Raw genomic sequence first — 70326 nt, forward strand, 5'->3', positions numbered from 1 at the left:
TTTGTATCGACGGAGGATTGTGAACATCTCCCTTAGGTCGTGTACGTGATTAGTTGCATATAGGTTTTTAACGAGCATGTTGTCCACGTATACTTCCATGATCTTGACGATTTGATTGGCGAAGATTTGATTAACCAATCGTTGGTAAGTAGCTCCCGCATTTTTAAGGCCGAAAGGCATGACCTTATAACAGTAGAGACCTCCAACTGTGAAAAGGTTGTCTTAATCTGATCGGGCTCATGCATTCGAATTTGGTTGTAGCCCGAATACGCGTCCATGAAGCTGAGGAGTTCTTGGCCGGCTGTGGCATCAACCAGTTGTTCGATGCGCGGAGTGGGAAGCAGTCCTTAAGGCATGCTTTATTAAGATCTTTGTAATCTATGCAAATGCGCCACTTCCCATTAGGTTTTTTCACCATTACCATGTTGGCGACCCATTTGGGGTACTTAGCCTCTCGGATGAAGTTTGCGGTGAGAAGTTTATTGACCTCTTCATTTATGGCCAAGTATCGTTCTGGATTGAACGTTCGTCTAGCCTGCACTTTTTCGGCGACCCTTGGGTCGTCGTTCAATCGGTGCAATATTATTTCGGGATCAATTCTGGGCATATCTGCATTAGTCCATGCAAATACATCATTGAATTCTCGGAGGAAGGCGGTGAGTTGAGTCTTGATAGTGGGTGAAAGTCGGGTGCCGATTTTTACAAACCTGGTCAGGTTTAGACTCGTCTAGCACAACTGGCGCAAGATCGTAGGAGGTTTCCACTTTAAGTCTCTCGACTTCGTCCCAAGGGTCGAGTTCTCCGAATTTTCTCGCGTCCCTTAAGTCGCATGGGCAATCGTCTTCCAGTTGGAAGATCGTATTAACCATTTTCCCAGTGAAATTGCCATCGACTCCTTGCACGTAGTATATTCTGGCCTGGGATTGGTCTCCAGCCATGATGCGAATTCCCTCTTCAGTGGGGAATTTCACGAGTAGGTGATACATGGAAGTAATAGCCCTCAGTCGGTTCAGCGTGGATCGCCCAATGATGACATTATAGGGCGACTCTTGATCGACCACCAGGAATGGGACTATGTGAACGACTTCAATGCCTCCCGGAGTCTCGAAGGTGACCGGCAGATCAATGATGCCTTCGGTCATTACTCTCTCCCCCGTGAACCCAAATAAAGGCGTTTGGGTCAGAGTTGGGCGTAGCCCCCCGAGCTTCATGTGCTCTAGGGTGGTCTTGAAGATTATATCGACAGCACTGCCGTTGTCGATGAGAACCCTTTTCACCAGGTTATTAGCCACTTAGGCTTTGAGCACTATTGCATCATTGTGCGGATGCACAACTCGCTTGGCCTCTTCATTGGTGAAGTACATCATCTCGTGAGGCATGGACGGAGGTTCCTTGTACGTAAAGTTGACGTGCATAGCAGCGTCTTCTTGAGCCACGGCCCTTAGGAATTTTTTCCGTTGTCGGACTGAATCTCCATCTTGTGGACCTCACAGTATGGTGGTCACAACGTGGATCTGTGGATTGGCATCCGCAATAGCTGTGGTTCGATCGGCAGAAGCGGCTATTCCTCCTCCCTTGCCGGACTGTGATCGGCTTGTGGTGGGGCCCGCAACGCTGATCATGCGCAACACGAACTCTTTCTGCTCACCACGTTGGATAAGAGCCTCGATTTGCCTTTTAAGATTATAGCACTCAGAGGTCAAGTGACCGTATTCCTGATGGAACTCACAATATCTAGATCGATCGCGAGTCGCGGGATCTTTTTTCGTTGGAGCTGGGGAAGTGAACTTGTCACGTGCCAAAGCCAGGATCCGATCCGGCATCATGTTCAGTGGTGTGAACGACGAATACCCTTTAAAGTCTTCCGCAAGTCGCGTCTTCTAGGGTGTAAGGGGTTGGCTGTTGGAAGCCTGATTCCCTTTATTTCGTCTTTTACGGGAGTCGCCTTGCTCGTGGCTAGGTTCGTCTCGACGTCGAGAGTTTTGATTGTTGCTCTTGCGGCCGTCGAGGTAATCTTCGACTCCCATGAAGGTCTTGGCTCGAGTCATACTCTCGGCCATGGTAGAAGGGACACGGCCAATGACTGACTTAAGGAAATCACTTGTGCGCAAGCCTTCAATCATAGCGGCAATTGCGTCACCATCGTCAAAAGCGGTCGACCTTGTTCGACTCTTCGGTGAATCGGGCAAGGTATCGCCTAAGAGACTCACCACTCTCTTGCCTGATTGACCACATGTACATCTTGGTCTTCTTTTACCATAGATGTGGCGAACCGTGCTAGGAACATGTCCTTCAGGTCCTTGAACGAGTGGATGCTTTCTAAGTTCTTGAACCACTCGAAACTAGGTCCGACGAGGGTAAGACTAAATGCTTGGCACATGGCACCGGGAGCGACACCCTACATCGTCATCCAGGTTTCATAATGCTGGATGTGGTAAGCGGGATCCGTTTTTCCATCATAGGGGGCGAGGTTCGGGAGTTTGAAATTTCATGTACATACCTCGGCCAATATCTGAGCCGTGAAATGCGAGGAATTCTCCTCAACGACACCATAGGCACTTCCGCCTATTCCGTATTTTCGGAGATCTCGTACTTCATTTCAAAGATTGTGGATCATTGTGATCACATCAAGACCGGTAGTCAGAGTAACTCCCTGTTCGGGAGGAGTCACCTGCCGCCTCTCATTAGACCCTTGACCCGTGCGGCGGTTCCCGTTAGTTGGGGCTACCAGGGGGATGTTTGGCCGACAGCTTAGTCGCTCTATCTTGTCATTGCCACGCTCATTGCCTTGAGCAGTAAGATGATCCCTAAGATCGAGCTTACCGCATGGAGGCGCAGGCTTTGTCTACGACAGCGCGCTCTCTACATGCCCTGACTTTCCGCAACATTCTCCCTTTGACCAAGTCGGTCAAGGGCCGAACGTCGGGAGTTCCCCTCTTGGGAGGCCGCTGACACATCCCCTGTCTTGGGTAAGAGGTTTGAAGGACCGGCTTCATTCACAGCGGGGAGTTCCCCATCCTTTGTGAGATAAGTCTCGATGTCCTCCGAATCGCGAGTACCCTCGTAATCAGGGTCGCGATCGCGACTTTCCTCATTGAGGCCTTCGGGATCCCCATCAAGGGTCACCGCGTTATGCGTAGGTTGTTTCGCAGCCAGTCGACTGTGGTACCTCGCGTTCTTCACCTTTAGTTGGCGAGAGACTAGGTCGCCTTTAGGTTGTTTCGCAGCCAGTCGGCCAAGGTAAGACTAAAAGCTTGGCACATGGTACTGGAAGCGACATCTTGCATCGTCGTCCCTGCTATCTGGAGATGGAGATGGTGAGCGGGTCGAGCTCTCTTCAGGGAGCGACTCTTCGTCACTATGCGCTCGGGAGCGCAAGAAGTATTTTTTGGTCCCAGTAGCGTTATCAGTGTTGTTAATACCCTCAGAACGTATGGGTGGCTGACTACTCATCTTTTCTCGAGTCCGAGAAAGTCGAGTCTTCAAGAGAAAAGAAGAAGATGGACAGAAGGGATTTCGGGCTGAATAAGTCGGGAAGTCCTCTCCTTCTAGCGTCAAAATGTTGTCGCACGAAAATGAACAACTATTGAAAACTTCGGGTGGTTCGACCCAAGGCCGGACTAAGTGGCCTCACTCGAGCCAAAGGTGTGAACTCGAAAGTCTGAGCTGGGTTTTCTCCAGTCGGAGGGCTTCTCGGAGGAGAGAAAGGGGGAATAGAAGGAGTGACCGTGCCATTTGTGTAGGCTACCTACGTACTTGTGCGTGGGATCAGGTCAGAACGTAGTTCAAGGCGTATGTAACGCAGCGTGAGGCGCGGAGCCTAGAGGGTGTTCTCGACAAAGGAGACGGAGTGCGGAGGAGTCCTCGATGACGTCTCAGAACCTCGTGGGACGCATAGGGTGCGTAGGCGATTTTTTGTCGAAAATCGCGGATGCGTCTAGTGTGTTAAACGCGTAGGAGATTTTCAGTGGAAAACCCTAGGAGCGTGTCTGGGCAGCGCTAGTCTCGGTGTTCGATCAGAGGGAGCGACGTTCGGGAGTCCCCGAGAGTGCTTCGGAACCCTTGAGAACGAGAGAAACTTGTAGAGAGCGCTTCAGGCCAAAGATGGCATCAAGAGAAGCAGAGAGGAGGGCGAGTATTCAAGAGACTCAATGGGAATGAATTGGATGCTTCCCCCTCAATGAGAGTGAGTGCGGAGGAGTCCTCGACAAAGGAGACGGAGTGCGGAGGAGTCCTCGATGACGTCTCAGAACCTCGTGGGACGCATAGGGTGCGTAGGCGATTTTTTGTCGAAAATCGCGGATGCGTCTAGTGTGTTAAACGCGTAGGAGATTTTCAGTGGAAAACCCTAGGAGCGTGTCTGGGCAGCGCTAGTCTCGGTGTTCGATCAGAGGGAGCGACGTTCGGGAGTCCCCGAGAGTGCTTCGGAACCCTTGAGAACGAGAGAAACTTGTAGAGAGCGCTTCAGGCCAAAGATGGCATCAAGAGAAGCAGAGAGGATGGCGAGTATTCAAGAGACTCAATGGGAATGAATTGGATGCTTCCCCCTCAATGAGAGTGAGTATTTATAGTAGTTGGAGGGCCTTAAGAGGCTTGTTTCTCGTCCATGTGGGACTAGGGGCGCGCGCCCCACCAAGAGGAGGAGCGCAGCGTGCGCGCGGCGCAGAGTGCCCCGCGTGGCGCACGGTGCATGGTCTGCCACACGTGGCGCGCGGCCAGTCAGCGCGGCGCGTAAAACGCTATGTGTGCGCGCCTCGCCGTGCGCGCGCTCTCTCCCTAAGGGACACGCGGCGTGCTTGGCGTGGCACGCGCCTGGATGGCCTTTGGTGGGTCTAAGGGAATTCGTTTTATTCGTCCTGTGGGTCTTCGGAGCTTCGGATATCATGCAAGTCGCGTGAAACATAAAAGTCTCTACTCGAGGAGGGTGACTTGACTCGAGGAGCGAGGCTCGACTCGAGGAGAACGACTCGACTCGAGGAGCGAGGCTCGACTCGGGTAGAGTGACTCAACTCGAGGAACGAAGCTCGACTCGAGGAGAGTGACTCGACGCGAGGAGCTGAAAGTTTCAGCACGAGGACTTGCTAGTGAGTCGTGACAGAAGGCTTACCGTTCTTCAGGACCTCCGACCTGACCATCGGCCTTTTGAGCGGTGTGTCTTCTCGGCGTTCCGGGTTTTCCGAAAACGATCGACAACATGGGACGCCAAGAGTAACGTATCATGTGATTTTCCTTTCAGAAATGTGCCATCCACTGAAATGACAGGCCTACAATAGTGGAATCCATGGACCAACGCACCAAGTGGCAAGAAAAAAATACTTGAATGATTTATTCGCATTTACTTTAGTAATGGAGTATGAACTTGTGATAATAGTAAATATAAGTAAATAAAAACTTTGCACTCATTACAATAAATATTTACAAAATTTTTGGTAAATCAATGTAAATGACAGCGACAGTAAATATATGTAAATTAAAGGGTAATTTAACTTAAACCTGTGCAATTACGGCAGAAATATTCAAAAATAAAGAACCACACCTGATTCCATAAAAAAAAACCCCAACCACAGTGAGAATCGATGCAATTTCCAGAAGTTTGAATGAAAAAGAATGAGCGCTTGAAATACAACTATTAAGGAAATACAACTAATAAGAAAACAAAATAAGGAATCGAATTAAAGAAAATTGAAATTAATAACATCATATATATGGAAACGAAATAAGGAAAAAACAAACCCACGTATTTAATCGGTTGCTAAAAAAAATCCGAATTAAACATTACGATTATGTTCACTTTGAATTCCGGAAGAATTGAAAAAATTCAAATTTTAAAAAAATTCGGATTCAAAAAAGGAAATGACACAAACTGGAAAGTGTAAAAAAAATCTTAGGTCCACGTCATTTTAGTGGCTATTTACTTAATATTTACAAAACGTTGGCTAGTTAGCGATTCCTAATGTTTAAGTTGATTATTTTGCTTTTTTTTTTTTATAAAAATATGGCCAAGATACACGTATTTATAAATCTATGAGTATGGTCCTCAAATCATACTGTCTTGAGCACCATGTCGACGTAGACTCATTCCACTTTGTGATAATCGCTTAGATCCAATTTGATTTTTTTTAATCCAATTTGATTACTATGAGGCCGTTTTGCCTTTTCTTCTTATTTTTCTTCTTCAAAGAATGTATAATCTCTTGCACTAGGACCCTTTCTTCTTATTTTTTGTCTTCAAATAATGTATAATCTGTTGCACTAGGACTGAATTTTTTGTTGCCCGCAATCCAGCACAAACGCCGACCGGTCCGAAATCCATTTCTAGAAGCCATTTAATAGGGTTAATTATTCTGATTATTTTATAATTAAAATTACATAGACTATTGTAAAAAAATTTAAAAATTACACGGACTAAGCCATGTGAAACATTGGAATTGCAAACTAGTCAACGTTTCAAGATTTTTAGTAAAATAGCTAATTTTGATGACGTGACAATTAAATCAATTTTTTTCTTACGATGTTGTCCTTTTTGCTTTAAACAGTTATTTGAATTAAAATAAATAACTAATGAAAATATTAGCTTTTAATAATATATTAGGTATTCATTTACTCTCTCTGAAAAATTACACAATTATTATCTCATTGAAAGTACATAATGATGGTGGCGATGCCTGGATTCTCCGAAGAACTCGGGAGAGAGGCGTGATCGGAGCTCCAACGAGTTCCGGGGAAGAAGGAGAGAGAAGCACCGGCGGCGACGACGTTCATGTCGCCGAGGTATCCTCAGAATCCGTAGGAGCAGCCATGGCCGAGCAGATCGGCGGCGAAGACTGTGTATCCCCATTGAGCGATTTAGATGCAGATATTTTGGAAGAGCCAACCTATGTTGGAGCCGAATTACTGATCTCGTCATCGCAGAGTCATCGGTGTCCGGAACCAAATTGCTGATCTCGTTGTCGCCCGTCCTTGACCATGAAGTCATATCCATGACTCGCTGTCGGTTGTCCTTGACAACGAAGTCAGATCTCAGCCGCCATCGTCGAGTTAATGCTCATGGAAGATTCATCGTCTCTCATTCTCGACCACAAAGTCGGATTCACGATCTGAACGGACCTCTCAAACATCTTTGGCTCATTCCATCGAACGCATCCTCGTCGTTTGAGGCGAAGAACCACCAAAGCTTGTCAAACCTCGAGTGGGTGTGCATCTCTCTCTCTCTCTCTCTCTCTCTCTCTCTCTCTCTCTCTCTCTCTACAACTTTATCGGATTCAGATTCATGTGTGTATTTATGTTTATTTGTGTTAATTTATGTTTATTTTGTGTTAATAATAATACATTTGTTGTAGAAACGCAACTTTAGGGATTTTTGTATTCTATAATAGGAAGAGTTATTTTTTGTTTGTGTTTGACTATATTTGTCATTTATTTATTTTATTTTTGTTAATAAATTATAGTGGGGTAAGTGTTTATTTAATTAAGGGTATATATTCTTGTATTTTTTATTCATTTATTTCAGTAAATTATTAGATTACAAAATTTACCAAACGTTAACTAGATCCTTAAAATTACGTTTGAAATTGGCTACGTTGTTTCTAGATCGCCCTTTTTTTTACATAAAACTAGTTGAATAAAGGTCGTCAAACACTTCCGAAGTTGGGTCTTTTAGATAATGCACACAAAGGTCTACAGAAAACCATCTCACGATCACTGTGGTCGAATTTTTGTAGAAAATAAAAATAGTTTATCGCATAAGCAGTAGTTAAAAAAGGGTCCAGTGAGCTATCTCATCATATGAAACGTTAAAAATGATCAAATAGTCAACTTTTCGTTAATTTTTGGTAAATAATCACGTAAATCTATTTACATTATAAAAAAAAACAGAGTAAATTTCTAGTAAATAATGTTATCTACGTCATATTTTAGCTATTTACGAAATATTTTGGCTATTTACGAAAATTCACAAAACATTAGTTAAAACGTAAACGCTAATGTTTATGTGGCTAATATCGCTAAATTTCTATAAATAAAAAAAAATAAAAAAAAATAAAATAAAATAAAAAATTCTTCCTCATTTCTACTCAACACGAAATTTCACATCTAATTTCCACGTTCTACTTGCATACAAGTAACTACGAGTCTTCGGTGGATTCATTTAAGTTATGTTATAAAAACGCCTAAAATCACGTCGCCATCGGAAAATAACTCCAACCACAACTCTTACACACTAAGCAATCTTCTCTCCTCTTCTTCCTGAAATCCTTACATCTCTATCTCTCTCTTTCTCAGGGTTTTAGTTTCCTTGATCGCTCTTCAATTGCCTCGATTCGATCGCTGCGTCGTCAAGGTCAGTCCTTCCTCTAATCGTTTCTCTGTCTAATCGCCATAATTATATTTCGGATCGACCTATTCATAATTTGGAGTAATCTGTAATTAAGTATTCGGTTCTGTGATCCAATTTTGTAGGAGTATTTTGTTTTCTCGTTACATCTTTGTTTGGCCGCCCAGAAAATGGGGAAACATTAAAGAATAGCGGAAATGAACTTTAAACGGAAATCTTTGTTAGGTTTAAGAACAGTAGAAGATTTACAAAGCTGAAACTGTACGATGATATGCTCTCTTGAATATCTTTATTGTTTCAGAATCGATCCAGCTTGAATCTAGGGTGGTTTGATTTTTCTATGTTAATTGATTTTGAGTAATTCTGGGGTTTTCTCATGTTTCGGGGTCCCAATTTTGTTTTTGTTTTCGTTATGCGTATATCAATAAAATTTTGATGTCTTAGTGTTGCATTTAGGTCTTGGAGAGAATTTCTCTTTTCCCTGGTGCATTTGAGGTAACAACTAAAGATGAGTCACAAAGGGTTGATTTATAGTTTTGTCGCGAAAGGTAATGTTGTTTTGGCGGAGCACACGTCTTTCTCGGGAAACTTTAGCACCATTGCCGTGCAATGCTTGCAAAAGCTTCCTTCCAATAGCAGCAAGTTCACCTACTCTTGTGATGGATACACCTTCAACTTCCTCATCGACAATGCATTTGGTATTGAATCTCTCTATGATTGATTGGATATCCCAAAATCGCATCTGGTTTTGGTTGTTGTATTGAGTGACTGAAGATGGTTTGCGGGTCTTGCAGTTTTCCTTGTTGTTGCTGATGAAACAACTGGAAGGAGTGTTCCTTTTGTGTTTCTCGACAAAGTGAAGGACGATTTCAGAGAGCGTTATGGAGCAAGCATTAAAGACGAGGGGCCACACCCTCTTGCCGATGATGATGAGGATGATGACTTGTTTGAAGATCGGTTTGGCATCGCTTACAATCTTGATAGGGAATTCGGGTGTGTATTGTGCTCTTATTGATTTGAAATTTGAATTTCGTGCATTTTTTTGTAAACTTTCTCGTGCAATGTTGTTTGGGGCCTTTGGGCTTATAACTTTGTTGCTTCGCTCCAACAGACCAAGGCTCAGGGAGCACATGGAGTATTGCATGGAGCATCCTGAAGAAATCAGCAAGCTTTCGAAATTGAAGGCTCAAATCACAGAGGTCAAGGGTATAATGATGGATAACATTGAAAAGGTATGCTTATTCTTAATATATTTTTTTATTTTATCCAAAGATTGTAAATAGCTGGTTTGGGTGATTAATAAATGGTATTTATGTTTGTTTAAAATATTGAATTTGGGATTGGAGAAGGTGTTTTGTTTTTCTTTCCTTGGTATGTGGTGGAACTTTGTAATGATTGACATGAGAGATAGTTGCTTCTATCGGACCTAATTTTGAATTAGTAATGATAAGAAAAGTTTTCCCAAATCTATTTCTTCATCTGTATGTTAAAATATTTTGTAACTGAAATGTTTGAGCATATTTCACTATGTCACATGTCGAGAAAAAGTAGAGGCTATAATAAATAGGTTTATTTATCCTTAACTGCATGCCAATGTTGAAGCATCTTATTCTATGTCCAACTAATTGTGATGGTAATCAGTAACCGAAAGTGATAGACTGTGCTGCTAATGTCTCTGTTTATTTGTATTACATGCCTGATTTTGATTTTTTGCTCATTGCATTCAGATTTGGGGTTAACGTGATTGTTAATTATCTTGATAATGAAGGAACTAGTGTTTCTTACTTATGAATTTATTTAACTTAATTACCTTTGTCAAGGTAGAAGCGTATTTTATTCATAGAATATGTAAATAAGTTGGGCTACATGATTAGATATAAAACCACCCTTGACGAAGAGCATAGTCATTTCACATGGTGGTGATTACCAAGTCCAGCATGTAGAGAAATTCAAGTAGCTCTATAAATTATTGGCAATGGCAGCCACAAACATACACACATTTATGTGCTGCAACAAATGTACCAGATTTTTGTTGAAAGAACGATTAAAGCACAGTCAAATGTACAAGTGACCAACACATGTCTGAGGCAGCAAATAATTTACTCAGTACACTGGGGGTAATACATAATTGATGCTTATGTGGTCCAATCTGTCAGTGAACAAGTTCATGTTTCAGTCAGTCCGCATGGTAGTACTGCAATATTTTCTGGTTCGAAGTGCATCTTGTCTTGACTGAATAGTCAGCTTGACCATATACATTCCACCTGTACTTGGGTTATTTTTCTTAGTTCGTGAAACTATACTTTCTACTTTATCAATCTAGCCATTACCTTTTTCTTTTTGGTTACTGTAAAGAACAAATAACTGTAGAAATATAGAGGTTTTTGCTAGTACTGCTCTTACTGATAATAGCAATATTTGGCAAAATGGTTGAATAATGCTACAATGCAGGCGGCGGATTAAGAATACTGGACTGGCCTATAGGAGTCCTTATAAGTTATATTACAATGTGAACTTAGCCTTTATATGAGTGCTCAAAGGATTACTGGAATTGCTTTAGGGAACTTGAATAGTTGCTAGGTATGCAAATATATGCTTCAAGGTGAGTTTTATCTGTGCTCAAAGGTTTATCATGGTTTAGTAAAAGTGATGGCTTTTAACCCCAAGGAGTTGGTCTAGTGGTAAGGGCGATTCTTGAAACCGATTTGATTCCCTCGGGACACACAATTGGGCCCACTGGGGTAGTCTCCCAATCGATAATGTCAGGGCCTCGTGGAATTTAGTCGGCTCAAACCCGGACACCAAAGTTATATAAAAATAGTGATGGTGGTTTTCTAAGGCCTTGTGTGTCGTGCTTTCCTATATAGCCAAAGCTCTATGCAGGAACGATTGTGATGATACTTTAGATAGTCAAATAATTAGTTAAATGTTAGGGGTTAGAATTAGTATTATTAAAAGTGCTAGCCTATAAATATGAGCTGAGATAGGGGGAAAATTAGTTGGAATTTGGGCTTTAGCCTTTTGGGAGAGTTCCAGATCTCTCTAATACTTGGGTTTAATCTTGTATTTTCTTTATCATTCATCAATGGAACATGGTGGTTCTTATCAGAATATTTGGAAGTTATGAGTGATTGTGAGCACAAACAAACCTGATGTTTATGGTGTTGGCAGGTTTTGGACCGTGGCGAAAGGATTGAACTTCTGGTTGACAAGACTGAAAGCCTTCAGTTTCAGGTATTGTAAAACTTTATTTGATTGTGTGTCTTGTGACCGTGATGAAGCGAAGAAGAGACTGTATTCTAATCATTGTGAATATTTTGTTGGTGAATGCAGGCCGACAGCTTCCAAAGGCAAGGAAGGCAATTGCGACGGAAAATGTGGCTGCAGAGCCTCCAAATGAAGCTGATGGTCGCCGGAGCGGTGCTCGTCTTGATCGTCATACTGTGGCTCATAGCCTGTGGAGGTTTCAAATGTTAATTCAATAAACCAACTTAAAAAAAAAAGTGGGGAAAAGCAGAGGTGTTTTAGATATCAACGTAGTCATGTTGTTCTTCATTTGGTTTGTAGTACAACACGTCATGTACATTCCAAGTGTGTGTGTGTGCCCAATATATAGAACCATGTATGTAAACATGCACCTTAAACTCTGCCTTCTGGTTCTTTCCTACAATACATAAGCATTCTGGTCTTATTATTTTATCTATACCATTTGTTATTCATGTGTTCGCTTCGTTTTAAAGGCTCTGAGATTGATACTGATTTTTATTTTTATTTATTCAATTTTTTTTTATGCCATACGCTCCCCTTGCTTTTAGTTGAATTTGATCTATATTAGTATTCGTGAGTGATTTGTTATTTATTTATTATTATTTTTTTTTTTGCCGTTGTCGCTTAGTGGTAATCTGACTCGGAGGATTTGTAATTACGTGTCAATCTGACGGGGAGGTTTGATTTCAATCCCAATCATCATCTCTCTCAATCTCAATCCAGGAGCGTCGCCCTAGACTCTCTCTTCCAGAGCTTAACGGCTAGTTTAATTGCTCATTGGAAGACTTTTAGGAGGATTTTTAGACCATTATATTACCGTTGAGAGAGATCCAAATTCGCCTACCTCTACGGCCCAAGTCAAGTGCTTTGTTTTCGTTATTAGGTGATACGAGTCTTTGAAAGGGAAAAATAAAAACCCCTACAGAAGGGTTTCATTTTATTTTTTTTTAATTGATATTGAATTATATATCGGTGGGCTTGGGTGGGCAGTGGGCTACATTGCATATGCAATGACGGTGAAAATGTTTTTATTGTTGTTATTATTTTCAAATGTGATTTGTTTAGTATGCACCCACAGAGAACAGGGAAAATAAAACCAGATTGCATCAAAGATATGCCTCATCTTGATAGAAGGGAATTAGAGAGAAAGAGACTAAATAAATAAATAGAGAGAAATTTGATAGCGACTGTGAGTGGTTAGTTAAAGAGAAACATATCTCAATTCTTACGGAAATGGACAGACGATTTACTAAATTTAAGATTTAATTCCATAAATTTAAGATTTAATTCCATGTATTAAAAATGTTAAAGTATCTGGGTCAAGATCAAGATCATCATCCAACTGACCAACCCTCAAATTAGATTAGGAAGCGTCATTATATTATAATAGAAGCAACGTGATATTTCATGCCATGATTTCTCTGCCCAACAAAGAATTTTATACCAATATATAAAATTTTATATTATGCTTTTGGTACCAGTCATGTCGTGACCTGAGATCTCCTTCTAATTTCTTGCTTTCACTTGCAATTTCTTTATTTTAAAATTATCATAACGTAAGTAATTCCCTAAATAATCCTCCCAAAATGAAAAATAAATAAATAAATAAGAAAATATGACGTTATTTTTTTTTTATCGAAAATATGACGTTAATGGTGAAAGAATTTTTCTAGTACTTGTCTTGGGAGGGACGAGGAGGCGCACTAGAACAGTCGTATCACCTCAGCTCCACAGGATTATTACCCATCACATACACTGATACACACCAGTCTCTTTCTCCATTGTTATTGTATTTCTGAGTCCACTTTTTTCCCAATAATCTCTTCTCTCTCTCTCTCTCTCTCTCTCTCTCTCTCTCTCTCTCAAATTATAAATACAATAAAAAAGCATTTCTCACTTCTCTTCTCTCGAAGTACCCAAAAAAATCCAACTACCCCAGTGACCATCCCAACCGGACACCAAGAAGAAAAAAAAGAAACATAATAAAAAACGAACAATCGTTTGCTTGAATCTTCATTTTCGTTTATTTATATTCCTTCTTCGTCTCTCCTTTTGCTTTTTTACCCGCTTCCTGTTCTAAGTTCTAACCAACTCTTCTATCTCTTCCACATTTTCGCACTCCCAGACGAAAATCCGTACTTTATCTACTTTTACACTCAACGTTTTAGTTCATTGTTCTGGGGTTTCAGATCTCTTTTTTTCTTCTTCTTCTTAGAGGCATTCTATCGAACAGATGGGGAACTGCCTCCACAAGGAAAAGAAGTTCCAATCTCCTCTTGCGCCACCATCGCTACTGGAATCAACTCCGCCACCGCCGTCGAAGACAAAGAAGAAATCAACGGCGGAGATCGTCCCACACGACCACGCCTCATCCACCACCGTCCGTGTGTACGGATCTCCGATCAGCCCACACACGGCGTACATCCGCTTCGCTCTCCAGCACAAAGGCGTACCCGTCAAGTTCACGCCCACGATCTCCGACCCTCCGCTGATCGAGATCGGCTCCGACCGCGTCTCCGGCTCCCGCGACGCGCTCCTCCAGTACATCGAGGCGCGTTTCCCTCACGCGCCGTTGCTGAGGCCGCGCGCCGAGGACGGGAAGCCCTGGGTGGTGAGTCTGACGGCGCTTCAGCACCGGAGTATGACGTGGCATGTGGAGAGGCTTCTGCGGTGGTCGGAGGACCTCGGAGCGCGTGGAGGGAAGCGGAGGAGCGATCCGAGCGTGGGGACGCCGAAGATGGAGGTGAAGAAGTTCAATCGGAGCTATTCTCAGCTTCTTGAGCTCATGCTTGAACATGCTCAGATGGAAGAGAGGATTCTGTTTCCCATTCTCAACTCTGCTGATCCAGGTACTTTGTTACTCCTCTTTCTTTCCTCCATAGATTCTTTTTTTTTAATGTCATTGGAAATCAATCATTATAAATAATCTTAGTCGTTTTCATGATACGGAATTTATTATTATTATTTATGTTTATTGCATGGTGTGTGTTTATGCTTCAAATGGTCAAAGCCTGAGTTTTCTTTATTTATATTCAATCAATTATTTTTGGAAGTCTTTTTTTATAATTTTATTAAGAGTTCTTGAGGTTGAGAAAGCCGTTAATTTTATCTGCTTTATCCGGGAAAGAAGAAAAGAAAAATCGATTCGTTGGTTCTATGATGGGTTTTTTTAATGTATTTAATTTTCTTATAAATTGGATTCTGGAGGTGTTGTAATTTTGACAAGGTCTTGAATTTTTAACGTAATCATGTTTTGTTGCAATATAAATTCATGAACTTTTGGTCTTTTTACTGCATGTTATGGGTTGAGAGAGCCGTTAGTTTCAACTGCTTTTCGGAAAAGAAAGAAGAAGAAAAAATCAATTTTGATCCTCTGGTAAGGTCTTGTATTGTGTCCTCAATTAAGTGATCTTTTGCTGCAAATGAAACATTTAAGCCTTGGTTACAATTTACATGTGATTTTTTTGCTAGAAATGTAGTATTTTTTTTACCAGCTCTCCGGTGTAGTACCGAACTGTCCCACAATGTCTTTTTATTATATAATGCTTTAGTTACAATTTACTTGCTGTCCCATCTCAAGTTTGAGTCTTTTTGTCTCTCTTTTCGCGTGTTATCTCATAAAGTTGTTTTCTATTATTAATTTTTAGGGAGGTTAATTGGAAATTATCCCCTCCACCGCCACCAAACAAAATTTTAATTTGATGTAGTTAATCAGAGCTTTTTGAACGAGTATATGGAGTTTTGGCTTTATCTGATAATTATTGTGATCTGATTTTGTGATTAAAAGCATTCATCTTTCTGCTGTGATCAATTAGAGAAAATTTAAATCTTTATGCATCTTAAATGTTTCATTTTCTTGGTGCCATGAGAATTCATTACCGATTGTTGTCACCAACATTGATTTTGGTGGAACAAGCTTTGTTTATGTTGACAGTGATATTCTGTGGCTTCCGTTTCTTTCGTGATTAAATGCGGATGGATGGATATTAAAAAGTTGGATAATAATACATGTCGTACAAAAAATAAATAAAGAGATAACGAATACATGTGACATGTGACCCTACCAATTTATTAATTTGGCTTTGATGTTTGATGCTCTCTATATTTATGACATCTCATCATTATTATCCAGTTCAGTAAATAGAGGAGAGATTTTTTTGGTGTTAGGTTTGTGGGGAGAGAAAGTGATTGTGTTGTGTGTAACAGACGATGGTATATATAAATATATTTGTGTAGGAATATGCAAAGCAGCGACAGAAGAGCATGGAAGGCATTTGCCAATAATGAATGGAATAAAAGAAGACATAAAATCCATTGGGGTTTTGGACAATGGAAGCCCTTCCTACCTTGAGGCTTTCACCAACCTCTCTAAACGCCTCAAATCTCTCCTGGTCAGCCCTTGACACACCGTTATTGAATAACTGTAGTACTTATCAAGTAGTTTAATTCAAATTAAGTAGCTGATTAGGAGTAAATGATACAGGAGCATTGTAAAGAGCACTTTGTGGAGGAGGAGATACAGGTGTTGCCGTACATCGAGGCGACGGAGCTGAGCAAGCCGAGGCAGCGAAAAGTGTTGGAAGAGTCTCTGGACGCGATGCCCGGGACCCACTCTCGCCTCTTCAACTTCTTCCTCGAAGGCCTTCTTCCCATGGACGCCATGCACTACTTGGACTTGGTCTCTATGTGTCACGACGAGGATCGTATCTCCTCTATGCTCCAGAATCTAGACTCCTAAAACCCACCATCACTCTTACTGACTTTTCATCCATTAACAACTTTATTTTTTTTTTTACTTTGATTGCTGTGTGGCATTGTTTAGCATAATTGTTTTTGGTGGGGGTTTTTTTTTTTTTTTTTTTTTTTTTGGGTGGAGATGAAGGGGTTTTATTTATTAGTTAGTTTAAGTGTGCACTGTTTGTATATATATCTATATATTATGATATTTCTGCTGGGATCAATTTGTGCCATAAAAAAAAGTGTTTGTTAGTAACCAAATTTGTAATTTTGATGTTTTTAAGGGATAAATAAGATAGAAAGAGAGAGACTTTTGCCATGCTGTACTTTCTGTTGCTTAAATTGTACACATCTGGACATGCTTCATGGGGTCCTTTTTAGGTTGTGTAATATTGAATCCTCATCCCTATTTTTTTCTCTTTTTTATTTTCTTTTATTGTTTTTCTGTAGAATTGATTCTTCAATGCTGCAAGTGGTGGAAGAAAGTAGACATTCTCATCACACTAGCCTTTGTGCTTTATGGTCACTTTCTTTTTTTCTCTCTTCCCAGCCAGCACAGAGTGGTGTAGAAAAGTTACTTAACCAATCCTTTGAAGTTTCCATGATTTCACTCTGTAATCCAAAAAAAAAGGACATAAAAATAAAGCAGAGAAGGCAGTGATGAAAGTAAAGAGATAAGATGGTGCAAAACATCCACATGGCCTTTAGAGAGCTACATTGATATATGTTGCGTAAAAAGTTCAATTATGAGATAAAGTAGGACTGTATTTTGTGGAAAACCATGCTTTAATTGTTGGCTAAGCTTAATTAAAAATGCCTTTATGCTATGGGGCCCAGGAACTAGTCTGAAGTGTGAATGCAAAAGAGGAGAGCAAGAAAAGCATGGGGTTCAAAACTCATTAAATATCAACAATGAATAAGAGTATGGTCATATAATAACTGCAATAGTACTTACTATATTACTCTTGTCATTCTGTTGAATGTTTCATTCATGATTCTTTTTCGAGTAGTAGTGAAGATCATTTCACGTCGTTGTCTTTAGTGTCTTTGAAGTGGTCCACATGGCAAAAAATAATCGTGATACAGGACTAGTACAAAGCCTTTTTTCTTCTCATTTTCGTGGTCATGTAAATAATATCATGCTTCTATGGCCATATCATATTATTAGATCTCTCGTGGGTGTCAGCAAATGTCTAATTCATGAATGTTTGTTTGTTATTATTGATGTGTATTATCAGGTTTGTGGTGATAAGAAGAAAAAAACAGATATCATCATTTAAGAGTAATACTTGGTTCCACTTTTTGTTTTTGTTTTTCATCAAGAAATCCTATTCACTCTATGATTTATAAATGCTGAGAACAAAATACAAATTAAATCATCAAAATCTAAGTCCAAAACTGAACCTACTCTAGATTTGTTAAGACATTTTCTTATCACGAAGACGGAGATAAACTCATAAACTCCTACATAGTCAATGGACATCGGACACCATAAATAGCCACCCAAGAAACAACTAACTAAAAAATGGTTTTCAATCTCCAAAATGAGGATCTCGTCCTTGTTGGTAGTTGATTCTACCTTATGAGAATATCTAATCCATCTATCGGGTGTCGGGTCGAGTCTAACTTGCATACTTTACATCGGTGATTGGAACCGATCTTATTCTCCAAATACGATTATCATGTTATTAATTATAATTTAGAGCACAATCTAATTAATTATTTAGTGCGGAAGAGAATAATAATAAAGTTAATAACAAATTAACAACGCATGGTCATGAATTACACAAATAACAAATTCTTTTAAATCGTAATCTAAGTAGACTTTCAACATAGAATGATCATCGTAACACTTACATGGATGTCCTTCTGACATTGTCATCGTTCTGAGCTCGTTTGTCGCAATCCTTCTCGATCTTCATACGGCTTCTTGCTAATTCCTTCACAAACAGACAACCTTCGTCTTCGCGATCCCTGATTCATTCTTAATTTCGACGGCCGAGCCTTAACAATCCTCCTAGATTCCTCGCATAGCTTATTCTTCCTCCACGAACTAACATTTTAGTCTTCCAAACCGTTCTCTTGATATACAAAGAAGTATAATGTGGGCTAGATCCTTATTTTCTTTAATTGAAACAGCGAGATGTTCATTAAACCATTCAAACTTATTTTTAGGAAGGGATATTTCAAAGATATATTTCTTGACAGAGGAAGGAGGAAAAACGTCTTTCATGGTTCTCTGACTCTTTTTTTCACGATTTTGATCTCTACCCTAGCTCTCTATTTATAGTTTTTCTAAAATCTTAGAAAGAAGGAAAAATCTCAACCACTTTATTTTATTTTATCAAGCCTATGTTGCGAAGTTGGATGACGAAAAGGTGCCGCAGTCAATCGAGGAAGCTCTCCAGATCCCAGCGTGGCGAGATGCCAGTCATGCCGAGATCAAAGCCCTTGAACATAATGACACATGGGCGATCACCGAGCTACCCTAGGGCAAACGAACTGTCGGTTGCAAATGGATATTTACCATCAAACACAATCCAGATGGTACGGTTGAGAGATTCAAAGCTCGACTGGTCGCAAAAGGGTACACTCAGGCGTACGACATCGATTACCAAGAAACATTCGTTCCGGTCGTGAAGTTCAACACTGTCAGAATCCTTCTCTCTCTAGCAGCCAACTTAGATTGGCCCCTCATCCAGCTCGATGTGAAAAATGTCTTCCTGAACACTCTTCTCGAAGATCTCCGCCCAAGGCAAACACACTATCCTCAGTGTATATGTGCACGACATAGTCATTACAGGAGACAACCATGAAGAAATCAAGAGATTGAAGCAGATCCTGTCGTCCGAAGTTTGAAGTCAAGGACCTTGGAAGCTTGCGATACTTCCTAGGTATGGAGGTCGCACGATCTGAAAAAGGTATCTCTGTCTCTCAGCGCAAATATACATTGGATCTCCTCAAAGAAATTGGCATGCTTGATTGCAAACCAGCTGATACTCCGATGGATCCCAATGTAAAATTACTAGTTCGCACTAAGCATGGTCAGTAGATTCATGAGTAATCCCTCGAAAACGCACATGGACGCAGTCATGAGAATTCTTCAATACCTTAAAGCAGCCCCGGGGACCGGTCTCTCGTTCAAGAAAAGAAGAAGCCGAGGTATCGAAGTCTTCACTGACGCAGACTGGGCAGGGTTTGTACCAGATCGAAAATCGACATTAGGCATGTGCACCTATGTCTGGGGAAACCTCGTCAAATGACGTAGCAAGAAGCAATCGGTAGTCTCGCGAAGTAGTGCTGAAGCCGAACTCAGATCACTGGCAAGTGGAGTATGTGAAGGCATCTGGTTGAAGAGAATTCTTGACGACCTAAAAATCGAAGTTGAAGGGCCTATCAAGCCCAGATTTCCGCCATTGTGGAGTAAAGAAGGAAGGATTCCCCGATTTCGGGTTGCATGGAGTTTATGAGCCAGGACATCATCATATTGTTCTCAACCTTCCAACTCTTGAATGCCGGGTCTTCACACTTCGGAGCTGTAGCCGTGCCGATGAGATAGCCGTTTTTGCTTCGTCCCGAGATGAACATGAGCACGGATTGAGACCACTGTAGAAAGTTGTGGCCATTGAGTTTGTGACTCGTGATATGTTTGGAGAATGGATCGGAGTTCGACTGAGTGGGCATGGTTTATGAGGTGGATGAAGTGGTGTTTGATAGGTGCGTTAATCACGCAGAAAACTCCTATTTTCCCGACTAAGTCCGAGCTTGTTCTCGAGTATTTGTGATGTTTTTTGTGTGTTTTTGAGAGACTTGTAGGTTTTAGAGGCCAATTAGGTATAAAGGAGGTTATTAGAGCATCACGTGAAGTAACGGAGCAATTTTGAGAAGATTCGAAGACTTTTCGCCAAGTTAGAGCAAAGAAGAAATGCAGCGTCCTCTTGTGAACAATTCTGAGAGTTTTAAGTAAAGATTTTGGATGATCCAATTCCATGATTAGATAGAGCTCTCTCTTAGCTTTCCAACGCATATTTATTTGCAAGAATCGGACATCGGAGCTATGAGTTATGGCCGTTACAAAAACGGTGCGTGCGGGAAGAAAAAGCGCGCGGCGCGACCCAAGGACCTCGCGCCGCGAGGTTCCGAAAATCGCCGAAATCGATCTCCGAGCATGAAGCGCAGGACGCGAGGTCCGCCGGGATGTTTACCTCGCGGCACGACCCTCGAACTGCGCGCCGCGAGTCCTCCGAGACAAAAAAAAAAGAGGAAACGCGGATTTTGAGTTGATCTGAGCCGTTGGATCACTTTTAATTACCCAGTCTGCTCCGAAAATTAAGAGAAACCCAAGGATTTCGACCTAGGCCTATAAATACACCTCTCAATCTCTTGTTTAGGAATCTTAGCACTTTTTTATTGTTTTCACTTAGTGTTTGGGAGAGATAGAGAAAAAGAGGAGAGTCGTTCTTCATCAATTCGCACCAATTACAGTTTTATTCTTCTCCTTTACTCTTGAACTCCCGTATTTTAATTTACAATTGAGTATTTAATTATGGTTTCTTCTTCTTCTTCCTATTCTTTTATTTTATTTTTGTTTTCTCGCTACACCATGAACTAATTCCATTAAGGACTATGGCGTAGCGGGTTTAGGATTCGGTTATGGATATGATTTAATATATTGAAGTTCAATTTTCATTCTCTACTGCTTTGTTTAATTCAAATCCGTTTTTAATGCTTGATTGAGATTAGCTACCTTGTTCATGATTTTATACTTCAACTTGATGCTTGAGAAAGATTAGGTTGTTAGTGTTTTGGTTTGAATTACTATGATGCATGCCTAGGCTAGAGATAGTTAGGTTGCCATAGAATCGTGTGAATACTCTTGTTATTAATGCATGTTTTTGTTAGGGATTGAGATCGAGAGAAGATTTTCCTAATTTTGACATAGGTTGTTAGATGCTCGAGAGAGATTTAGCAATATTGTTGTGTTAGTATGATTAGCAAAGTGTAGTGAATTGATTATTGATTGTGCGTCAAATTCATGTATCCAAACCGTTGAATAAACCCGTGAAGCCTTGGTCCTTAGCCTCTGTTTCTGCTTACAACTTTTATTTGAGTATTTTGTTAATTATTTGCGTTAGAACTTGTCAATAAATTGTGACATATTTCCATCTCATCTTTAGTTCAATTCGTGCTAGTTGATTTGTTTGTTAATTAAGCTTGTTCCTCGTGGGATCGACACTCGTACTTAATTCACTATATTACTTGAGCGACATGTGCACTTGCGCGCGTAAAAATCGCAACAGTGTTGAGGGCGGATGAGTTTTCGAAGGTGTTTGTGGTGATTGATTTTTCCGTGCTCTGATACCATGTTGAAATATGACTCAGAGAGAATATGAAGAATATTTTCTATATTTCACACTTTGAGAGGAGAAAATAATTCTCTATTTATACCAGTAATGAGATAATTACAAATGATTGTTTTATATGGAAACAATGAGAATCATCCTAGCCAGTGGTCATTCGAATTTGAGCTTGTTGTTTTCAACACTAACCTAATCAATATTGGACTCTTAGAGCCAAGAGTAAAAGAAAAGTAGTAGCGCTCAAGTCTCAACAACATCTGAGCATGTCTAACTAGAATGAATCGCGTAGAGAACGTTGTGGAGCGAGAGTCAATAGACCTATCCTACATGTGTATGAATCATCCGGTTCGGCTCAATTTGTTATGTGCAGGGGCGGACCCACATTGAGAACGGGGGTGGCCTTTTGAGAAAATTTCTTAAATGCCTATTATTCTACATATTTTTATGACTACCTCATTTGTTTCATAAAATTCATAACTACCTCATTATTATTATATAAGATTTATAGGTTTCAACTTCTTGTTGCCTGACAGCCTAACAATGTAAATCACTAAAAAAAATCTAACAATGTAAATAGCTTAGAAAACACACATACAATATTGTTGATGTGAATAATAATAATAATAATAATAATAATAATAATAATAATAATAATATATAAAACTAGAATAATGAAATTATACAAATATGTAATAGTACAAATTTAAGGGTAGGTGGTGATAACAATATTAATTAAATAATATTTGCAAAAGTACGAAGAAAATTTGCAATAATTTTAACAACGAAAATTAAGAGTTTAAATCATCTATAAAAATCAATTATTCCAACTGGTGATAATAAATTACATCAATTAGTTTGTATGAACATTTGTGTGCATATTTTACTGGTTCTCTTATAATTTATATATATGATGACTAATTAAGATCAATTTTTTTATCAAGTGTTTAGTTAAATCGTTCGATTCAAATTATCACACATCGACATCGAGACAAACATCTAGTCCCAAATTGGTGTCAAAAAATTTCTGGATCATTCAAAATTATTTAAAAAATAGATATTGAGCCGTATAAAATAAGAAAATAATTTAAAAAAAAAATCAAATCTTAAGAGTTTCACTATTTTTGTGTAATGATTTTTATTAGACATTTTGAATATAGTTTGTTATACGATGTTTTATATCATTGATATATCTTGGTCATCCTCAACTTGAATTTCTGAGTCCGTCCCTGATTGTGCGGCAAATGCAAACACACAATAGTGACAACCTCGCCAATGGTGTATTTAAGAGAATTATGGTTAATTAGTTCATTTAAAAGTTTAGCTTAAAGTATTAGTCAAACTATAATATACGCTAAAAATAGTACTTTTAAAAAAGCAGAATATTAATAAATTTTTTGTAGAAAAAAATTTAACAATCCAAAAAAAAGGTATACGCGGAATGGTGTATGCATAGCGTTGATATACTAGTAGGGTGAAAATAGTCGAAAGTAAACGTTTTTCGTAAATTTTTTTAATATTAGTCACTAAACTTTTTAATTTTCATAAATAAACGTTTTCAATAGCAGTTAACCAAATTTTCAATAACAGTTAAGAAGATTTCAATAATTTGTGATCATATTTTAATAAATGTTAACCAAATTTTTGACATAAGGTATTTTTCTTCGAAAACTAAGAAAACGGTTACTAGTGATATATTTTAAAAATATTAGTGAAATATAAAAAGCGACGCATGTTTTAAGTTACTTATGAAATTTTCCGCTGGTGGACATGACTCAGCGTTGGGCCTTGTGGGCTTGACACTCACGTGACTCATCCCTCTACAATAAAAAAAAATGAAATGATGTCGTGGCATATATATGCTTACTAAACTTTCCTTCTCTCTCTAGTTACTCTCCCTCCAAGTGTAGTGGCGGGAAATGAGAGAGAGAGAGAGAGATGTACCGAAATGGGATCAGAGGCTTGCGTTATGGGCATCGAAGAAGCTGGCCGTGGTGGTCATCTATTAGGTCTTCTTCTTCTTTTCATAACTCCTTTTAAAGGTATTTTTTTAAACTTAAATACACGTTTCTTCTCCAGAATTACGATTTTACAGTTTGAATAATGTTGAATTTGTTTTCGATAGAGTAGTTTGAAGGGTTTACGTTACCAAGAAGACCATGTCTTTGCACTTGAATTGCCCCAGATTTTAGGTTTTTGTATTCGTTTTGGGACTCGTCCACTAGACGGAATTTTTTTTCTTCTTACTAAAGCCTCATTTAATTCGTATTGGTCGTATTGACTGCAGTGTCTTGTATTTTTCATTCATATTTGTGTTCAATGAATAACTATCCGATATGCTACACCTGAAACTGAAAAGATCTTTTCGTCGACTAGTAATTTGAAAATGCTCGCATGTACAATTTTGATTTTATTTTGTGATTAGAACTAAATTTGAAATCTATGTGATATTATGAAGTCTCGGCTCTCAGGAAACACGTACCTCTTTTGAAGTTTATGATTACATTTCTGTTCCGTTGCTTCAGATTCCAAGACACGGCAAAAAGAGAAGAGAGGGGAATTGTTTGAAAATCTTAAATCGGACAAGAGAGCTATCTACTAAAATGCTAAAGTAGTATTTAAGCTCAAATATTAGGTTTTTATGATTCCTATTCTTTCCGTCTCCTTCAGAAATAATATTAACTTGAATGAAATATTGAATGCATCTGCAATGGGCCTTGTCAGAAAGATATACTTGACATGGGAGTTCTTCTAATCGAGGTAAATATCTTCTATCTACGCATGAACAAATCTTTGAGTCGTGTGATTTCTTGTTTGCACTTTCAAATTGTATTTCACGGTTAAAATCTGCAGTTTTAGTGTAACAAATGCGAATATATATTAGGTTTATCTTGATACAGTGGGAGACCCTGAAAAGTACAGAATCAAGTTATGTGAAAGATTCCATCAAAATTGTGGTCTCAAAGAAGGCTGACAGTCTCTACCCAGTTGGTTGAGTGTAAAATATATTTGACGAACCCGAGTCCACCTGGTTACAAATGTGGTTTCTAAGTAAAACGACATGTGTTGTAGGAACCCGTTTTGAGTAGTTTCACTTGATGTTGTTTTGCTCGGAACTAATATATTTGCTGGCGGTACTGGGTATCTAACGCTCATGATTTCATTCCTATTATTAGATTTATAAACTATTGTCACTCTCTCTGTTATGATGTCTCTTCTATGCGTTAGAGTTTTACTCTCTTCGTGTAGATACTAGGGTTCTTGGGCGATTGTCTTTATCGCATCGGATTCATGAGTGGTTTCTCTGTGAGTTTGTATTGTGCGAAAGAGTGTGTGAGTACTAGATTTCTGAGATTGTTAGATGGCGAGAGAGCATGTATTGGTTTGAAACTGTGCTTAGTGGACGAGCCTCCTCGCCGGAGCTTGAGGTGCGATGGTCGGTTGCTAAATCAAGCGAAGCACGGTAAATTTTTTGCATTCATTTATTATATCTGTTGGAATATGTTTCTTAAATGTTTGCCGAACAGATCTGCGAATGTTCAAAATTTGTTTTCTTTGAAGGATCTTCATAAGGCTCATTTACAATGCCTGTTCATCGATCGATGCGGACCCAGAAACAAATGCTTGGTTTGAACATCACAAGCACTCAATGTTCGTATTCCCGTCATTGGTTCGGTTTAGTTAGGGTACATCTATTCCATATTTCAAAAAACTTGCTCAAGTCTTGTGGTTAGTCCCTCTCCTACACTCTTCTTTTCGCTAATTTGCTAGAAAATATGCAGAGAACATACACCTTTATGTAATCATACATAGCATAAATTTGGCTTATAAATATCTGATTTGTGCATAATATTTTGTGGCCGGGAATCAGACATAGATGAAGAAGAAAACAACAGCCCAAGTTGAGCAGATTCGGGCGTAACCACATCCAAAAGAAAAAGCAAAGTAATCGAGTCCAACGGTAAAGGCCGATGCAAATTCTTTGATGCTCGTAAGCTCAACTACTTGCTAATGATCAAGGCATGCTTTTTCTTGTTTTAATTATGCTTCGTACTTCTTTCTACTTTATGAAAACTGAAGCAGCGACAAGAACAAAGATCACATTCACTGCATAAAATTTCAGTTTATTCGAAAGCTCATCACTATCCACTCCATGTTGTCATTCCATCTAACTTATAAATTGCAAACCTCAATCAATACAATTGGTTTATCTGTTATGACCCGATATTCGATTTTGAAACGTGAGCGTCGCCAATCTTCACAAAATCCAATCTCCCCTCTTTAGGGGGACTTAAGCCTATTCGCGAATGATCTTCTCCTTCATTCAGGGTCTCATAAATAGACCAAATCTTACAATCTGACAGACACGCAAACTTTAAACTTAATTAAATAATTCAAATAACATAAATAAACAAGACATAAAATGTCAGCTAAACATAAATAAATGAACTATTACAAAAGGTTAGGAATGTAACATTATCTTTGTGTGTCTGCGTGGCAACACATCTTCGTCAGAACACGAAATGTGTTTGCAGTAGCAAATAAGAGGCCATGCCAGCTATGAATATCGTGGCTGATCGTACTCGGTTACAGGTGGCAGCTCCACGGTGGTGATTTCTTGCGGCGTACAAAGGCGTTCCTCTGATGCTCGTCCCTCTATAGCCTCGCCCACCGCCGCCTCTTGCTCTTCCTCCGCCACCGCGACCGCGACCGCCGCCACTTGACGCCCTGATCGTATTTCGAACCTTGTTGCTTCTTTCTTCATGTTTGCCTTGCAAGTTCATGACATGATTACATGATGTACCATGTATGATTAATATATGTATAGCGTATTTTACACACAAATCCCTGTGTTTCCATCCAGTTTCGGTCTAAAGGAAATGCAATATAACAGCTGGTACGAGCTGTTATATTGTTATGGTGTGGTACGACCTTTTTTTTTTTTTTTTAGTTGGTGCAATATAATCTAAAGAAATTACAAAAGCGATATCGGACTTTCGGGAGGTCCGCGCTCTCCACTTTCTTCCTCAATCTAATTCTTCGTACCATTTTCATACCCATTTCTATGCTAATCCCTCCTATTTATAAGCTAAATAAGTTCCAACTGTTATATATTTAACCCCCCTCAATTATCTCTTAATATCATACCATCAATAGAATTACTTAAAAGTTTGATTTTTTTTTTTTTTTTTTAAAACAGATGCTTCAAAAATAATAATAATGAAAAAAATAGTTTCCTTTTATTCCAGGTAAAAACGGAAAGAAAATTTCACCGTAGATCTATCGAGCTATAACATCACACTTAAAACGGAAATAAAAACTAAAATAAAATAAATAAAAAACCAGCAATGCATTTTTTTTGTTTTTTTTAGAAACCAACGATGGATTTATAATCCGATCAACAAAAAATAACAACTAATTCATAATCTCATTATATCAAGCTATTATCTAATGATGCAACGTTCTGCTTTCGATTGTGAATTTTTATTTTATGCTACGGCACGGTAACTTGGGAAGTCTCAAGGTACCATCTCAACATTAACGATTTCTGTGGTACCAAGTGAGCTTCAGATAAATGAAATTAAAGGGCATACAAGTATAGACCTATTTGATTTACTTTTGTGTATGTGAGAAAATATTTTAGTACGTACCTGAAGGCAAAGACTCTTGATGAACACGTGAAGAAGAAAGTACACTCAAACAATAGTTTGACGATATCAGCATGAACAGAAACCATCCAATTTCCTTACTTCCCATTTCTCTTCTCTAAGAATTATATTTCATCCAAAAAATATAGTGTTGCTCTCACTCTCCTCTCACACACACACACATTCACGCACATGTAAATAGAAAACAGGATAAGAAATAGGGAATTAACTACCGTATATATAGTTATCAAACCCCCCTTGTCTAACCCATTTTATGGGGTTTGGGATGGTGCGAACAAAATTAGTATTAGGTTTGGGAAATGAACATATTATGATTAAAGGGATGATTAAAATGAGGCAACTTTCTTATTTATATAAATAAATAAATAAAACTACTATGTCTTTGAGTAAATGGAGTTTAGAGATATTAATTGAACCGATTATAATCTCATCTCATTTAATTTTGTTTTCTTTTTTCTTACCAAACGTAAATACGTAATAAATATTGATAGAATGCGTTGAGAAAGAACTCGCCAATTTGAAGAAATTCTTAGCTCGGAAATTTGAGATTAAAGATCTTGAAAATCTCAAATATTTTATGGGCATGGAAGTAGCAAGGTCCTCAAAGGGAATTGTTGTTTCTCAAGGAAGTATGTGTTGAGAAAGGGGTCTAATTGGGTGCAAACCAGTCTATATCAAAAGTTGATGGGTAAGCTGATTTATCCCATACTCGTCCTGATATCGCTTATGCAGTAGGGCTAGTAACTCAGTTCATGCACATCCCCTCTGAAGAGCACCTTGAAGCTGTCTACAGAATAGTTCATTACCTCAAAGGAAGTCCGAGAAAAGGCATCTTCTTCTCCAAGCGTCAAAACAGGCAGTTCGAGGTATTTACGATTGCTGATTGGGTAGGGTGTTCGGAAGACCGACGATCTACATCAAGCTATTGCACATTTGTCTGGGGTAATCTAGTAATCTGGAGGAGTAAGAAAAACATGTAGTGGCTCGAAGCAAGGCAGAAGCAGAGTACCGAGCCAAGGCTCAAGGAGTGTGTGAAGTGATTTGGCTAAGAAGTATTTTATGGGAGTTGAAGATTGAAGTGGACAGCTCTATGAAATTGTTGTGTGATAACAAGTCAACAATCAACATTGCACATAACCCAGTTCAATATGATTGTACAAAACATGTTGAAATCGATCGACATTTCATTAAAGAGAAGCTTGAGAGTGAAAAAATATGCATGCCTTACGTTCCAAGTTCAGAACAATTAGCAGATGTCCTGACCAAAGGCTTCTATAAACAAGTGTTGGAAGACTTTATAAGCAAGTTGGGCATGATCGACATCTCGGCTCCAGTTGGAGGGGGAGTGTTGAATTATGTTAATATGATATTGTCGAATAATATAATTAATTAGTCTATTATGTAATTAGTTTATTCTATTTACTTAAATAAGTAGTTGTATCTAATCATTAATATATTTTATTGGTATCTATAATTTAAGTCTACTGATCTTATTATGTAACCCTAGCTTTGTACTCTATTTATATCGATTATCAATAAGAAGAAATTCATTCCGCACAACTATATTTGCTTTCAATATTATTAATGGTTCCCATTAGCAGTTGTAAAATGTAAGAGCCGCGTGTCAACAACATTTTTTATGAAATATTTTTTTTAGTCTAAATTTTTATATTCATAAAAATGGTATGACCTACATCGATATGTTTCATTTGGTGGAAATATTGGTTTTTTAGGGCCTGGTCTGCGATTCCCGGTGATCTCGGTTATGAGCGAGTCATGTCAAGGTCCTCTTTTCATAGGTGCTTGAGTGCTTAATCCCATTCCCACCATATTGGGCCTGGAGTCGAGTCCATTTCAAGTTAATTAACTCTGGAGTTTTTAGGTGCAAAAAGGTTGGGATTTACATGAGTTTGAGGGAGTTCTTATTGGAGGATGTTGGGTTGTTAAGGACATGAATATTTTTCAGCGTTTTGATTTTGTTCGATGCATAGACACTCAAATATCCTTTTTTGAGATGGGTGGTCCTCATGTATTTGAGTCCATTTACATTCGAAAGATTTTCGAACGAGTCATCGAAGTGGCTCAAAATTTAGTGTTTGTCATCGTCTTCCGTCACTTGGAAGCATACATATGATGTGTAGTCGTTCTATTCTATTGTTGAAGGATAAATTGAGATATTGAATCTATTTATTAAAAATGAGTTTCATGTATATATTTGTGGATATTACACCTGTTATCTAATTAAAAAAGAAAAGCCTTACATCATCTTTAAAAATGTGCTATGTACATTTTAGTATTATTACTATCTGACTTTTTTGGGATAACTTTGCTCCCTCTTCCTGATTAAGAGGCTTGTTGAAATCAACATCACCACCTCGGCAACTTAGCCTCAACAACTTATTCGACGTGGCTCGGAAAGAGAGGGAGAATAAGACATCAACTATTGAGATTAGACATTGCTTGCTATTTTATCTATCTTTGTATTTGGTTATGAGTAAGATGAAATCATTTTATTTATATTTTAATTGTTCTCAAAGTTGGGAAAAGGGAAACATAAGCGCTCAAAGAGGGAAACACGATCAGGAATCTAGGATTGGTTCATGTTTTGATAGGGAAAGGGTTTCTTCGTGGTTTGAACGATTCTCTTTTACTCGGGTTGAGCGTGTGTGCTTGAGTGTGTAATTGATCGACAAAATATCGCAAATTGAACTACCGATTGAGAGGTTTTGGGGATTAAGCAAAAGTTGAACCTCGGCAACAAATTCATGTATTCTTGTGTTCTTGTGTTCTTTGTTTGCTTGCTATTGCATGGCAGTAATGTGTCGTGCGCTTTTTAGTACTGTTCTAAGATCTAATTTCACGTCTAAGAGTGTAATTTTCTAACATATGTAATTGGTGTATATATGAAATTATTGGACGGATAAATATCAAAAAAAAAATTATGTTCCCTTAGTAAAGCTAGTGAAAGCATTAACGTACGAAAATGACCTCAACTAATAGTAATTTTGATAATTTGGACCAAAATAATAATAATTATATTTATGGATATTTTTATTAGTAACTGTAAACATGAAAGCATACAGTTGTAATACGCTGTAGATTATATATATATATATATATATATATATATATATATATATATAAGTATACAATTACTACTTTTTAGTGTCGAAAAATATAATTATTATTTTAGTGCAAAGTATCGAAACTCATTGATACCATTTCCCCATTTGACTCCCCAGCGGCCGGCTACATTTGAGCGTTGGGCCTTGCCGGCTTGAGAGTTGAGACTAAGTGAGTCAGGCCTCTTCAAGTTAAAAATAAATACGAAGTAATGTCGTGGCAAATCAGTATAGGTTGAATTTCTTATTTTAAAATTAAATGTTTACTAAATTCCCTTCTCTTCCTAATCTACTATGTCCCTCCAACTGGTAGTGGCGGGAAATCAGAGAGAGATGGAATCATATGAAAAAGAAGCACCGAAATGGGCATCACAGGCTTGCATTATGGGCATCGACGAAGCTGGTCGTGGTCCTGTTTTAGGTCTTCTTCTTCTTCTTCGTTCTCTCAATTTACCTTCTGGAACTTTTTTTTTTTTTTTTTGAGGGGTTTGGAGGTTTAACTTTAATACTTTTTTTTTTCTTCTTCTTCTTCTTATTAAGGACCGATGGTCTATGGATGCTTATACTGTCCTCTCTCCTACAAGACCACTCTCGCCTCTTTGAGCTTTGCAGGTAATTTATCCAAATTCGTTTTTTGATTTCTTTGTCTAAGAAGAGCTTACGGATTTTAGGTTTTGATCAAGATTGGCATTTGTTCTATTGCATTTACGTATTTTTATTTTATCAAATAAACAAAAATATGACCACATAATTAACGCTTGACTGTTGGCTTTTGAGGGATTTTATTGTTATAATGCGCGGTACTTAATGGATTAAGGAACTCGAAAACCAAACTCTGGCGTAATCGGTTTGATTTACATGTGCTTGTTTCTCCAGAGTTCCAAGTTCCGATTTTACAGAGTGAATGTTGTCGAATTTGATTAGTATCGAAAATCATCCCAAAAATTTAGATTTTTCTCATATCATTTTGCTACTTATGTAAAGCTTCTTTTGATTCGTATAAGTCGTCTCGACTATTGTCTCTTATGTTTTTCGTTCACATTTGTGTTCATTGAAGATCTATCTGAATTTTACACATGAAAGGATCTGTCTGTTGACTTTTAATATGATCCCATTCCCATGTACAGTTTCGATTTTATTTTGTTGAAATTGTAATGTACTATATTGGCTATTATGGGGTCTCGGCTCTTAGGAACCACGTACCTATTTAAAAGTTTATGATTAAATCTCTGTTCCGTTGCTTCAGATTCCAAGACACTAAAAGAAGAGGAGAGAGAGGAATTATTTGAAAGTCTTAAATTGGACGAATCGCTCGGATGGGATGTTGATGTTATTGATCCAAGAGAGCTATCTGCTAAAATGCTAAAGAAGTAATTGAGCTCAAAAATTTGTTTCCCTGTCAATCACAGTCCTTTTTTTTTGTTCTAGATTTCTTATCTGATTCCAATTTTTCTCTCCTTCAGAAATAAGATTAACTTGAATGAAATATCGCATGAATCGGCAATGGGTCTTATCAGAAAGGTTCTGGACATGGGGGTCCTTCTAACCGAGGTCAATACCTTCCATTCATGAACAAATTTCATTAAGTCGCATAATTGCTTGTTTATAGAGTCACATTATTTCATGCTCAATCACATTGTTTCATGCTTCAGGTTTATCTTGATACAGTGGGAGACCCTGAAAAGTACAGAATCAAGCTGTGTGAAAGATTCTCGGCCATCAAATTCGTGGTCTCGAAGAAGGCTGACAGTCTCTATCCGGTTGTTAGCGGAGCAAGTATAGTTGCGAAAGTAATCTTCTGACCTTTCTCTCTAGTGCGTTCCTCAAATTATGACTAATCTTTGTTTAATCCTGAATTCACTTGCCTAGGTTACAAGAGATCGAGCCGTGCAAGGATGGGTTCTCGATGAAACAGCCGAGAACATAAACAGAGACTTTGGTTCTGGATACCCTGGAGGTAAGAAGCTTCTTCACATAATTTAACTGTTTTTTTTTTCTTTTTCGAGGATCATTAAAAGGCTAAAATTTATTGCTTGTTCGTCGATACAGACCCAAAAACAAAGGCTTGGTTGGAACATCACAAGCACCCGATATTCGGATTCCCGTCATTAGTTCGGTTTAGTTGGGGTACTTGCACTCCATACTTCAAAAAACTTCCTGAAGTCTTGTGGTTAGTCCCTCCAATATTCTCTTCTTGTCAACACTTTGTGTAATATTAATAAATAGGACAAAAGTTTGGCGTCTAAATATCTCATTTGTGTAATATTCTGTGTGCAGGGAATCGGACATAGATGAAGAAGACGGCGGTGGTACTCAACAGCTTAAGCTGAGCAGATTCGGCGTTACCACATCCAAGAGAAAGAGCGAAGAAATCGAGTCTAGCGGTAAAGGCCGATGCAAATTCTTTCAAGCTCGCAAGCTCGAACAAATAACTCGCTTCTAATCATCAAGGCATGTTGTTTCTTGTTTAAATCAAGCATCGTACTTTCTGTTTGTCTTTCTACTTTAATGAAATCCTAGGGAGTTTCAAGGACCAAGATCACCTTCACTGCATTAAAATTTTCCAAATGGTTTAAAAAGCTCATCATCTATCTATTCGCCATCAATGCCTGAATACGAACTGAGTATATTTATCTCACTGAAAACATGAAATACGTCAAAACACTAGTTTAACTACTGTACAGACATTACATTAGGTGTACATTACATCTGTGAGTGTGAGATGAATGATAAAGCAACAAGATGTACATGAAAAAACAGCACAAAAACAGCAAACCAGAAATCACAAAGCACAATCAAACCAGTAATTTACAATGATCGTAGTTCATGTCCGCATAGAAACATATATATTGCATCATAATATTAAGGAGGTCACAGCGCCGGCGAATATCGTGGCCCATCCTAGTCGGTTACAGGTGGCGGCTCCACGGTGGCTGGGGCGGTGATTTCCTGCGGACCCCGCGGCGTAGACAGGTATGAAAGACGTTCCTCCGTGGGCCCTATTACCTCGATCCCCTTGCCCGGTTGCCCTTCCACCGCCGACCGCCGAGCGTCCGATCTTGTTTTGAGCCTTGTTGCTGCTCTGCTCATCTGTGCCTTGCAAGTAGTGGAAACCCCACAAAGTAAATAATTCTTGTTCTAATGCTTGAGAAGTGTTGTTTAACCTATATTTCGGATGTAAATCTCAAGAAAGAACACACCGTAGTGGGTTTAGGCATCAGCCAGGTGTAACTTATGGTGATGATTAATTAAGAAGAATAAAAAATAGGACATTAAGTTGTCACAGTTTAAAACAAAATATTTGGAACACAACAGAATATAGGAAAGATATGAATCGTTCGTGACAAGTATGGAAAATGTATTTCACATATTTCCGCTAGTAGTCCCTTTACTTGTTTTATGGATAAACACGAGAGATTCTTTTATATACCCAAAAAAATATAATACAACTCTTATGATCTTTTGCAAAAACATGTACTTTGGAAACTCGAACAATTGATTCCAAAGTCAAACTGATACACTAGTTATATGTGTTCGTAGAGCAGAGTATCCTGAAATTGACTTTTTTTCCCAATGAACAAGAAAAAGAGAAATCTCGTTTATGCACATGGGTGAGAACGGAAAGAAAATCAGACTAAAAACGGGGAAAAAAAAATATAGAAATATAACAATCCATTTGCTGCGTCGTTATATCCGCTAGTAGTAGTATTGATTAGTTGGGTATTGTGTTATTCTCTTCACGTAGTTATCTGTTTTTAATTCTGATTTTGATTTTATACTAGGGCAAGTACTATCTCAATATTAGCAAATATATGTGTTTCCAAATGAGCTTCAGAAAAATGAAAATTTAAGGGCATACAAACAAGAATAGACCTGTTTGATTTACTTTCGTGTATCTTAGAGAAATCTTTTAAGTACGTATTACGTACCTGAAGGCAAAGACTCTTGATGAAGAAGAGGTGATGAAGAAAATACACTCAAACAAGAGTTTGAGAACATCAAAATGAATATTAACACTCCAATTTCTTTACTTCCCATTTTCTTTTCTTCAACTATTATATCTCATGCTCTCTCTATGTATATATATATATATCTTTCTCGACACAAGTTTTTGGTTTCATAAACAAAATAGAAACAAAGCTTAAGTGAAGTGTATGGTGTCGTCGAAAGGGCCAGCCCAGCTGTCCGGTTTTTTTTTTTTTTCTTCTTTAAGCTGGGTCCATGCCGAGCTTTGTCCGGCTAGATCCTTCCTAAAAATAAATAAAATATTGTTATAAAAATCATTTTTAAAACATAAATATGTAATCATTTTTTAGATCCGTTATTGTCTTTCAAAAAATTAATTTAATCAGCACGCACACAGTAAGTTAGCGTAACCCGACGCACCCTGAATTGTGTCTTTTTTTTAGTAATGAATTGTGTTTTTAAGAATTGGGCAGTAACAATTCTCTTTAGAGTTGCGTTGCCTTTTCGAAAAAAAATTAATTTTATGTTGTTTAGAAATTAGTTCATCATTGCGATGACTCGCTGCATGTTGATGTTGATGAGATATAAGGGTATTTGTTAAATTTTAATTATTTAATACATATCTGTTAAATTTTGTGCAGTTTTACCAGAAGAAATTGAAAGAGAAAGAAAAATTTTATTTTGTAGATTTCAAAATTATCAAAATATCAAGATTAGACTCAATAGTTTAATAATATCCGAAATTATATTTTTGGACACTTTTCGGACAAAAATGCTCCTGAAAGTTCATATATATAAAAAAGCATTGGATTTTGGCATATTTCATCGAATTTCATGGGATTTCATCGGATTTTTGCGGAGATTTTGGGGTTGAAAGTCATCGAAAAAATCCGATGAATCTCATCGGAGATCATCGGATCCGATGATCTCTGATGAGATTCATCGGATTTTTCCAAGTTTTTTTAGAAACCGTAACTCGACCTAAAAGCTTCAAATCCGACTATTTTCATCCAATAATCACTCCAATCATGTATAAATTTCATCATTTTGGGTTATGAAACCTTCAAACACTTGGAGACGCTCGTGAAAACTTGGACAACCTTGAACGCCGGTGGAAGCTCATCGGAATCACTCGGAGACGTCCGAATTCGGTGGAGCTCGTCGGATTTTGGTGGAGCTCGTCGGATTGGGGGTTTGAGAGAGAGAGAGAGAGAGAGAGAGAGAGAGAGAGAGAGATGAAGAGGGTTTGAAATGAGAGAGTAAGACGGGTTATTTGATTTTCAGGGGCATTTTTGTCCGAAAAATGTCCAAAAGTTCAATTTCGGATATTATTAAACTAATGGGTCTAACCTTGGTATTTTGATAATTTTGAGGTATAATCTTGATATTTTGATAATTTTGAAGTCTACAAAATGAAATTTCTCGGAAAAATTACCCAATTATAAAAAAAATAACATTAAATTCGAAGAATATTACATTGTGTAGGTTTCAAATCTTATCCTCACATTTGAAAAACCTATTAAGTCATTATTAAATAGGATGTAGATATATAAAGTAAATAAGGTGCTCTTGTCCTTATCACAAATGGCCTTATCATAGTCTACCTAAAGCAATGGTTTCGTCTTTGCAGATCATGAGCTGGGCCTGGTATCCTTGACCAAATTCTTTCTCTTAATAATAAAATAAAAAAGATATTTAGTTTTGACGTTTGTTTAGCAGCTGAAAAAAAAAATACTCAGAAGGAAGGAGATGATAATAAAGGCAAAGTAGCAGGAAAAAGATTTGTTGTTTGATAATATAAGAAAATTAAAGAGAAAGGTAAAGTTGAAGCTTTCTGTTATTTAGATGCGCCATGATACTTCTTATAATGAGAAAATAAGAGTTAAGAAAGAAAGAAAGAAAACCCTTAAAACTATCATACTTTCGGTTCGGGAAAAATATCAAAGTTTTCTTTTCATCTCGTTCAGTAATTATGTTAGCTTCTATGCTCACAAGAGTATGGTAAAAATCTTCATACATTGGAGATAAATAAAATAGAGAAAACTCGATTTTCTTATATAAAATTTGTATGTCTTGAGATTATTTAGACGAAAAGGATGATTATCGCTCTTGTTAAGAATGGTCATCTTGAAATAAGCTCAAATGTAGTTTTTGATTTACAGATGGATCTACTCTAGACAACCAACCAATGATTAGACTTGTAGACGATTAGAATGTTATTGATTCTGATCTCATGATACATTGAACAAGACCATTTGAAATTTAAGAAAAATACAAAAGACCATTTAAGAGTGCTTTCCTCAAATATCACAATCAATGGTAGAATTATGACGTGACTGCAAAATCTTGTGCGATTTGTTTTCCTTTTTGATATGTCAACCGAGTGATTAATATTATTAGTTGGATGGGTAATACCTCGACTCTTGGGAGGTTTTGGGATTAAAAAATATAAGGGACTCTTTGATTTAGGTTTTTAAACTCGTTTTCTGTTTTTAAATTCTGTTTTCTGATTATAATTTTAAATTAAAAAAAAAAACAAATTTAAAATTACGTTTCAGAATATTTAAAATGTTGTTTGGTTATGTTTTCCATTCAATTGTTTTTATATTTTAATTTAAAGTTTAAGAATTATAATATAAGTATATAAGGGAAATGAAATAGAAAACAACTTTTTTTTGTTCTCTGTTTTCCAACTAAATTTCAAAGCACAAAAAAACATAATTTCAAATCTGTTTTCTAAATTAATAACCAAACAAGTTTTTTAAAATTTATAATTAGAAAACAGAAAACAAGATTGAGAAACTAAACCAAACAGGGATTAAGTTTCTCGCAAATATAGATTTTTTTACTCGAGTTTTAGTCATACAAGAACTCAGACGTGTTTTATTGCAGTGGATGGTTTTTAATCTTTAGTTTCATCCCCAAACTTTCGAAAGATTTTGAAGTTACTCTATATATAGTGTTTACAGGCCCGATCTAACCCTTAGGAAAAAAAACAAAAAAGAGCCTCAAAAATTTTAGGCCTACTATTAAACATAGGTTGATTATGATTCATGGGCCCAACCGTTTTCCTGATTTTGTTGGTGTGAGATTTGTTGTGTCGGAAATGATGGGTGATGTATTGTGACGATGGGTAAGTGTGGGCAGTGGGCTTTTAAACATGCGTTAAGTTATATTGAAATCAAACATAATCCAAATGCATAATTTCTCATTATGTTACCATCATTTTTGTTCTCTAAATTTTTTCCTTAGAAGAAATTCTCCTTCTTTACCTCAAAGTTAGGAAAGACAAGAACAATCATTTTGAAAGTTTAAACCGATTCGTGGTTTAATTTGTTCATGATCAACTTCCATGTTCTATCTTTCTAATTTAATTTTTGAGCCATTAAAATGTCATATTATTGTAATTTGTTAATTTTTTTTCTTCTCTTTTGTGTGTGTGGATTTGCTTTATTGATTACAAGCAATAGGCCCCGGCGTTGCCCGGGAGGTTTGATAAATTTTAATTTAGATAATAATGTGAACAGTTTGCAATTGTTGGTTGTCACTTGTCATACGTAAAAGTTAGCAATTTTTTTACCACTTTTTAATATATATTTAAACTATTTTAATTAAATAATAACTTAGATATAATAAAATTAGAAATAGTAAGTTGTAATTATGAACACAATTTTTTTTAGCAATACAAAAATTATGATTAACCAAAACTTTGAATTATAAAACTATTAATCGACTAATAATTTTTATCGTTTTAAAGTTAGTTTAGGGAATTTTCATTTTTAGAGTCGTTTATAGAATTTTCGCTTTTTAGAGTTGTTTTTGGAATTTTCGTTTTTTAAAGTTGTTTTTAGAATTTTGTTATGCAGTTACTTATGTAATTTTAAAACTTAAATAGGTATTTTTGGAAATTAAAAAAAAAAAGTTACTGTAGCATGAATAGTAAAAAGTGGGTTTTGCTTTATATATATATAATAATGTCTTGTCAATATTGCTTTAAGTTATGAACTATTTTAAAAAAAGAGAAGATGATTTGGTATATGGATGAAAAATGAACCAATTGCACGCAAAGTGAAAGATACGAATGGGTAATTTTTTTTTAAACGAGTTATGGGTTGTTTTTTTTTTTTTTTGTATATATATAAAAAATGCCTCATTTTTTATTTTTGCCAAAAGTCACAATATACATGACCGGCTCTATGTGTGTATGATTGTCTTCCATCATCAATGACGTTACACATGGTGCGCCATCAATCGATTCTATTTTTAAATTATGTACGATTTGATCCCCTAAAAAAGTATCTGGTATGCATATGTATGGGTGTATTACCTATTATCGGACGAAAAGCTTCGTATTCGTTAAAAAATTATCTTGATAATATTTTTTTAAAAGCTTTTCTAATAGTTTTATTGTTGTTTCAAAGTTCTACCCACAACATTATTGTAAATTGAATTAATTAACTAATCACACATATTAATGGAAAATTATGGATGTACTTTTATTAACAATATGATATTAGAGATCTAGTTTTGGTGACATTACTCTTCTTTGTGGAATGTCTTTGCTATTGAACTTTAAATAATTTATTTGTAATTTGTGTTTAAATGTTCAATTTAGTCAATGATACGTTAAATGTAAAAAATTAACTTTTTAATAACATTAATTAAATATTTGTTCATTTGAAACATTAATTTAATATTTGTTACTTCAGTTTTTTTATATCAATAATCAAAATAACATGACTCTTAACTTAGTGCATGCCACGTACACTAATTAAGATTCCAAACTATATAATATAATTTTGAAGTGGGCACTAAAGCTGGAACAAATAGCGGGGGTCCGAAAGGAATGCGGGGAAATTCTAGAAGAAAATACTCGCTCAAGTAAATATTATATTTTTATGCGGAAAAAAAAAAGACCACGTCACAGCCTAGTCTAATACTAGAGACGTAGCGAAAGGCTGTTACCGTAAAATAAAAGTATCGAGAATTTAATTTTGGGGGTAAAAGTATCTAATCCCACCTTGCAAAACAAAAGTAAAAGTATATCAATCAAGATTCGTCTTACCGTTATCGTTATCGTATCGAGACTTTAATTTTGGGGGTAAACTATTTACTGGAGGAGAAACCGAAGGATATTCAGACAACAAAAAATATATCGATACCGACAGGAAACTGTTTACCGTAAATGAAACCGGCAAAAAATGTGGAAAACCGAATAGTATTGACAAAAATATTTTGAAAAAATAAACATATTTTTCATAGTTCATACAACGAATACATGATATCAATTCATCATCACAAATCATCATATTCATCTTAAGAACATCATTCATCATCATTAAACATCATAAGCATCATATTCATCTAAACAACATCCACTCAAGAACATCATAATCATCATATTCATCTAAAGAACATCCACTCAAGAACATCATGATCATCATATTCATCATCAAATCGTCATCTACAACATAAAAGAACTTATATTCGGATTAAAATCAACATTTTAATTCGGATTAAATCTAAAAATGCATAGAAAATCATACAAAACAACCAATAAACTCATATTCATTGCTCAAACACTTGAAATCATAGATTAAAGTAAAAAAAATTATAAAAAAAAACCTCAAAATTTGAGAAACCCCCGAAAGTTACTTGCCGAAATCCAAGGAAAGTTGACAAAAAAAAGGCTGTGAAGAACGAACACCACCAGAAAGCGCCGAAAAATTGGAATGGAAACGGTTACTAGCGAATCATTGCCAGTCCTCTCCGGTAATGCGGTTTTCGGCAAGTTTCCGGTAGGTCTCCGCGGAAAGTCAAACCTTGGTATGAATATGTTTATGAAAGTGGAAATTGCTTAGGGTCATGCTTTTTTTTTTAACTTATTCCAAAAATAGTGTGTTTAAAGTTATTGGGAAATAAATACTTTTTACGTTGTACATAATCAATTTTGTATGTTCATGTTCTTTTAAACATTATTTGTGTGAACGTGGCTTTAATTTTGTGGGCCCCACTTCTTTATTGTTTTTTTATTTCCTTTGTATTGTGTGTATAAAGCAAAAAGGTGTTGTTGTTGTTTTGTATGCCCGAGAGAAAAACAAAGGAAAGGAAGAAGTGAGTGGGTGAGAGAAAGAAATAGGGAAAATAACCTAGAACAACCAAGAGAGAAAAATCTTTGAGAGAAAAGAGAAAGTTGTGGAGGCTTGTAATCTTTGTAATCTCGGCTTATTATTTGTTAGTGGAACCACTCTCCAAGCAGGAAGTATGACATTTTGGTCCGAACCTGGGTAAATCTCGTTGTCTCGTTCTTTTATTTTTCCGTCGATTATATTGTTTGGATTGGAGCCACGGAGGCATATATATTGTGTTGTGCTAGTATATTCCGTATTCCGCAGGTATCCGGCCCCGAATCGATCTTACAAATTGGTATCAGAGCAAGGTTGGGTTGAGTTTTGGGGGGTTTTGTGTTGTGGTTTCGTGTGCATACCAAGTGTTCGATAAATTGTTTCCTTGAGGCTTTGGGTTGATTTGTGATGGCGTCGACCTCGAAAGTGGATATTGAGAAGTTTGATGGCTCAAATGACTTCGGGTTATGGAAAGTGAAGATGTTGGCTCACCTCGGGAACATGGGTCTCGGGAAGGCTCTTGACGGGTCCGATAAGCTTCCAGCGACGTGGGATGCGGCAAAGAAGGAGGAGGTGTTGGAGAGGGCTTTCAATACCTTGATTCTTAGTCTCGGTGATAAGGTCTTGCGGGAGGTGATTCGGTGCACGTCGACGGCCGAGATATGGTTGAAGCTAAAGTCACTTTACATGACGAAAACGTTGTCTAGTCGGTTGTTTCTCAAGGTGCGGTTTTTCACATTCAAGATGGCGGAAGGAAAGGATTTGATGGAGCATCTCGACGAGTTCAACAAGTTGATTGTCGATTTGGAGAACATTGACGTGAAGTACGACGATGAGGATCAAGCGTTGGTTTTGCTTTATTCTTTGCCGAAGTCGTACGAGCACATGGTTGACATTCTTCAACATGGTAGATAGGAGATTACTCTCGACGAGGTTGTTGGAGCTTTAAAGTCAAAGGAACACAAACGACGGATAGAGATGGAAAGTACTAGCGGAGATAGCTTGTTCACGGCTCGAGGTAGATCCGAAAAGAGAGACAAGGGAAAGAAAAAGTCACGGTCGAAGTCTCGGAACTTGAAGAAATTCGTCATCAAGTGTTATAAGTGCCATGAAGAAGGGCACGTGGTGAAGAATTGTCCGAATCGGGGAGACGGAGCGGCCGAGAGACGAGACGGAGAGGCGGCGGTTGTTCAAGAAGTTGTTGACGGTTACGAGAGCTCCGATGTTCTCGTTGTCTCCACCACTCATTCCGACAAATGTTGGATCATGGACTCCGGATGCTCATTCCATATGACACCGAATGAAAGTTGGTTCGAGAGCTACGAGAAAGTCGCGATGGACGAGGTGTTGCTCGGGAACAACAAGTCATGTAAGGTGGCCGGAACCGGTACGGTGCGGATTAAGTCGCACGACGGGATCGAGCGGATTTTGACGGAGGTGCGGCATGTCCCGGACTTACGAAGGAATCTCATTTCACTTGGAATCTTGGACCAACAAGGCTTTTCTTGGAAAGGTGAAAATAATGTCTTGAAGGTCACGAAGGGGTCGCTACTTTACTTGAGAGGTATTAGAGAGCGTGGTCTCTACGTCCTACAAGGTAGCACCTTGGTCGGTGATGTAGCAGCGGTTACAGAACCGCAAGAGACATCGTTGGCGAGCCTTTGGCACAAAAGGTTGAGTCATGTGAGTGATAGAGATTTGAAGGAGTTGAGTAAGCAAGGTTTGTTCGGGGGTGACAAACTTGGTGACTTGGAGTTTTGCGAGAATTGCATCTACGGCAAGGCCACGAGAGTGAAGTTTACACGGTCCGCGGATGTGACGCGGGACACGTTGAGCTATGTGCACTCGGATTTGTGGGGGTCGTCGAGGACGCCGACTCTAGGTGGAGGCCGGTATTTCATCACGTTCATCGATGATTGTTCTCGAAAGGTTTGGGTCTACATCTTGAAGCATAAAGATGAAGCTTTTGGAAAGTTCAAAGAATGGAAAAAGATGGTAGAGGTACAAACCGGGAGAAACATCAAGAAGCTTCGAACGGACAATGGTTTGGAGTATTTGGGTGATGAGTTCAACCGGTTCATCAAGGAAGAAGGGATGGTTAGGCACAAGACCGTCCGGGGAACCCCGCAACAAAAGCGGAGCGGATGAATCGAACACTACTTGAGAGGGTGAGATGCATGTTATTCGAGGCCGGTTTGCCAAAGCGGTTTTGGGGAGAAGCCGTTAACACAGCGGCTTACTTGATAAACCGATGTCCATCGGTGACGTTGAATTGCAAGACACCGGAAGAAGTGTGGAATGGTTCTCCACCGAAGCTCGACAACTTGAAGGTATTTGGTTGTGTGGCGTACATGCACCAAAGAGAGGACAAGCTAGATCCGAGAGCAAAGAAGTGCATGTTTGTTGGTTATCCCGAGGGAGTGAAGGGTTGGAAGCTTTGGTACAAAGAAGGTGAAGCTTCGAAATGTGTCATTAGCCGAGATGTTGTCTTTAGAGAATCCGAGTACTACATGGCCGTGGCTACTCAAGAGGCGAAGGATAGCGCGGAGGTCGCTAAGGAAAAAGCCGAAATTGAGGTGGAGCTATAGGGGAGATGTAGCGATGAGCGAGAGGATAAAGACGAGGCTAGTGATGAGGGTCACTTGGAAGAAATTGAAGAGTTAAGCGGTGAAAGTCATGACGAGGGCCTAGACTCGTACCAATTGGCAAGAGACCGACATAGAAGAGAAATCCGAGCTCCGAAGAGGTATGGTTACTCTGATTTAGTTGCATTAGCGTTGGTTGTCGCGGAGGAGTTGGAAGACTTGGAACCGAGGTCGTATCGAGAAGCGGTGATGAGCAAAGACAAAGAGCTATGAAAGTGTGCGATGGAAGAGGAAATGGCATCACTTGACAAGAACGAGACATGGGTACTTGTGGACAAGCCTAAAGATCAACGTGTAGTTAGTTGCAAGTGGGTGTTCAAACGAAAAGAAGGCATTGTCGGGTTTGAAAAGCCGCGGTGCAAGGCGAGATTGGTGGCTAAGGGCTTCACACAAAGAGAATGGGTCGACTTCAACGAGATCTACTCCCCCGTGGTGAAGCATACATCCATTCGGGTTTTGCTTGCTTTGGTAAATCAACATGATTTAGAGCTTGAGCAAATGGATGTAAAGACCGCGTTTCTTCATGGGAATCTCGAGGAGAGAATTCTAATGGCTCAACCGGAAGGTTTTGTCAAGGTTGGAGATGAAGATAAGGTGTGTCTCCTTAGGAAATCTCTCTACGGTTTGAAGCAATCTCCGAGACAATGGTACTTGAGGTTTGACGAGTTCATGGTACGAAATGGGTTCTCGCGGAGCAATTTTGATAGTTGCGTGTATGTCAAGTGGGTTGATGGTAGTGGAATATTCTTGTTGCTATATGTTAATGATATGTTGATAGCGTCGAAGAACAAGAACGAAATCCACAACGTGAAACGGTTTTTAGGAAGCGAGTTTGAGATGAAAGACATGGGACCGGCCAAGAAAATTTTGGGGATGGAAATCACACGAGATAGGAGACGCGGTGAACTATTCGTGTCTCAAGGTGGTGGCCAAGTTCGGGATGTCGGAGGCAAAGGCGGTTCAAATACCTTTGGCGGCTCATTTCAAACTTTCCGCGAGTATGTCGCCGAAGACCAAGGAGGGTCGAGCGAGCATGGAGCGGATTCCTTATGCGAGTGCCGTTGGGAGTCTCATGTATGCCATGGTGTGCACACGACCGGATTTAACGTACACGGCTAGCCTTGTGAGCCGGTTTATGGCCAACCCGGGTAGAGAACATTGGGAGGCAACGAAGTGGGTCCTTCGGTTCGTTAAAGGAACTTCGGATGTTGGTTTACTCTATCGACGGACAAATGAAGGTGCGGCGAAGTTGAGAGGATATGTTGATGCGGACTTTGCGGGTGACTTGGACAAGAGGCGGTCTTTGACCGGATATGTGTTCACCTTGTTTGGTTGTGCGGTGAGTTGGAAGGCGCAATTACAACCGGTAGTTGCACTTTCTACGACGGAGGCCGAGTACATTGTCGACACGGAAGGCGTGAAGGAATCTCTTTGGTTGAAGGGGTTGATCGGTGAGCTCGGGATCGCCAAAAATGAGGTGGAGTTGTTTTGTGATAATCAAAGCGCGATACACTTGACCAAGAACCAAATGTTCAATGAGAGGACGAAGCACATCGATGTAAAGCTACACTTCATTCGGGATGTGGTCGCCGAGGGGTCCGTGGTTGTTGAGAAAGTGCACACGGACGAGAATCCGGCGGATATGGCTACGAAGGCGGTGACGGGGATCAAGTTTCGACATTGTTGCGACTTGATCAACGTTGCGAAGTTGAGCAACTAGAGGAGGACGTGGAGAGTGGTTCTACGGTGGTGTGAGTTGTTGTTCGTTCCCAGTTCTCCTTAAAGCCAATGTGGAGATTTGTGAACGTGGCTTTAATTTTGTGGGTCCCACTTCTTTATTGTTTTTTATTTCCTTTGTATTGTGTGTATAAAGCAAAAAGGTGTTGTTGTTTTGTATGTCCGAGAGAAAAACAAAGGAAATGAAGAAGTGAGTGGGTGAGAGAAAGAAATAGGGAAAATAACCTAGAACAACCAAGAGAGAAAAATCTTTGAGAGAAAAGAGAAAGTTGTGGGGGCTTGTAATCTTTGTAATCTCGGATTATTATTTGTTAGTGGAACCACTCTCCAAGCAGGAAGTAGGACATTTTGGTCCGAACCTGGGTAAATCTCGTTGTCTCGTTCTTTTATTTTTCCGTCGATTATATTGTTTGGATTGGAGCCACGGAGGCATATATATTGTGTTGTGCTAGTATATTCCGTATTCCGCAGGTATCCGGCCCCGAATCGATCTTACAATTTGTTGCTTTAAGCTTTATTTAACTTTGTTAATTTTGTTTTCTATTAACAATTTTATTTATACGAAAAAAAATCTCAAATATACATTATTACGAGATTTCAAACAGCCACTATTTCGATAATTTTCTCTTTATTAAAACATAAACGAGATGATGTATTGTCGGGCCAAGTAGTGAGAATCTGTAATTAAAGGAGCAATGATTAATGACGTGCTAACGCAAAAAAATGTGAAAAATAGAAAAAGATTTATTGACGAAAAATGTGGATTTTCACGAAAAATCGACAAATCGATTAAAAGCCGCACGAAAAAAAATATTGCATAATTAATAATGGGAGAGGTAGCTCACTAGCCCAATCCACATTCATCTTTTAAAAGTTTAGCACATGTTTCATTTCATTAAGAAAATAGCTCCATCAGATTTCGGCCAAAAAAAACACTACTCCAAAAATACCCTTCAATATTAACTGAATAGTAAATGAAATAAACTCTCACACTTACCTCCATCACCACTGTTGATGATCTGACAATTACGTTCAGCGAGCTCAGCCTGTGAGCCAGCTCCGACATTTGTGCCCTAAGCACGGAGTACTCTGTCTGCACTGGTGCCGAGTCGACAGCGATAACGCTCATTCCGGCTGAGACCTACGCGTTTTCGTGGCGAAGGTCGTCGATCTAGGTGAGAAGATCGCCAATGGGTCCTCATCCTCGATCACCACGCCAATTATGTGTTCCATTGCATTCGCTTCCTCTTCCTCTCTTCCATCGCCACTTGAATCTCCAACAAAGATGAACTGTACGAATTCCTGTTTGATGACGCAATTATCAATTATTTTTATTATATAATGTTGTTTCTATATAGATGTTATATATATTGTGTATTTAGAGGAAACGCAGAACCATTAGAGGAAGACGGCGGAGAACGACTGAATGAGGTGAGTTATGTGACGGAGGGATGAGTTTATAATAAACTCGGAACGGAAGATCTCGCTTACCATAAGAGACAGTAATCTAGTAACATGTGACAGAAGAGAGTGACGGAGAAGCCGCATGAGACAAGAAGCTTCGCGAGCTCCGGGGACATTGTGATTAGGGTTTTGTCGGAAATGTTGAAATGGGCTTTTGAAAATGGATTGTGTATTTTGTCGTGGGTATAATAGGAATATTGAAATGTTGGTGACTTAATTTGGCTATATATTTAAATAAATTAATAGTTGAGCTACAATTTTAAAGAAAGTGCGGTGATTAAGATAGTTACTCATAATAAAAAAAAAAATTAGTGGACCGTATACCCATAACCCATTTAACAGATGAGGTCTAATAAATTAATAAATAAGAGAAGCGCAATAGAGCATGGCCTAGTGATACCTTCGTGAGGCCAAAGAGCCGACTTCTAACTTCTTCTCCGCCCTAACCTATGATGCGATTTCATATGATAAAACGTATGTACAAAAAACTTCATCTCAGAGACGATGTGCTTCATCGTATACCGTGGAATAAGCCGGTCGTTATCATATATGTATGGGCAAAAATCGGACTGTTAAAGAGCTTGAAATTTTATGCCTTTAACCGATAAAAAATAAATAGAGATTTATAATTGCCCCAATGTTTAAGGGTAGGCATCAATGCTCCATTTTAAGGTTGTTTCTAAATCAATGCCGCTTTTAGTCTAAAATTTTAAGTAAATGTTGGTCATTACATGGAAGCCTATCATTCTCAAAGTAAGGCAATTAATGTCATTTTTACCCAAAAATTATTGGTCGTTCATTTAGAAAAAGGACGTGTCACTTTGCCAATTCTCAACGGACATTTTAAACTCTGATGTAGATATAAGACCGACGGTAGTGGCGAAGTGCGAAGTTGAAGAGCTGCGGTGTGTTAGGTCCGTAGCTTACTTGGAGACTTACCCGCTAACATGAATAGTATTAGGATGTAAACAGACGTAGCAATTCTTTTCCCCGCCCGGCATCTTTTCTTAGCCATTCATACTTTTTTTTTCCAGAAGAAAATTCATAGCATTGTCTTGGACCTACATGCACCATAATTGAGGTTGTTATTTGAGGAGACATATTAAGAGTGAAATTTGTATTAACACTATGATATTTGCATCCACAATCTTTATATGTTTATGTTTTATTTGTGAAAATTGAGGTACTATTAAGTATTTAGCTCAAGTTTTGCTCGTTTAAAAACTCATTAGAGCTTTACAAGTTTATCTGTAGCTCAAAAAAGCTCGTCTAGAACTCGAAAAATCTTGTTTATAGCTCAATTTTCTAGAGCATTTCAGATCTCAAGTTTGACAAAATATCAGCTTGTAAGAAATCTTTTAGAGCAATTGATTAAGAAAAATATCATTTAATAATCACTACTTATTCCAAAAAACAAGTCTAATAACTAATATTAATGTCGTTTTCTAGATCAAACACTCAAGAGCGCGCATGAGTATGCAATGGACAAAGCCGAGATGTCACATGCACTAAAGATCTCGTGAATGAATTTATCCGTCATACCCGAAACGGCCTTGATTATAAAAGAATAGACCCCATATGTCACAACTTTTAATGAGTTATAGGAAATACAATTAAGGTACCAAGTCTAGCGAGAAGGCATCTTTGCCCAGATAAGACAGTTACGCCAAGTGGCTGAGCATCGGGTCTCTGCGGGAAGGAACTTTCTGAATAAGTGAGCGCGACATTGCCGAGTGTACTTTGACAAGGACGATAAATACCATTACTGCCAACTTTTATGAGAATAAAATGTTTAAAAAATAATAACAATAATCTAGTTTATGCCAACTTTTATGCGTATCTACAACAAATCCAAAAGCGTCTGAATCTCATTTTTCGATACAACGTCAAGAACACAATACAACCCGACAAGACACGGATTAAAACATCACGAAATTTCTCATGTAGGCTAATGATATTTATTTTTGAACCTATGGTAATCAAACAGTTATACGGAACTATCTGAGTTTAGCTAGTTCTTTCGATAAAAAAAAAAATTTAAAAATAAAAAACCGCAAGAGAGATCAATCAATGGCACATGAATGGCCTAATACTTTGGATTCTCTAAATTATAGCCACAGTCGACACCACCGAAGAGAGTAGAACCGCCGTAGGTTCGAGGACCTTGTCGTCCATAAGCATAGTATACACGAATTTTTTGACCCAGTAATTCCTGTGATATCAAGATTGCTCACGGTTACGTTGTATGATGAAATCAGATTGTTGTCATATAATCGTCACGGGTTAATTATTAAACCATCGAAAGACATTTTCTATTCTTTTTTCGCTCGACCTTTTAGTATTAATTGTATGAAATATATTGCGACTAGATCACGATGTTACAGAAACAAAGTATAGTTCTCACCTGATCATCCATGGAGGACATCGCTGAGGCAGCAGAATCAAGGTTGTTAAAGGTCACAAAAGCAAAGCCCCTTGATTTTCCAAGTGGTCCTCGTTCACACACAACCTTTGCTGCAACGCCACAAATACGCAAGATTAATAATTTACTTCAACATATACAACGTTCCAAACCAGCAACATTAAGATTTGGTGCTTTGGAATTGCACGAGCTATCCATGACGAGTTCATTTAGTCTAAGAAGAGTAGAGACACCAAATTAGAGTTAAAGACTGGGCTAGCACAAGCTTTAATACGAAGGGAAACAGGCTCGGATTTAAACATGATAGTATTCATCGATTTTTCTAACTATATGGATTTTTCTAACTAAATGGTAAATCTTTGATGAATATATATATATATATATATATATATATATATATATATATATATATTAAGTTGTTGCACTGCATCTAAGGCTGAAACTTAATGTCGCTTAAACCATGAACATAAAAGTAGCGAATGGTGATCTTCATAGGCGAAGTTTTCGATACACATATTTGAAACAAACAGAGACCGACAATTGTGATGTTGCATTTAGAACCCTTATATGTGACAATTAAATGTAGCCCAAGAGGAAAGCAACGAACTCACCTTCGATAACATCACCATAGCTAGAGAAAGCCTTTCGAAGAGATTGGTCATCAGCTTGATCAGAAATACCTAGATCCCACAGAAATGGAATTAAATTTTACAAGAATACAAACACTAAAATACCCAAATTGTAGGGAATTTGAAACAGCAATACCTTTGATATAAAGCTTGGACGTTATGCAGCGAACACTCATAAGCATAGACGACATTGACGATTGCACATTTCTAGCAAAGCTCTGACTCTGCCTCAACACACCGCCAGCTTTACAATAGAAAGCCATTTCGCAGTTGATAAATCTTCAGAAACTCTAGAAAATTAATAACAATATTATTGTAAGCAAAACGAACGAATACTTTTTTCCCTAAAAAAAAAAACCCCCCGAACGAATGTAATACATAATAAAAAATAAAAAAAATTATGATATCCAAAATCATTGAACTAATAGAGACAAAGCTGAACTCCAATTCTAAACCAATACGAGTGCTGATTAATAGACCTTAATTGATTTTCTAAAAATCGAAACCAACACAAACCGGTATAAGCACGTGCATTAAAAAAAACCCCGAACTGTGACAAAAAACACGGTTGAAGATCGAGGAACTAGTTGGAGAGAATGTCGCCGGTGGATCCACGGCGGCGAGAGCACTGTGTCGCCGGAAAAGTCGGATAGAGAAGACGGGATCGTGTAAACCCTCGAATTGGCTCACTCAGCTGATAAAAATAATAATAATACTATAAAAATAAAGTTAAAAAATTATAGCGTTAATGTGAGATTCGTTGGTGTTGTGTTTGGATCAGCAAACAGTCCCACATGGACAAAAGAGAGTAAAACACAGCGTTAATATAAAGCATCGGGCCTGGTAGTGTAGGCCTGGATTTATTTACCCCTTTTTTTTTTGGCTTCGAGGTTATTTACTATATAGGAAAAATAGGCATAGACCTCTTAAAAACTTTTAATCGACTGACCATACTAAAAGGTATCGCTTAAAAATACTAAAGTTAATGACGATAATCTAAATACATATTTCTTTATTTTTATTAAAGTTTAGATGAATTGGTCCTTGATGCTTTCTCGATCTATAAACTATTGACAAACTTGATCGACGGCTTGAACAATTTGTATATCACCATACTTCTTGTTAATGCCATTTTTGAGCTAATGTTTAAACAAATAATTAGCTGTTTAGCCATCTAAAACACTAGCAATTTGGTTTTAGCCAACCTTTCGTTAATTTCCCGTAAATAGCCATCTTGCTTACGTGGCAGCTTATTAATTGATTTAGTTTTACCTTTTTGTCCTTACGCTATTTTAATTAGGCATTTTTTTAAAAAAAATTCGAATTAAATATTGAAACCGAATCGGGAAGTTTTCAAATTTGAAATTTGAATTTTGAGCAGATTTTGAAAGATATCAGCCATTAATTGTTATGTATTTGGAAATTTTCAACGTTGACTTTAAGTAATTAGTTTCTATTTTCGTTGCATTTCATTAGGTAATTAATTTCGAATTAATTCTTCATTCATTGATATTATTTTATCTTCCATATATTCATAATTTCCAGAATTTTCGTGCTCAAAATATTTCCATAATTTTTCAGTTTATTTACACGAATACACTGTAAATAGGCTTTGTATTTACACTGAATATACTGTAAATAAGCTTCGTATTTACACGAATATACTGTAAATATGATATCTATTTACACGAACATACTGTAAATAGACTATCAATTTACACGAACATACTGTATTTAAAAAAAAAAAAAACTCAACTCCTCTCTCACAACACAGGGACACAAAACAGGGAAAATGGCGTCCAGTTCAATCTCGCTCCTCTCACCGCCGTCGCTCCGCCTTAGCCTGCGCACCCGGACGACCCAAGACGACCTCAAAAGGCTCGCCGCCGACTAGGCCGTCGTTGACTTCTCGTCCATCAGAATTCCATAGCTCACGCACACCTCTCTCCACTCTCTCTGTCCTCCTAAGTTCCCATTTCGCCCCAAATACCTCTTCAATTCCAATCGCAGCTTCGTAATTGGCTAGAGTTCAAAAAAAATAAAAAATCAGAAACTACCATTAAAACGTTGATTTGTGATCAGAAAGAACCATTAAATTTGTGCGAGAAACCTCGGCTTTGGATTCGAGCGCGAGAGTGAAGAATGCGGCGGAGACGAAATGCTTTCCAACGGATTCGGAGAGCTTGATCTGAGCGAGCCAGTACGACGACGTATCGAGCCTGTCGAACCTGCATTTGCTGCAGATCTTCGCGCTCTGGTACTTTGACGCCGCCGGATCGGAACGGCCCGGGGAAGGAGACGCCGACGCTGTCGGAGCCGGAACCGTCGCGATCGGAGTCTTCTCATCGATCACTTCTTCTTTTTCAGAAACAATTAATCTAGGTTTAGGGTTTTCTGAGGAATCATTCTTGTTCTTGCTCCTCTTCTTCTTCGTAGGCTCAGGGATCGGAACCCTAGTCGTCGGGTTCCATTCTGGAAGTCTCCGAGGGATAGGCTTGATCGAGGCGGGCTTCTCGGCAGGGATGTTCGCGTTTCGAACGGTCCCAAAAACTCTGGTTTGCCTGGACAATCAGTGCGTGTTGTTTCAAAAAGCTTTCGAATGATCTTAATGACATTAATGGGCATTAATGGGCGGTTATATCATAATATTTTGTGTTAAATGTTTTATTTTCAGCATGTTAATGGGCGGGAACGGTTGAGAGGTTATTTTGGTATTTTTATCTATGTAAATAAATTTGGCTGGCTATTAACACGAAATTAACCAAATGTTGGCTAAATCCAAAACTGTCTAAATATGGGAGGCTATTTAGTTATATTACCCATGTTTAAAACCGTCAATGGTTCGGTCTATGGTCGGACTCTATGACCGCACGTAGGTTAGGTATCGTGAAATCTCCTCTTCTCGTTGTCTTTGTCTCGTTGGAAAGAGAGTCCTGATTTCTCGTCACTTCGTCAATAGTTTGCATTCGTATTCGTATTCGTCTCTTCGTCGGGTTCTTCAAGTTCTTTGAGATTTTCACGATCTTCGATTTCTTCACATTCGTAGAGTTCTTCGCGATCTTCGGATTCTTCTGTTCGCGAGTTCTTCACCTTAAAAGACAAGAAATGTAAACTAGAGGGACGCGGAATGGTTTCTCCCGACGCACGCTCTGACACTCAACATTAGTCGAGGTAGGGACTATTATCTCGTCTCGAGTGTCGAGAGAGAAAAATATAGTGAGTCGGGAGCAGGGGCGGAGCCATAAATCAAACTTTAGGGGGCCAATTTAAAAAATATAAAATGTCAATATAAATTAAATAAAATTCAAGCTTAATATTCTTCAAATTTTTTTTTTTAAAAACGTGGGCGGTACTACATAAATTTTATTAAAAATTCCTCACTTGTGGTGGAGGAAACCGGTGGTTACATTATAAATTTTTATATATTGAAACATCAATTACATTGATAATTTGCTAAAATAAAGAACGTCTCTCTAGCATGTCACGAAAATCATCAACAATTGAATCTACGCTAAACTTTTCAACAATTTCTTTTCAATGTATACCAAAAACAATCGGTCAAAAACTCATCTTCCATCTTGTTGCGAAGTGTCGTCTTGACTATATTCGTTGTTGAAAAAGATCGCTATGTAGTAGCCGTAGAAACGGTAAGTAAGTGTGAGAATAAGAGTTATCACCCTCTATACGTGAGGAAAAATGCTATTTTTTTCTTGTTTTTATCAACCATTGACATAAATCAGAAAAAGTTTCCAATCCTTCAAAATCAGGAAGTTGCCTCACATGATCAAAGTGCTCAAACTGGGTCCTCAATTGTATGATCTCATATTATTTAAAGTCTTGTGGGTAAAATTTTGTTACCAACTGGCAAATGTCATCAATTTCGAATGATATCTTCATCTCTCTTGGATCTAAAGCTGAACGAAGAATGAGCAATTTCACATTGTTATCATTTGATTTGTCATTCAATTCTTACACCTAATAGTCAATCACAACATTGAAGATATTGATTTTGTAGTGATGCCCAACTGTAATGTCAACCATGATTAAAAAAGCTTAAACCAAGATAATTGAAAACTACGAGAATGATTTTCCTTAAATTTTGGATAATTAAGAAGTATAGGTTGATACGGACCGACTTTAATATAAGCTCTTCTATCTTCATCGCAACTCTTTATGGAATCATCCCAACTATGTGGTTGTATTCCCGAAGCACGCTCTAACGAGTTGATGTTGAATCCTTCTTTAATTTCAATTCCTGAAGACTTTCGAGGACAATTTTTAGAATTCAACTTATCAATTTCCACAAAACGGATTCGATCGCTCACTAGGGGTTTGAACTTCAACATTCTTTTGTTTATGCGTTAATTGCAAAAGACTTATGTAAAGATCGTAATTTTGTTAAATTTTATTATTATTTTGTAACGATTTTCTATTTTATTAATAACAATGACCATGCTGTTGAGATTTTTTTTACCGCATCATCAATACTAATAGTTCAAAGAGAATCTGACTAAAATAATAAAAATAACAACAACACCAATGATTTAGAATCAAAACTATAGCATAACATCTTTACCAAATTAAATACAATTGATAAAATTGACTTACAAATAGAACGATATACTATAATTACAAAAATTAAAAGGAAAAATGGTATGAAGTAGCCAATTCAAATTATGATTTTTGCAAAATAGCCATAGTTTCATTAGGTAAAGCAAAATAGCCAATTGAGATACAAATACCATAATACCCCTTATTGTTTGGTATATAAGCTTCAGTTCTAAAATTTTGTCCCTTTCCTTCTTCACTCTTCCGATTCAAAATTCAAACACTATCGAGTTCTCGCTGATGACGGTCGGCGGCGGCGAGCTGTCGTAGCTTTCGACGGAGCTCCCGGCGCGCCTCTCGAACGCAGAGACGATGAAGGTGTTGTCAATGGTGCCCACAAGAAGAGTTGTAGTGTGTATTTATGTACATATGATGTCATATAGTCTTACGAAGACTCTTGCTTGTAATTGCTTATTCATTAATAAAAAGTTGAAACGTTCAATCTTCCTTCTCTGAAGCTTTATGATAAAACATTAGTCTTTAGTCCATAAACAAACCTAACAACTTACGAAGAGACAAATGTAGATTTGCATGAACAAACTCTTCGTAGTTTCCTTAAAACGATACATTCGCAATCTAAGGGTCAAAGGACTATTGACCTCAGTATGATTGTTAGGAGAATCTATGATTTCTGGTTATGAGGCATTGAGAGTTGGAGACTCTATAGTTCTTCTAGGTATCTTCCGAAGGTACTGAATTAACCAGTGCACTCTAGAGACAAGATAAGAACAAATCATTTAACCTCTTATGTCTCGAAGTCACTACGTATGAATTGCATCGTGCTTACCTTAATCCTGAAATGAGACATGTCATTTCACACCTTAGTATTCTCATTTGAGAAAGTCAGAGTTCGGACTCACTATGTGATTCCGAACAAGGCCTATTGGTGAAGTACTAAGTTGTGAGAATGTCATGAGTAACTTTGTGAAGTTCTCATAGATATGGAATTCATGTACAAGATTGCTGAAATGCAATGTATATCACCTCATGCTTTGTTCCTTGGAGTGTGAATAAATGAACTGGCCAGTGTCCAAATTGAGTCTTGACTCTTTTGGATGAAACAATGTGACTTGTTAGCTCCTCATCAATACATTGTTTCTAACTTATTCACAAGCGACAAAGGAGTTGAGGAAATAACAGCTAGAAGGGTAAAATGGTAATTTTGTAAATCCCGACTAGCTGATGATATTCATGAAGGGTAAACACTGATAATATTCTGTGGATCCGCTCATTACAATTAGGTTGAATTCTTGAGTAGAAAATAAATTCATTTGAACCGAGAGATTTTCAGTGTCAACTCTTTAGTGGAGTCAGTTGGCATTAAGCTAAACTTGGAAAAAGTTTGTGAACTTTTGAGTCCAAGTATTTTAGCTCAATCTTTGTTCATTTGGGTCCATGAGGTCACTGTCACGAATCACATCGATTAGGAATAGTTAAACTGGAAGCTAAGTCAAAACAATAACGAAAATTGTCGAAAGGGTAATTTTGTCTTTTTGGACATGGCATGAAATGAATGTCAATAAATTTTTTGACGATGTCATATGATGACATATTATATCACACGGCCATAACATGTTTATTGGGCCTTGTGAATTAATTTCATTTCATAGAATTTTACTTTGAAAATTCTTAATGGGTTTTTCTTATGTTGTCATGAACAATTAAAGAAAAACCTAGAAAGCCTTTTTAGAAGGCTTTTGGCCGTCCAATCCAAGTGAATGGGAGACCAAATTTCGTGCAGCCCTTAGTGTGAAAGAGAGATTATTTTGTGCATTAATGTATTTAGATACTTGCCAAAAGAAAAAGAGGAAACAAATTTCCTATACATGGTAATGGGAATTTCGGCCAAGTAAAGAAGGGAACAAAAGAGGAAACAAATCCAAAGGCTTCTAGAAGCATGTTTGGCCGTGTGACTCTAAGGGAAGGAGAGCAATATTTGCTCATGAATATGTGATATTCAATGAAAGAGGAAACTACCTTATTGAAGGTAAAACCTCCCCTATAAATAGAGGCCTCATTCCCTTCATTTGATTCATCCAAGTTTAAGAGATTTGAGAGACTCTCTCTCTAGAACTTGGCCGTCCCTCTCCTCTCTTTCTAGTCAATTTCGTTTTATTGTTTTGGCACCTAGGTCCTCATTTGACCTAGAGTTTAGCTATGCGACTTCAAGACTCGTTCTTAAGTCGTAGTGTTTATAAGTGCCCACTCACTAATTCCTTTATTTCGAGTGATTTAGTGATAGAAACTTTCGTGGTTGCTCGAGGTGCCGAAGAAAGAAAGAGAGACGTGCTGCAAGGGGAGACGAGCGTTGCAAACTTTCCAAAAGCTTCTCAAAGTTCAAGCTTCAAGAAAGGTTAGTAAACTTCTTAGCTCATAATAGTTTTTATTTATATGTACTTGCTCTTTGTCTAGGTTAGTAAAAACCGTTTTTACTTGAAAAGAAAATTTTTAAAATTCCGCCCCTTTGCGAAGCGTTAAACTTTTTCTTAAACCCTAGATCAATTCCAACAAATTGTATCAGAGCTATGGTCAAAGATTAGCATGTACATGTATTTAGAAATATGAGCTTGAAAATCGTTTTCGAAAGTTTACTAATTTTGTGACAAGTTAGAATTGTTTTCTTAGATTTGTTTTAATTTATTGCTCTTGCCTTTAAATTAAATATCATGTTGATTTTCTATGAGTTTGGGATGTTTTTAAAACACATTAGAATCAGTTCTAAAAGTTTTTAATTTTTTATATTGAAAAACGTGTTTTAAAGGTTTGAGAAATTTCGAGTAAAATTTTGGGACTAGTTTTCTTGTCTTACTAGTTTCTTATTTTTACTTGAATCGTTTTATGCTTGTTGTTATTTCTTTTATGCCTTGTTATTACCTTGCTAATAAAACACTAATAAAAGCTTTAACAACATCCTAAAACGTTCCGTTACACTCGATTCTTTTTCGCACATAAAAAGGACCAAGCTTTAATTATTTCTTTTTCTTCGAGCTGGAGTAAAACCCGCAGTAAAAGTGGCATAAGTCTCTGCTCAGAAATCAAAATTTAATTATTCTTGAATCAAATTAAAGCTCTGTCTGTCCTCTGTCCAATGCCACCGGTTTCAAGTCAAAAGGACATCGGAGCCGCCAGTTATGGCGATTTTACTCCGAGGTGCGCGGCTGTTCCGAAACTCCAGTTTTTTAGAATTCCGGATTTTCAGCCCCACTACCATGAGTTATAGAACTCTAATGAGAAAAATTTCTTGAGAAAAAATGTTTTTCATAAGATTATAAACATGATGTGTAAGATTAAAATGTTTTGATTTTTGAAAGTTTAATTGAAATTGAAGTTTTTACAAAACTAGTTTGAATTTTGAAAAACCGTTTTCACTTTCAAACTTGAAAAATATTTTGTCATCCAAATCAAATAAATTTTCAAAATGTTTTCAAAACTATATCTATATCACATATGTTCAAAATCTATATGCTCTCGAAAATTTTGAGTGGGAGGTCTCTTTGTAGACAAGCCGAAAAATAAAAAGATGTGTAATCTCAAACTTTCAAGTGTTTGAGTGAGTTGAAGTTCACACTTCCCTCATGCACTTTCCCGAAATAGAAAATAGGAAAAGATCGAGTATGTACCTTGTGCCTTTATGCACTAATACTGCTCTGAACATGTCGATCTAGGATTCTCTTCTAGTTGTCCGCTCTATCGCTCTATAACTAGGAAAACCGTTTCCGAACTTATAAGAGTCGATGTACCAACTCCAAAAACTAAGTTGGAGGGTTATACTTGTTGTTTGTAACCCACGATCCCCAACACTAATGAAAGGTGCAATTGTCGCTAGACTAAGAGTCACCCTCGTGGCCCTCTCTTAAATGAGAGTACTCAAGGGCGCTTTGCACTGATCATTGCTCAATGAGCTAAATCCGAAAGTGAGACAATGAGACAAGACCTCCCCTCGGCGGATTGTTTTTCAAAGTCAATCTTTTGGACTAAGTGGTTGGTTATACACTTAGACTTAATCCCTAGTAATCCTCCCTCGAGGCCCTGCGAAAGGATGTGAGTGATCAAACCAATTTAAAAGGTGGCTGGTCAAAATTGGTGTATTGACATCTTGGCTAAGCATTAATGATGTGTCATTTACTTATAAATGGAGATTTTTTGCGGCCTTCCCTCGAAGGAGTAAATTATCGTTTAGTTTATAACACCTTTGGATTTTATCAAGTCTTAAATAAAACTTAAATCCTAAACCAAAGACTAATCATAAACTTGTTTCAACTTTTATAGGCAAAATGTCTCCCAACTCTCTCTCTTTCATCCTTTCCTCGAATAAACTCGAAAACAAAAACTGCGTAGATTCGAAACATAACCTCGACATAATCCTTACCAAGCACAAATGGGTACTCACCACCCCGTGTCCCCCTCTGACGAATAATGATTCAACTCAAGAGGACAAAGACGCCTTGGCGGCCTGGCTCTGCTCCGATGAGATTGTGAGGTGCTATATCTTAGCATCAATGAACAATGTGTTGCAACAACAACATCGTGACATCGAGACTGCCGCCAACATGCTCACCAATCTCCATGAGATGTTTGGAGGGCAAAGGCGTCAAGCAAGGAAAAAAGCAGTCCGACAATTTATGAACTGTCGCATGAAGGCTAGGACTCCTGTTGGAGACTTTATGATATTCATCATTAATCATCTGAGTAAAATGGAAATCCTAGGATATGAGATTGATGGGAAGAATGTCATAGATGTGATCTTAGAAACTCTCCCCACATCTCTTGATACCTCCAAGATGAACTACTCCATTAACAAGCTAGAGTACACCGTTACCAAGCTTATGGAGGAACTTCACACTACTGTAGGTCTCACTAAAAGAAAGAGGAATCAAGGAGAGGCACATGCTACTGAGCACAAAGCCTCCACCTCTAGAACTGAGAAGGGACCTTACAAGGCCGATAAAAAGAACTGTCCCGCCTATCTCAAAGCAAAGGAACATAGTATTGTACTAGTCACCGAAGCATGCTTAGTAGCTGATAATGTATCAACGTGGATTCTTGACTCCGCTGCTACTAACCATATTTGTTGTTCCTTGAATGGTTTCAAGAAAACCAAAAGCTTAGAGGAAGGCGAGTTCTGTTTCAAATGGGGTGATGGGAGCCTGGTGTCCGCGAAGGCTGTGGGATCCGTGACGCTGTCTTTTGAAGACCGCACTTTAAACTTGAATAATGTTTATTTTGTTCCTACCTTTGGGAAGAACTTAATATCTGTTGCTCGTCTTCTTGAGCAAGATTATTGTTTAAAGATCATGAAGAATGGAATTCGTATTTCGTTTCCTGATAATTCTTTTGTCACTGATGCATGTATGAAGAATGCTCTTTTTTACATTTATCCCACTCAACCTTCCATTTTAGACACCGAAATAGATAATGATCAAATTAGGGAGCCAAAGAGGATCAAACTTTCTGAATCCTCCGATCTAACAAAATCAACATACCTATGGCACTTAAGACTTGGTCATATCAGTCTAGATAGGATTAAGAGACTTGTGAGGGACGGTCCACTCCAAGCCTCTGCAATAGGTTCACTACCTACTTGTGAATCCTGCATAGAAGGAAAAATGACTAAGCGACCTTTCTCCGATAAGGGTCGAAGAGCCACTGAGTTGCTGGAACTAATACATTCTGATGTATGTGGTCCGCTCAGCCAACAGGCACGTGGGGGATACGAATACTTCGTTACCTTCACCGATGATTACTCGCGATATGGTTTTGTCTATTTGCTCAAACACAAATCCGAGACCTTTAACGTATTTAAGGTCTTTAGGGCTTTAGTGGAAAAGCAAACTAGCAAAGTGATCAAAACACTTCGATCTGATCGAGGTGGCGAGTATATGTCTGGAGAGTTCGATGACTTTCTTAAAGAAGAAGGTATCGCTTCTCAGCTTACCGCACCTGGCACACCTCAACAAAACGGAGTGTCAGAGAGAAGGAACCGAACTCTTATGGGGATAGTTAGATCAATGATGAGTTACTCATCACTCCCTCTTTCCTTTTGGGGATATGCCCTCGAAACAGCCGCTTACATTCTGAACCAAGTTCCGTCTAAAACGGTTCCTGGTACTCCTTATGAAAGATGGACTGGCCGTAAAGTAAGTTTGGGCCACATCCGAATTTGGGGTTGCCCTGCACATGTGCTAAGGCAAAAGACTAGCAAGTTGGCTAGTAGGTCAGAATTGTGCTTGTTCGTGGGATATCCAAAGGAAACCAAGGGTTTCATCTTCTATAGTCCCGAGGACGATAAGACTTTCGTTAGCACGAATGCTCGTTTCCTTGAGGAGGACTTTATGAAGGATGCAAAACCTAGAAGCAAAATTGTGCTTGAAGAAAAGTTGGGTGAGGAAGCTTCTACCTCATCTGTAAGAACTGTTCTTACCCCAACTGAAACACAACCTAACTCATCAGAATCTCGTCAAGTAGTACTTCGACGTAGTGGGAGGGCTACTCAAAAGCCTGACAGGTACATGTCTTATAGAGACTCTCTCGTAGCCGTCTCTGACATGGATGATCCTGTTTCCTATAGTTAAGCGATGGCTTGTTCTGAATCAAACCTTTGGCTTGACGCCATGAAAGTTGAAATGCACTCGATGTATGTCAACAAAGTCTGGAAACTTGTAGACCTTCCTGAAGGGATTAAACCCGTAGGGTGTAAGTGGATATACAAGAAGAAAAGGGGTCCTGATGGGAACGTCGAGACGTTCAAAGCATGACTTGTGGCGAAGGGTTATACCCAACAAGAAGGGATTGACTATGAAGAAACCTTCTCGCCAGTCGCGATGCTTAAATCCATCCGCATACTCCTATCCATAGTTGCAGCTCTCGACTATGAGATCTGGCAAATGGATGTCAAGACAGCCTTCCTGAATGGCAATCTTGACGAGCGCATTTATATGGCTCAACCAGACGGTTTCGTGGAAGAAGGTCAAAAGACCAAGGTTTGTGAGTTACTTAAGTCCATTTATGGACTAAAGCAAGCATCTAGGTCATGGACTATTAGATTCGATGAAACTGTGAAGAGCTTCGGCTTTGAACAGTCAATAGATGAGCCTTGTGTTTACAAGTTAATGCACGAAGGAAAAGTTGTGTTTCTGGTGCTATATGTCGATGATATACTACTCATTGGTAATGACGTGGGTAAGTTATCTGAGGTTAAGGTCTGGCTGGCAAAGCAATTCGATATGAAGGATCTATGAGAAGCCGCGTACATTCTGTGGATCCAAATCTTTCGAGATAGGAAAAACCGGACCCTGTCACTCTCTCAAGCATCTTATATTGATAAGGTGATGGATCGTTTCTCGATGCAAGACTCCAAGAAGGGCCAAACACCCTTTAGGCATGGAGTTTCTCTCTCTAAGGACCAGTCTCCCAAGACTGCACAAGAGATTGAAGACATGAGGAAAATTCCTTACGCCTCTGCCGTAGGAAGCCTCATGTATGCTATGCTTTGCACTAGACCTGACATCTGTTTCGCCGTTGGCGTAGTCAGCCGTTTCCAATCCAACCCTGGACCCGAGCACTGGATTGCTGTTAAGCATGTTCTTAAGTATCTTCGAAGAACTAGGAACTTGATGCTTACATACTCAGGTACTGACCTGACTATGACGGGATATACCGACTCCGATTTTCAAGCGGATAAGGATTCCAGGAAATCCACTTCGGGTTCTGTGTTCATCCTTAATGGTGGAGCTGTTGTGTGGAGGAGTATTAAGCAATCTTGCATTGCTGACTCCACAATGGAAGCAGAATATGTGGCTGCTTGTGAAGCATCCAAAGAGGCTGTATGGCTTAGAAAAATCCTTAAGTATTTGGAAATTGTTCCAAACGTCGACGAGCCCATGACCCTTTATTGTGATAATAGTGGGGCTGTTGCTAACTCAAAGGAACATCGAAGCCATAAGCGCTCTAAACATATTGAGAGGAAATACCATTTGATTCGAGAGATCGCGCAGCGGGGAGACGTGGAGGTGAAGTAGATCTCTGGCAGATCCATTCACCAAGGCCCTAGCGAACAAGGTCTTCGACCAAAATCAAGAGGGATTAGATATGAACTACTACACACATCTTCTTTGAGTCAAGAAGAGTTGTAGTGTGTATTTATGTACATATGATGTCATATAGTCTTACGAAGACTCTTGTTTGTAAATGCTTATTCATTAATAAAAAGTTGAAACGTTCATTCAATCTTCATTCTCTGAAGCTTTATGATAAAACATTAGTCTTTAGTCCATAAACAAACCTAACAACTTACGAAGAGACAAATGTAGATTTGCATGAACAAACTCTTCGTAGTTTGCTTAAAACGATACATTCGCAATCTAAGGGTCAAAGGACTATTGACCTCAGTATGATTGTTAGGAGAATCTATGATTTTTGGTTATGAGGCATTGAGAGTTGAAGACTCTATAGTTCTTCTAGGTATCTTCCGAAGGTACTGAATTGACCAGTGCACTTCTAGAGACAAGATAAGAACAAACCATTTAACCTCTTATGTCTCGAAGTCACTACGTATGAATTGCATCGTGATTACCTTAATCCTGAAATGAGACATGTCATTTCACACCTTAGTATTCTCATTTGAGAAAGTCAGAATTCGGACTCACTATGTGATTCCGAACAAGGCCTATTGGTGACGTACTAAGTTGTGAGAATGTCATGAGTAACTTTGTGAAGTTCTCATAGATATGGAATTCATGTACAAGATTGCTGAAATGCAATGTATATCACCTCATGCTTTGTTCCTTGGAGTGTGAATAAATGAACTGGCCAGTGTCCAAATTGAGTCTTGACTCTTTTGGATGAAACAATGTGACTTGTTAGCTCCTCGTCAATACATTGTTTCTAACTTATTCACAAGCGACAAAGGAGTTTAGGAAATAACAGCTAGAAGGGTAAAATGGTAATTTTGTAAATCCCGACTAGCTGATGATATTCATGAAGGGTAAAACACTGATAATATTCTGTGGATCCGCTCATTACAATTAGGTTGAATTCTTGAGTAGAAAATAAATTCATTTGAACCGAGAGATTTTCAGTGTCAACTCTTTAGTGGAGCCAGTTGGCATTAAGCTAAACTTGGAAAAGGTTTGTGAACTTTTGAGTCCAAGTATTTTAGCTCAAGCTTTGTTCATTTGGGTCCATGAGGTCACTGTCACGAATCACATCGATTAGGAATAGTTAAACTGGAAGCTAAGTCAAAACAATAACGAAAATTGTCGAAAGGGTAATTTTGTCTTTTTGGACATGGCATGAAATGAATGTCAATAAATTTTTTGACAATGTCATATGATGACATATTATATCACACGGCCATAACATGTTTATTGGGCCTTGTGAATTAATTTCATTTCATAGAATTTTACTTTGAAAATTCTTAATGGGTTTTTCTTATGTTGTCATGAACAATTAAAGAAAAACCTAGAAAGCCTTTTTAGAAGGCTTTTGGCCGTCCAATCCAAGTGAATGGGAGACCAAATTTCGTGCAGCCCTTAGTGTGAAAGAGAGATTATTTTGTGCATTAATGTATTTAGATACTTGCCAAAAGAAAAAGAGGAAACAAATTTCCTATACATGGTAATGGGAATTTCGGCCAAGTATGGAAGGGAACAAAAGAGGAAACAAATTCAAAGGCTTCTAGAAGCTTGTTTGGCCGTGTGACTCTAAGGGAAGGAGAGCAATATTTGCTCATGAATATGTGATATTCAATGAAAGAGGAAACTACCTTATTGAAGGTAAAACCTCCCCTATAAATAGAGGCCTCATTCCCTTCATTTGATTCATCCAAGTTTAAGAGATTTGAGAGACTCTCTCTCTAGAACTTGGCCGTCCCTCTCCTCTCTCTCTAGTCAATTTCGTTTTATTGTTTTGGCACCTAGGTCCTCATTTGACCTAGAGTTTAGCTATGCGACTTCAAGACTCGTTCTTAAGTCGTAGTGTATAAAAGTGCCCACTCACTAATTCCTTTATTTCAAGTGATTTAGTGATAGAAACTTTCGTGGTTGCTCGAGGTGCCGAGGAAAGAAAGAGAGACGTGCTGCGAGGGGAGACGAGCGTTGCAAACTTTCCAAAAGCTTCTCAAAGTTCAAACTTCAAGAAAGGTTAGTAAACTTCTTAGCTCATAATAGTTTTTATTTATATGTACTTGCTCTTTGTCTAGGTTAGTAAAAACCGTTTTTACTTGAAAAGAAAATTTTTAAAATTCCGCCGCTTTGCGAAGCGTTAAAATTTTTCTTAAACCCTAGATCAATTCCAACAGAAGGAATTTGCGCGTCTCGGAGCCGAGAGAAACGTAGCTCCGGAGACTGAGGGTTCGGTCCGAAGCGACGGAGAGAGATTGGGAGCAGTGAGGCCTCCAGCGACTGAGGCGGCGATGGGGAGAGGAGATGATGATGATAGGGGCGGAGAGGAGGAGAGCGAAAGTGGAAGGCATGGATAGACTGGATTGAGGTTTTCGATCATCCGAATTTGTGCATTTTACGGTATTTTGTATTGTGCGTTCATGAATTGGATTTCCAGGTTTTCATTAAATTTAATCATGCCTCGATTAATTTTAATCTTGTCTTCATAAAGCTTACATTCTGTCTTTATAGTTCGTTGTGATTAAATTTAATCTTGCCTTCACTAATTTTAATCATGTGTAGTTTAATTCATAATATTTGGAATAGATTGGCAGGATTAATTTTGTAAATATTTTCATGAGTATTAATTTTAATCCATCCTGGATTAATCTTACTGACAGTGCCATATTTATCTTGAATTTGGTCAATGAAGTTCATTTGACGCTATTCGAGGTGGTCGATGGGCAACGATCTATTACTATAGATATCCTGAACAGAAGTTGTTCGTGCTTGTTTTGGAAATCGGAAGAGATTCCTTGCGGACATGCCGTGGCCGCTCTTTGGATGAGAAAGCTCGACCCGATGAACTATGTGTCTTCATATTACACCAAGGAGACGTTGATGGCGACTTATTCCAGATGATCTATCCTGTAAACGAGAATTAGGCATTATTGGTTCGTGCGGGTGATACAAGCGTTATCAAACCGCCTAGGCTCAAGACTCTTCCCGGAAGGCCTCGGAAGAAGAGGATGCGTTCTTCGAATGAATTCAAACATGTGCATTTTGGTTTTTGGTGTTTTGAATTTTTTTGCAATTATGTTGACTTTGGTATTGTTCATTTTCAAATTTGTTTGTATTCAGATTCTCATTGAATTTTGCATCCTTGATTTTTATTTTTATTCTAATTTTGTTGAAAAACCTTTATAAACATGCTATCCATGAAGTGTCATCTTGTTTATTTTAGTGTTTATGAATGTTTAGGCTGTGAAAAATGTTTGACATTGTAGTGTAATTCACAATATTTTGAATAGATTAGCAGGATTAATTTTGTTCATATTTTCATGAGTTTAAGGTAGGATTAATTTTAATCCAGCCTGGATTAAACTTCCAATAATTTAACTGACTAATCCAACCTCCAATGCAATGATAGAGAACTGAAAAAAAAAACCCAAATATTACTCTAACCATTCCTATTACATGTTTCTTCATTTTTTAATCATAGCTTGAGTAAGGTTAACGCTGAAGCTTGGCATGTCCTCGGGGGTAGGCGTATCCACGGGCTGCTCTGTTGTCGTCTCCATGGCTGGCTTCTCGGGCTGCTCTTGCTCTGTCGTCGTCTCCACGGCCGGGTTCTCGGGCTTTTCTGCTTTCTTATTCAAAGCAGACCTCTTTTTATTAGAGCTTCTCGCCTTGCAGCTTTTTTTAGTAACCTGCAACAATTACAACAAAATAATCATGTTTTCAGTAAGCGAATATTTTTTAATCCTGCCTTCCTAAAAATTAATCCATAATTAATCAACAATTACACTCATCTTCAAATTCAGCGTACTTTAATATTAATCTAGGATTATAAAACTACAATCAACACCTACAAAATTCAAAGAAGCTAAAGGCCACGATTAATTATCCAATTTTAATCTAGCCTACTTTAATGTTAATCTAGGGTTATAAAACTACAATCAACACCTACAAAATTCAAACAAGCTAAAGGCCATGATTAATTATCCAATTTTGATCCAGCCTACTTTAATATTAATCTAGGGTTACAAAACTAAAATCGACCAAAATTTACTTACAGCTAATTTGGTTTGGCGAATATTGAAGATCGGAGATGGATTGACGATTATAGGCGGCTCACGGCAACGTCTCTTCTTACTCGGCCATCGCACACACAGGCGCCTGAACTCGCGAAGAACTTGAGAGCAGCGAAGGCAGACATGCGAGAGAACTGGCAGCGGCGACGCTGGTTACTGGTCGCGCTCGGCGGAGATGCTCGCTGAACTCGTGCAGACAAAGAGATTCGCCGACGAGATGGTGATTTCTAGGGTATCGTCAAGAGAAATAGCGAGCGAGATCAAGATTGCGAGAAGAGTGAGAGAGAATCGGGGAGAATTAGGGTTCAGACGTGAGAAGAATTGTGTTTTCGTTATTGGGCCGAGGGTATAATTGGGCTTTTTAGAAACTTGGGCTATTTTGCTCTTAATTGGCAAACTATGTCTATTTCGCAAAAGCTTAAGTTCTATTGGGCTATTTAGCCGCTGGACCCAAATTAAAATAGCTTTTATATACATATATATATATATATATATATATATATATATATATATAATAAGTAGGCTTACTATCAACAACTTCAGCAAATATCTTTAATCTTGTGAAATATTTATTTTCTTCAAAAACACTATAAAAAATGACCGATTCCAAATAAAACAAAATATTAGTATCATAAAAAGTGAAAATCATAAACAAAATAATATAAAATAGATAAATAGACTTACACCTTATGTTGTCTTCTCGGATTTTTTTTTTTTGCCACTTTTGCTTAAAAAAAGAGCTGTACGACAGAATTAGAAGTCGTCTATCAAGCTTTGTGGTTATGGTTGTTATGTTGTGAATTAAAATTAGTCGGGTAGTTAGAGAATTTTTTAAGTCCGTTGGTAGATTATTGAAATAGAAAAAAACGACAAGAATTAATGACATATTTGCCTCCTGATGTATGGCATTTCTAACAATCCACCCCTTAATATATAAAAACGACCTCTTTTGGCCTCAACCTTGAATTGGGTTTCATGGCAGTCCTTCCATCAAAATTTAAGCAAAAAATTGGCTACGTAAGCCACCTAAACTATAGGAATTGTAAATTAGCTAACCTTTGGTAAATAATTTGTAAATAGCCAACTTGCATACGTGGCAGCCAGTTAACTACCTAAAATATATGTTTGGTTGTGTTAAATAAGGCTTTTATTAATTTGTTAATAAGTTTACTGGGCTATTTACAAGAAATTAACCAAAGGTGGGCTATATCTCAATCCACTATATCCGTGTCGCTATATAACTTAATAACCCAAATTTAAGGCCAAACGTCAGTTAAATGAGCACATGTCACGCACGTGTAAGGCTATTATGGGTATTTGCCCACATTAAGAATTGAATTGTACTTTCTAAAATAAAAAACACACTACCTTCCCTGATCCACTCAACACGGGCAATCTCATTTCCGTCGATACGCCCCGCAATTTGTATTTGAATGCCTTTTGTGCCTGCCTGTTCAGTTAAAAGAAATAAAACCCAAATAAAAAACTCTTAAACCCTAATGCCCAAATCTTGCAATTATATTCAAACCATAAAGTAATGACGAAGGAAAAATCACCGGGGAGGCCATCTCCGTCGAGTAAACGTGGTGGATCTCGATCTGCATCATTCTCTCGTGCAAAGAAATCTGAAGCGACAAAGACACGTGAAGCGACGACAACACGTGAAAAGACACTTAAAGCGACTCGTGCGAAAAAATCATCGGCGAAGATATCTGGAGCCACGAAAAAATCGCCGGCAAAGAAACCTGCATCAAATACTCCATCTCAAGGTTTGTCCTCGATTTATACTGAGTGGAAATTTTTGGGGACCACATGTTTGTGTCTTTGTTTTTGTTGTCACATTAGGACCACAATGGATTCTTTTTGTTTTGAATATTCTTTTGTTTTTGTGTCCTCGTCATGTGGGTCCTTTGTGTCATTATTGATGTTGATGGGCAATATTTAATGGCTTTGCTTTTGTTTGCTTTCGTTTTTTTTTTTTTTGCAGATGAGTTATTGAATAAGTTTACAATCAACTTTCACCGTATGGGTACAATTGAGTTTTTACCTTATGGTTGGAGATACGAAGGAGGTGTCATTAATTACTGGGACCACGCTGATATGGACAGAATGTCCATTGTGGAACTGGAGTCTGTCACGAGGGAGTCGTTGGGATACACCGTCAATCCAGTCTTCTATATGAAGTCTACTACCTGTGATAAGGCTGTTTGTATTTTCACTGACGACAGGGTAATGGCAGTGTTATTAGAGTTCTTGGTTTCGATGGGTACCACATAAAGGGACAACACACCAGTCATTTACTAACAGCGATCGGCATTGATGCAAACAACGGTATCTTTCCCGTCGCGTATGCTGTTGTTGAATTAGAGTGCAAGACGTCATGGACGTGGTTTTATTCCTTTCTTAAAGCTGATTTGGACATTGTGAATGGCCATCACTGGACATTCATATCTGATAAGCAAAAAGGGCTGTAGGAAGCTGTTGGAATCGATCTAGGGTTTAAGAAAAAGTTTAACGCTTCGTTAAGCGGCGGAATTTTAAAAATTTTCTTTTTAAGTAAAACTAGTTTTTACTAACCTAGACAAGAGCATATGCATGTAAATAAAAACTAATATGAGCTATGAAGTTCACTAACCTTTCTTGAAGCTTGAACCTTGTAGAAGCTTTTGGAAAGTTGCAACGCTCGTCTCCCCTCGCAGCACGTCTCTCTTCCTTTCCTCGGCACCTCGAGCAACCACGAAAGTTTCTATCACTAAATCACTCGAAAAGAAGGAATCAGTGAGTGGGCACTTTTAAACACTACGACTTGAGAACGAGTCTCGAAGTCGCAGAGCTAAAGACTAGGTCGAGTGAGGACCTAGGTGCCAAGACAAGAGAAAACCGAAAATAAACTAGAGAGAGAGAGAAGAGGACTTCGGCCAAGTTCTAGAGAGAGAGTCTCTCAAATCTCTTAAACTTGGATCAATCAATTGTGAGGAAATGGGGCTCCTATTTATAGGAGAGGTCTCACCTTCAATAAGGTAGTTTCCTCTTCTATAGAATATCACATATTCATGAGCAAAAATCCTTCATTTCCCATTCCTTGTTGGGCGCCCAAGGCTGCCTCCTAGAGGCAAGGATTTGTTTCCTTTTTTGTTCCTTGGCTTTCCCTTTTCTCACTTGGCCGAATTTCCCATTGCATGTGTGGGAAATTTGTTTCCTCTTTTTCTTTTGGCAAGTATCTAAATACATTTATGCACAAAATAAACTCTCTTTCCTTGGGTATTATGGGCGCCCATTTCACTTCTAGAAGGAGCTTCTAGAAGCTTCTTCATTTATTCATGAGAACATGAAAAAGGCCCATTAAGAGTTTTCAATAAAATTCTTATGAAATGAAATTAATTCACAAGGCCCAATTAATCATATTATGGCCGAGTGACATTAAGTCATCAAATGAACTTGTCAAAATTTATTGACATCCATTTCATCCTTATGTCTCAAAAGACAAAAATACCCTTTTAACTATTTTCGTTCTTGTTTTGGCTTAGCTTCCAGTTTAACTATTCCTATCGATGTGATTCGTGACAGTGACCTCATGGACCCAAATGAACAAAGCTTTAGCTAAACACTTGGACTCAAAAGTTCACAAACCTTTTCCAAGTTTAGCTTAATGCCAACTGACTCCACTAAAGAGCTGACACTGAAAATCTCTCGGTTCAAATGAATTTATTTTCTACTCAAGAATTCGACCTAATTATGATGAGCGGATCCACTGAATATTATCTATGTTTACCCTTCATGAATGTCATCAGCTAGTCGGGATTTACTAAATTACCATTTTACCCTTCTAGCTGTTATTTCCTCAACTCCTTTGTCGCTTGTGAATAAGTTAGAAACAATGTATTGACGAGGAGCTAACAAGTCACATTGTTTCATCCAAAAGAGTCAGGACTCAATTTGGACACTGGCCAGTTCATTTATTCACACTCCAAGGAACAAAGCATGAGGTGACATGCATTGCATTTCAGCAATCTTGTACATGAATTCCATATCTATGAGAACTTCACAAAGTTA

The 70326-nt window shown here is 38.1% G+C and overlaps 5 protein-coding genes and 2 long non-coding RNA genes across 10 annotated transcripts; 4 read left to right on the plus strand and 3 right to left on the minus strand.

The window, feature by feature from the left end:
- Window positions 1-8120: 8120 nt before the first annotated feature.
- VAMP727 (vesicle-associated membrane protein 727) lies at window positions 8121-12051 on the plus strand. Of its 2 annotated transcripts, none has more exons than XM_089602762.1 (6): window positions 8121-8338; window positions 8777-9030; window positions 9127-9325; window positions 9444-9564; window positions 11504-11566; window positions 11666-12051. In XM_089602762.1, the coding sequence occupies exons 2-6, from the start codon at window positions 8841-8843 to the stop codon at window positions 11807-11809; spliced, it is 717 nt and encodes a 238-aa protein (XP_089458888.1). In that variant the 5' UTR covers window positions 8121-8338; window positions 8777-8840; the 3' UTR covers window positions 11810-12051. The 2 variants fall into 2 exon arrangements, with proteins under 2 accessions (XP_089458888.1, XP_089458887.1); XM_089602761.1 differs by having other exon boundaries at window positions 8789-9030.
- Window positions 12052-13354: 1303 nt separating this feature from the next.
- Window positions 13355-16762, plus strand: LOC149378876 (hemerythrin HHE cation-binding domain protein). The gene is made up of 3 exons (XM_089603274.1): window positions 13355-14448; window positions 15836-15990; window positions 16083-16762. Exons 1-3 carry the CDS (start codon window positions 13833-13835, stop codon window positions 16335-16337), a joined length of 1026 nt encoding a protein of 341 aa, XP_089459400.1. The 5' UTR covers window positions 13355-13832; the 3' UTR covers window positions 16338-16762.
- Window positions 16763-25081: 8319 nt separating this feature from the next.
- On the plus strand, window positions 25082-25973 carry LOC149378877 (uncharacterized). Its single transcript, XR_016294190.1, has 3 exons — window positions 25082-25156; window positions 25255-25422; window positions 25565-25973. It is a non-coding gene; the product is annotated as an uncharacterized LOC149378877 (long non-coding RNA).
- A 134-nt stretch (window positions 25974-26107) lies between these two features.
- Window positions 26108-27678, minus strand: LOC149378878 (uncharacterized). Its single transcript, XR_016294189.1, has 2 exons — window positions 27345-27678; window positions 26108-26464 (listed from the first exon to the last, which is right to left on the minus strand). It is a non-coding gene; the product is annotated as an uncharacterized LOC149378878 (long non-coding RNA).
- A 3032-nt stretch (window positions 27679-30710) lies between these two features.
- Window positions 30711-33090, plus strand: LOC149378879 (Polynucleotidyl transferase, ribonuclease H-like superfamily protein). Its single transcript, XM_089603818.1, has 8 exons — window positions 30711-30905; window positions 31025-31096; window positions 31731-31854; window positions 31948-32035; window positions 32137-32274; window positions 32354-32441; window positions 32534-32654; window positions 32762-33090. Exons 1-8 carry the CDS (start codon window positions 30779-30781, stop codon window positions 32925-32927), a joined length of 924 nt encoding a protein of 307 aa, XP_089459944.1. The 5' UTR covers window positions 30711-30778; the 3' UTR covers window positions 32928-33090.
- A 46-nt stretch (window positions 33091-33136) lies between these two features.
- On the minus strand, window positions 33137-34720 carry LOC149378880 (uncharacterized). The gene is made up of 2 exons (XM_089603819.1): window positions 34414-34720; window positions 33137-33580 (listed from the first exon to the last, which is right to left on the minus strand). The coding sequence occupies exons 1-2, from the start codon at window positions 34520-34522 to the stop codon at window positions 33339-33341; spliced, it is 351 nt and encodes a 116-aa protein (XP_089459945.1). The 5' UTR covers window positions 34523-34720; the 3' UTR covers window positions 33137-33338.
- A 13492-nt stretch (window positions 34721-48212) lies between these two features.
- Window positions 48213-50258, minus strand: LOC149378881 (glycine-rich RNA-binding protein 2, mitochondrial-like). Of its 3 annotated transcripts, none has more exons than XM_089602445.1 (5): window positions 50005-50258; window positions 49609-49762; window positions 49455-49523; window positions 48826-48935; window positions 48213-48633 (listed from the first exon to the last, which is right to left on the minus strand). In XM_089602445.1, exons 2-5 carry the CDS (start codon window positions 49733-49735, stop codon window positions 48508-48510), a joined length of 432 nt encoding a protein of 143 aa, XP_089458571.1. In that variant the 5' UTR covers window positions 49736-49762; window positions 50005-50258; the 3' UTR covers window positions 48213-48507. The 3 variants fall into 3 exon arrangements, with proteins under 3 accessions (XP_089458571.1, XP_089458569.1, XP_089458570.1); XM_089602443.1 differs by having other exon boundaries at window positions 49989-50258; XM_089602444.1 differs by lacking the exon at window positions 50005-50258 and having other exon boundaries at window positions 49609-49978.
- Window positions 50259-70326: the final 20068 nt, after the last annotated feature.

The sequence above is a fragment of the Urtica dioica genome, chromosome 12 (assembly GCF_054948205.1).
Source record: "Urtica dioica subsp. dioica isolate 48M chromosome 12, U.dioica_male_clone48M_v1_H2, whole genome shotgun sequence".
Taxonomy (NCBI): domain Eukaryota; kingdom Viridiplantae; phylum Streptophyta; class Magnoliopsida; order Rosales; family Urticaceae; genus Urtica; species Urtica dioica.

What these genes read in the sequence shown, in the direction of transcription:
- VAMP727 (XM_089602762.1), top strand. Translation starts at nt 8,841, where the DNA reads ATGAGTCACAAAGGGTTGATTTATAGTTTTGTCGCGAAAGGTAATGTT. An exon ending in CCTCATCGACAATGCATTTG is followed by an intron (nt 9,031 to 9,126) that starts GTATTGAATCTC and finishes CGGGTCTTGCAG; the next exon opens with TTTTCCTTGTTGTTGCTGAT. An exon ending in AATCTTGATAGGGAATTCGG is followed by an intron (nt 9,326 to 9,443) that starts GTGTGTATTGTG and finishes TCGCTCCAACAG; the next exon opens with ACCAAGGCTCAGGGAGCACA.
- LOC149378876 (XM_089603274.1), top strand. Translation starts at nt 13,833, where the DNA reads ATGGGGAACTGCCTCCACAAGGAAAAGAAGTTCCAATCTCCTCTTGCG. An exon ending in TCTCAACTCTGCTGATCCAG is followed by an intron (nt 14,449 to 15,835) that starts GTACTTTGTTAC and finishes ATATTTGTGTAG; the next exon opens with GAATATGCAAAGCAGCGACA. An exon ending in AACGCCTCAAATCTCTCCTG is followed by an intron (nt 15,991 to 16,082) that starts GTCAGCCCTTGA and finishes TAAATGATACAG; the next exon opens with GAGCATTGTAAAGAGCACTT.
- LOC149378879 (XM_089603818.1), top strand. Translation starts at nt 30,779, where the DNA reads ATGTCCCTCCAACTGGTAGTGGCGGGAAATCAGAGAGAGATGGAATCA. An exon ending in TGGTCGTGGTCCTGTTTTAG is followed by an intron (nt 30,906 to 31,024) that starts GTCTTCTTCTTC and finishes CTTCTTATTAAG; the next exon opens with GACCGATGGTCTATGGATGC. An exon ending in TGGTTCTGGATACCCTGGAG is followed by an intron (nt 32,442 to 32,533) that starts GTAAGAAGCTTC and finishes TCGTCGATACAG; the next exon opens with ACCCAAAAACAAAGGCTTGG.
- LOC149378880 (XM_089603819.1), bottom strand. Translation starts at nt 34,522, where the DNA reads ATGGGAAGTAAAGAAATTGGAGTGTTAATATTCATTTTGATGTTCTCA. An exon ending in TCAAGAGTCTTTGCCTTCAG is followed by an intron (nt 33,581 to 34,413) that starts GTACGTAATACG and finishes ACTACTTGCAAG; the next exon opens with GCACAGATGAGCAGAGCAGC.
- LOC149378881 (XM_089602445.1), bottom strand. Translation starts at nt 49,735, where the DNA reads ATGGCTTTCTATTGTAAAGCTGGCGGTGTGTTGAGGCAGAGTCAGAGC. An exon ending in GTCCAAGCTTTATATCAAAG is followed by an intron (nt 49,524 to 49,608) that starts GTATTGCTGTTT and finishes TGTGGGATCTAG; the next exon opens with GTATTTCTGATCAAGCTGAT. An exon ending in CTATGGTGATGTTATCGAAG is followed by an intron (nt 48,936 to 49,454) that starts GTGAGTTCGTTG and finishes GTGGCGTTGCAG; the next exon opens with CAAAGGTTGTGTGTGAACGA.